Below are 72,089 nucleotides of genomic sequence, written 5' to 3' on the forward strand. Positions count from 1 at the left end.
AGTAAACAATTAACAAGTCAATAACACAGTAGAAAAAAAGGGAGTCTATATACATTGTGTGCAAAAGGCATGAGGAGGTAGGCGAATAATTACAATTTTGCAGATTAACACTGGAGTGATAAATGATCAGATGGTCATGTACAGGTAGAGATATTGGTGTGCAAAAGAGCAGAAAAGTAAATAAATAAAAACAGTATGGGGATGAGGTAGGTAAAATTGGGTGGGCTATTTACCAATAGACTATGTACAGCTGCAGCGATCGGTTAGCTGCTCAGATAGCAGATGTTTGAAGTTGGCGAGGGAGATAAAAGTCTCCAACTTCAGCGATTTTTGCAATTCGTTCCAGTCACAGGCAGCAGAGAACTGAAACGAAAGGCGGCCAAATGAGGTGTTGGCTTTAGGGATGATCAGTGAGATACACGTGCTGGAGCGCGTGCTACGGGTGGGTGTTGCCATCGTGACCAATGAACTGAGATAAGGCGGAGCTTTACCTAGCATGGACTTGTAGATGACCTGGAGCCAGTGGGTCTGGCGACGAATATGTAGCGAGGGCCAGCCGACTAGAGCATACAGGTCGCAGTGGTGGGTGGTATAAGGTGCTTTAGTGACAAAACGGATGGCACTGTGATAAACTGCATCCAGTTTGCTGAGTAGAGTGTTGGAAGCAATTTTGTAGATGACATCGCCGAAGTCGAACAACCAACTTAACAGAATTTGAAGAATTTTTAAAGAATAATGTGCAAATATGGTACAATTCAGGTGTGCAAAGCTCTTATAGACTAACCCCAAAAGACTGACAGCTGAAATTGCTGACAAGGTGATTCTAACATGTATTTCACTTTGTCATTATAGGGTATTGTGTGTAAATGGGTGAGAAAAAACATATACTTAATCCATTTTGAATTCAGGCTGTAACACAAACAAATGTGGAATAAGTCAAGGGGTATGAATACACTGAAAGCACTGTATGTGTACTATCAAACAGTTATCCATTACCACATTTACCATTATCTCCCCATCAGCACAGTAATCTACTTTAAAACCATCAGGCTTTGGTAGTAATAAGTAGGTCGACATGGTGGTCACTTCAAGATACTTAGGCCATTACCTAATAATTATCTGTATAATATGTATATCCTTAATTAGTCAGGATAATACTGGCTGATGGCTTAATCGAGACAGTAATATGCTGTTTTGTGAATTAATTTATATACATTTGGTAGTGTATGATCCACCTATTAAATATCCACTAGCCCAATTGTTATAATGGGGGGGGGGGGTACATGCAGCTTGTTTTTACCGAACTCACCCACCACAATAATAATCATAGATTTAAGAAATTCAACGTTGTCAGCAGCAGGCGAGTGGAATGTGCATCAGGCATGTCAAATAATACATGTAGGTAATGTCAAGATGAAATAACATACAATACATCTACTATGTTTAGTTTACTGCCACTGCCTTTCCCTGTTCTGGCAATAACTGTTTTGAAGAGCCAGTCAGTGGGCCTAGGGGGAGGATCAGTAGGGGTGTGCTCTGACTTCAGACTGTCCATTCAACATTGTAATATATGAGCCTGGGTCTGCTGGAGCCTGTGGTGGGCATCCTAATTAGAAAGACATTGGCTGCCTCCCAAATCACACCCCATTATCTATATAGTGCACTATTGTTGACCAGAGCCCATTGCCTCTGGTCATAAGCGGTGAACTATATAGGGAATAGGGTGCCATTTGGTACTCAGACATTCGGTCAGCTAGCTGGAAGGGAATTGCTATATCAACTGGGTTATGTGTATACTCAATCTGCTACATGATCATTGGATATGTCTCTGTTGTTGAACCACCTGCATTAGCTGGGCAATGAAACTTATTATTAAAAGTTATCCAGGCATGGTCACTGTGAGGTTGTACCTTCTGTCGCTGCCTCCACCTCAGATGTCATACTTTTAACATTTTCTCTCAGGTAACACTACATTACATTCTCATACCTGTGTAGTAACACTCTAAAAAGATACGTAACATCATATTACCTAGTTGTTGATTGTTTGGTGTGTGTATAATGATGTATTAATCAAATACTTCAGAGGAAATGTTCATGTAAAAATAGGAATGTGTCCCTAGGTCACCAGGGGGAATCCTTCCTCTTGTCAAATATTAACAGAGTTACAGAGCATGATACCTCTGCTTGAAACAAGTGATACCCCTCTCTGAAACAATGGCTGTCAAAGCCCAGAGCCCCAGAGCTCACACGGCACACTGATGAGACTTCAGGACATCACGCTGTCAAAGTGAGAAGCACATCCCTATGACCCTTTAGCCATTTTAACCGTCAGACAGTGACAGTGCCCAGGTGCCTTCCTCAACCACCCCCCCAGTCTGTCAGAAACACTGACATTTTTCTCTCATTACAAAATGCATCCTGCAGGTTTTCACAACCAACAACCTCTGTGAATGTGGATCAAGACAGCTTGATTTAGGGCAGGTGGAAAATAGTGTCCATTGTGGAATAGGCCTATGTGACATTTAATTGTCCAAACTCAGTGGTAACAGTTGTAGGCCTATGGCTATAGGCTACATAAGGAACATTTGAAGGACACAAAAGTGTCACCTAGACACAAAAGTGTCTAGGTAGCCAAACCAAGGCAATAACAAATGTCATTATTGAAATGCTCTCATTGTCAAGGCATTGTCACAAACTATCGTTGTAGCTTTAATTGTTTAAGTGTTTGTTGAATATGCAATTCTTTTAAGATGCTAATTAGCTTTGAAAGGCAGGAGAACAATATTATCTTGTAAGAATGGCTCATTAGAAAAATGATGTGCCCCTGTCGCAAATCGCTTGGAAAAACCCCTCATAAATATTGGTGATAAATTAGTCATTTTCAACTCTGCCTGTCCCTTTAATCGTGAACCAGCGGCTGACACCCAATCAGGAGCAGCTAGAGTCCGACTCAACTTCTAGGCTGAGAGAGCAAGGGATGCTCATCATGAACTAAAGAGAGAGAAAGAGAGAGCAAGAGAAGGCAGGCACCAGTCCGCGTTCAGTGAGTCAGTTGCATGCAACGGATTCACACAGGCGCGCATTGATTGAGCTTTCAGCTACGTCAAACATTGGTAAGTGATGTTTTATTTAGCTGTATATGTTCAAATAGCGCTCATGAAAAAGTCGTTTTACAGTATTTAAAAACACACGCACTTTAAAGAGTTCCTTTTATTTTTATAGCTGAAGGATGATGTTCGATTTTGTGATAAATAGCTTATAACTTCATCAAAGTTGCTTTCATTGGATAATTTAATGTAGGACGATCTCGTGAATCCGTCATAGTCGGTCTCATCAGCCTACAACTTCATTTAAAGGAAACAATCAATGTTTTCTAGAAAATAATAATACACTTCCCGAATTGCTGGATTTGACATGTACCGGTAGCCTTGGCTGACTGCAATATTGCAATATGGTTGTGTGTTCAAAAAGCTGCATATTTTCATGTTCCTTGGATAGTATTTCATGATTCAATTAGAGGTCCTAAATTATAATTATAACTTAATTTAATTGACCCGGCTTAAAGTTTTACTGTTTGTTATTTTCAGAGTCTAGTGGCAGTCATATCTTTAGCGGTAGTGTTGTTTGGCACTGTGTGGCTTAAGGTGTGTGTCCCCGTTTCAATGCGACATGTCAGAGGATTGAATCAAGGCTACCCTGTAAACAATCCTTGTTTTTGTGATAAAAATTGATTATGAGGACCATGTTGTTTGTTGAATGGTCATGGAAGGTCTCTGATATAGTAGCCTACTGTAGGTTGCTGTTGATATTGACATTGTTATTGATAAAGCACTCATAGCCAACAGTGTACACTTTTTGTGTCTTATTAGTAATACTTGATGTGTAGGCCTATTGTTTTATTTATTGTTTAGACACTGGCACTCTATTGCTGTGGAGTGTACATGCACTCTAATGTGGATGTAGGTGCTACCCTAAATGCAAATCTACCCGTTAGTGCAGTGCTGTGGCAAGTCACCTGTATTTTACCATTCCCAGTCTGCTATGCCCATATGTGCAGAGCATGTCCCAGGAGTTTGTGAATGAGTAATTATGTCAAAAAAGAAAATACAGGCAAAGCATTGCCATTTATTTTCCACAGCAACAAGTGTCTTCTATTTAACCCATGTATTTATGGTGGTTGTCACCTTTATAAAAAAAGATTTCAGTTTGGAAACTGCAGTAAAAGTGCAGCAACTGCAGTCGACTGTGGTATTTTGGACCCAGTAATTGCAGAATAACTGCAGTGCACTGCAGTTACAATGCAAATTACTGCAGAATAAAACAGTGTTATTTTGGACACCGTATTTGCAGCATACTGCAGTTATACTTTATACTGCACTCTGACTGCATATTTTTCGTAAGGGCAAATAGCGTTTCTAATGACTGAAAATGTAACCTTTTTCATTGTATTAATTCTGTGTTAAAGGAGAATGGAAACACTTGGCTTTAGAACACCATTTAACTGTAACTGTAAATCACCACTTTGCCATTGTTGCATCCCAAAAATGGCTGAATCCCAAAATTGTCTGAAAGACCATGAACTCTGCGCGCATTAATGAGCATTTTACAGCAGGTTGGTCAAAACAAGCATTGTGATTGGTTGAGACGCATTCTACGCCAAACTAAAAAACCTGTTTAGCATAGGTAAGCCTATGACGCAAAAATGGGAATCTTGTTTTCTGTTCCATCTGACGATACTGTGTTAGCCATAGTTGGCTAGCTAGCAAGCAAGGGATAAGAGTGTTGCCAGCCAGCATGGCAATAGAACATTTAGAACAAACGACTGGGACTTCCGTTGATATAGAATAAAAAGACTTCACGACTGGGCCACGTTTCTGGCAACCTAACCAATTTTTTTATCAGCCAGTCAAAATCATGAATCAGAATAATTTTTATGTTCCATCTGATGTAAATGTGTTAGAAATATTTGGCTAGCTAGCAAGCAAGGAATAAGAGCGTTGCCAGCCAGCATGGCAACGGAACATTTAGAAGGACGACTGGGTTGCGTCCATAGATATAGAACAAAAAGACTTCACAACTGGGTCGCGTCTCAGGCAAACTAATCAATACAATGAACGGACAGGTAAAACAACATGAAATGCAGCTAGTTTGCTGTCTTACCAGCTTCAGTTTGAAGTGATTGCGTTAGCTGTGTAGGTGGCTAGCTCCTCTGAACAGTGTCCTGACAACAGAGCACATTTTCTATGCCAGGAAAAATCACACATCACGAATGTATCCAAAACAGCTTAAACAAACTCAAATGCAGCTACTTTGCTGTTATTGTAGCTGAACTGTTTGACCTGACTGTGTTAGCCGTAGTTGGCTAGCTAGCAAGCAAGGAGTAAGAGCACTGCCAGCCAGCATGGCAACGAAACATTTAGAATGAGCGACTGCGTTGCATCCATAGATATAGAGCAAAAAGACGCCGTGTCTCGGGCAACCTGACCGACAGAATGAACGGCCAGCCGTATTGGCTAGCAACCAAAGACATATCAGGACTAGGCCCATATTTTTGTTGAGGGATGAAATAGTTGCCTATGAATACATTTATCGAAATAACATGTTTTATTTAATTGGTAACCAGTTGTAGAAAAACAATTGTACACTCAAAGTTGTGCGAAATGACCTTTTTAGCATGGCTGTGCTGATCTACAGTACTCGGCTTATGACCACAGCTAAAAAAAAGCCGCCCTCGTGTGCAATTGCTTTAAAATGTGCTGGTGTCAAACCATATATGAAAACATTATTCATATTTTGAAAGCTGAGAAATAGTCCTTTCGAAGGATATGACATACAATTGCACCACATCAATCAAATGGTAATCAACTTCTACTGACTTCCTGGTGCACAGGTGACATGCCAATAGTGTCATCCTCCACAGTCCACCAGTGTCCTACAGACAGAGAGAGAGAGTATTTTTTTTAAACGTAGGCTGAATATACAGTATATAGGACTAATAGTACATGACAATAATATACCATTGACAGTTACCAGGTAGACCAGGATGATTTAGGATAGTTACCAAACGGACTACCAGTCTGAGCTTTCAGAAATCATAGCTATAGCGAGTCAAAAGGATTAGGCTTCTGGCTTAGGCTACATTCATTCTTGCAATCAACACCCAGCAGGCTTACTAGTTTTTAGGAATCATAGATAAACAGATACCTAATGAGATATCTAGCTATGTAGCTCGTTATCTAGATCGCTAACTAATAATGATATGGGTATTGTACATTTTACTGGTAAAATAGCAATCCTGCAGGAGCCCTCTCTTGTGGCTGGCTAGCTAGCTAGCTACTGTAGAATCAGACACCAGCCAGTTAATTTGAGCTCTTAGCTCATACCAATGACAAATACTCTTCAAATTAACAATATGATTTTTTTTTTTAAACCTATAGTTGTCAAAGGTGACATTAACATAAAAAAGGTAAGACAAGATCTAGATCTAGCTAGCTACTGTACCTTGCCTTTTTTGGGCTGACAGACTCATTTTATCAATTGGGAAAAATAAAAATGAACTGTATACAGTTTCTTACCTCAATATTGTTGTCCTGATCTCAATTGCAAAGCTGACAAAGTTGTGAGAACCCTTTCAGAGCCAGTGGAGGCAAGGCGCCTCCCGGTGGCAACATTCGCTTTCAGTCCCCAGACAAAACTAACAATTTGCTCAACCCTGTCAATGACGCATTGGCGTCAGCCCTTTCTATGGCAATTCAAGTTGGCACTACCTATACCTCTAAAAAAAAGTTGTTCAATATCAAAATCCCAAAAATGTAGAGGTTTCTATGTTATGTGCACATGTTTAGTATTAGTGGATGGAATACATATCTTTGCTTAGCTTTACTTCCTAAAGTGCTTCCATTCCCCTTTAAAGACCAATTAGCCTGTTCAAATCATTCAAATATTTTTGTGGTGTGTGCCCTATTAATGAGTAAGGAAAAGTATTTGTTGTAAATCACAACTGAATATTTCCACACCTTCTTGGGCACATAATAGTGCATACTGTACCAAGAGAGGCAATGGGTATAAAACAATTTCTCTGAATGTCAAAAGCCTGACATACTGTTGGTTGATGATGATAATATTATCTTAGAAATGTCTGTTGTATGGATGTTGTAAATATCCCCAAAATTCTAAGTGTCTTCAGTATTCCCAGTACTCCCAGTTTCCCACTACCCAACCAGGTCACTGTGACCTTTGGAACAAACTGCTTTCCACTGATTAGCCTACTCCAGTAGAAGAGGATTGATTATCCTCTGTCTTAAAACTTGATTAAGAATGATGTGACCCTTCACTATAGGGAATTATGATTCATTTCTACGTCAACTATATGGGGTATTCCGATTGATTCTCATTTGGAAAATTCAAACAGCTTCTTTAATTGTGCCCTCATGTGGTCACAATGGAACATGCACACAGGAATGGATGTTCTTAAATGGGTATATTGATTCACATAGTGACGTTTTACACTCTCGTGTGTCTCTCAAACATGTGTTCTATACTACATTCATCTAACATGTCTAAAAGTGTTATTGAGAGTGAGTGTGACTAGTACGTGCCATCCACTGTATTCTCAGAACATCTATTCTTTATTCATAACATATCATCCATCAGGAGTTTTATTTTACCATGACGTAATCGTAGTGCACTCACATTTGACAAGCAGATCATTATCAAATTGAATTATATGGGGTCTGTATGTAAATGTACCTAGAGTTTGTAAATAGTTTTGAATGTAAATGTGCTTGTGTGCTCTGTCACCTCATTTGACAATGGGCCATTGTCCCGTGTGTTTGTCAAGCTAGCGAGGGGTTGGATTGCATTGACTAGCACAGGTGTGTCATCAGTTACCTATACAGGTGTTTTTATAGATCAAACTCCTGACATTTTGGATCACACCACAAATATTGGTCTTCTGAGAGTACAATGCACTATATCTAAGCCATTGAATAGCGTAGGCAGAGTACAATGAATTGCAGAATTGATATCCTCAAATGAACAATTAATTTTGGCAAGCAATCTGTTCTCCTGTCTGGAGCATAGTATTACATTGTCTTTTGAAGACAACTTATGCCCCTTTTCAAAAAATGTCTTGCACTGTTTGACAGCCATGGCAATTATAGATTATAGAGGGAGCCTCATTTGCAGTCAGCAGGTCTATAACAAGGCCTAACGTTGTCATTCAATCTCTCTCTGTTTTCTAACGCTACTATACCTGGAATAACAAGGAAAAATTGCCTAAATAACAATTTACATTCACATACTGCTATTAGCCCATACGATTGCATTGAATAACAGATAGTCCCCCCCTCCTCAATCTAAATGAAGTTTGTTCTGAAGTGTGTGTCCTATATCAGAGAGATATAAGAAAGATCAGGAAACATGAGTATTTCTTTGTATATATGTATTTAGCCACTTATTTTTTGGCATCTAAACGGTCTCCATATATACTTCCATACATTTTTGTTCAACTGGTACCAGGGGGACCTTCAAACGAGTCTTGTGAGGCAAAACAACCGACATGTACGTGTTCGTGAGAGTCTCATATTGTTCCATAGACAGGTCATAGTAGTTTGTAGGCCAAACCGCTCGGGACGCTACAGACGATTCTGTGAGAAGATGGTCTGACCAACACCTCTGTAGATTCTTCACCTTTCCCCGCAGAAGCGGAAGTGTTGCAGTACATAGGTGTATGTGGTGGATTGAGACGCATCCAATGCAAAACAAAACTGATATCTCTAGTTGAAGTGAGACCTTAGGTTAATGGGCTGAACAAAAACTACTGTACAAACGACTGTACATTTAACAGCCCAAAATGTAATAGTCTGCAAAGATCAGTAAAGGCAAGGGAATTGAAGTATAATTCTGATGATGTCCGAGCAGCTATGAAAACAGACCCATCGATTTGTTGTTGTTGATTGAGAAAGTTGCAACCTCTAGTACAAGTGTTATTTGTTATTTATCACAGGCTTGTATCATTGGAAGATTGGCTGTAAATGTGAGTTTGGGGTGTGAAAAAGAGATAGCTCTCTCCCCCCACCCAGAGGCTAACACACACCCTGGTGTGACACCCACACACATTCTCTTCTTTCCATTAGAAATACTAGCTTCATTGGTTTGTTTAATTCTCAAGCTTTGTCAAGCTTAATTGAATTGATTTGAAAAGAGGGCATTGATGTGCAGTAGGAAAGCTAGTTTAAAACAGAATTGCTAATAGCACCAGTCGCTCTATTAACAAGCGTGGAAAAGAATGAGAATATGTTGGTAGATATGAAAGGCAAATTTTAACATTTTCCTTTGTGCTGTATATGGTTTTACCCTTGTATCATTCAGCTGTATTTTGTAAGCTGGCGCATTACTAGTCAGCCTATTTGTTTTCAGTATCTAATGATGTCATGCTCAAAGGTTGCTCTCCTATTGACCATTTGATGATATTAGGATCTCCATACCATTAACATCAAGCAGTTTATTGACCAAGCCTGTGGCGTAACTCAAGATCACCAGTGCTTCTTCCACATCTTGAACATGATGACACATATTGACCTCTAAGGGTCATCCAGTACTTGACCCTGCTCTTCTCCCACTGCACTGCTCTCTGCCAAGGGGATTTGGCTGAATGCTGCTCCCTCTGACGTGTGGGTGTTTAATGTGTGGGAACATGGAACAGGGAGTATTTCACATTTTAGATGTGAAATATGAAATGAGGACAGTAGGAGAGGACAGTAGGAGTCAGTTGAAAATGGACAGTGTATTTGGCCATATAATTATAATTATGTTATACTGAACATAAATAGAAACGCAACATGTAAAGTGGTTGGTGCTATGTTTCATGGGCTGAAATAAAATATCCCAGAAACTTTCCATATGCATAAAAAGCTCATTTCTCTCTGGGATTGTGCACAAATGTGTTTACATCCCTGTTAGTGAGCATTTCTCCTTTGCCAAGATAATCCATCCACCTGACAGGTGTGGCATATCAAGAAGCTGACTTAACAGCATGATCAGTACACTGGTCCATAAAAGACAACTGAAAAATGTGCAGTTCTGAAACACAGCACAATGCCACAAATGTCTCAACTTTTGAGGGAGAGTGCAATTGGCATGCTGACTGCAGGAATGTCCACCAGAGCTGTTTCCAGTGAATTGCATATTCATTTGTCTACCGTATGCCGCCTCCAAAGTCATTTTAGAGAATTTGGCAGTATGTCCAACCAGCCTAACCACTCCACCCCAGGACCTCCACATCTGGCTTCTTCACCTGAGGGATCGTCTGAGACCAGTCACCCGGACAGCTGATGAAACTGTAGGTTTGCACAACCGAAGAATTTAAGTACAAACTGGGAAGATAATCAACGTGCCTGTCATCCTCACCAGAGTCTTGGCCTGTCTGCAGTTCGGCATCAACCGACGTCAGTGAGCAAATGCTCACCTTCGCTGGAGAAGTGTGCTGTTCACGGATGAATCAGTGTCATGATTCCTTTATGGTTAATTATCTGAGGTGCAAGAAGACCATAGAATAAGGCCAGGTATAGACTAATGACTAGACGAGCTGGTCAGATCCTGAACTGCATTATGGCTAAAAAGGGAGAGAAATACAATCAATTCTGCCCTACAGCCGCTGTCATATGTGGGATGTAGGCTAATGACTAATTGTCACCCCCCCTCTCTCTCTCTCTATCTCTCTCTCTCTTTCGCTCTCACACATAAAGAGTAGCTCCATCAGACGCTGGCACATTTGCATTGTAATAGTGGGGCAGCCACATTCCAGTGCTTGGACACAATGGTGGAGAGAAAGCTCTGACCTGAACACTCCTGCTAGGTCTTTGCACAAGCAGACCATAAAGCTGCCGTTCTCACGCTTTCTCCTCCTCCGAGGAGGAATCCCAATCAACCACCCACAATACAAACACGCTATGAGACACTGGCTTACACAGGCAGCCCCATTGACGAAGACGCCATAAATGAAAGACCCACACAGTTTAATGGGTTGTCATCTTCTTTAGTATCCAACACCTAAAGCAATGAACCAGGCATGGATCATTGAGGATCCAAAACAGCTTTGGGGGTTCTAAACAGCACAAACACACACACACACGTATTAATCTGGAAAACTTTTCGCTGACATCTTTCAAGTTAATTTATTTATACTCAAAATGCAATCACGTCAGAAGAGCTTCTGTAGGTATGGAACTGACATGCGTCCAGCCATTTGAAGACAATTCTGGAAACAGGGCAATACAGGACAGATAGATACTGAATCGGATGTGACACAACGTAATGTACATTGCCTCCAAATCACATTATGCCCCTCTTCCGGTTACGTAATTAAGAGGTCCCATCTGGTATGAGCGCGCCAGCGACGCTCCCTGACAGTAATTGTGTTGGTGCACATGTCAGTCCCATTCAGGGGACTCAACATCTATTATCTCTTCCTGTTAAGATTAGTGCACAAATGTTGCTGGGGAGATTATAGCTGGAGTGGAGGGGGGGACTGGGACCCTTGTAATGGAGAGGAGAGGAATTACCATTCATGTTGTGTGACAGTCTTTTCTACTCAAAGAATTGGCACTATAATGGTTGTACAAGCTCAAATCAGACTGGTCAATGCAAATGTTGTATGCATGTTTTCAAGTCATTGTTTTGTAAGATCGTACAGATTGAATAAGATATGACAAATTATCATTCATCAGTTGATTTCACACATTGTTTTGTTTTCAATGGTACAAAACAAAGAAAGAACAGATGTTACTTGAAATTAGATCTTTATCACCTAGAGCATACAAGTCAAAGAGTGTTGCAAACAGAGCCAAGCAAGGTGATAGATACTATGGCATCTTGAGGTCCCCCCCCCTCCTCCTAAACAGACAGATCAATAGGTATCGACAGCCCATTGGTCCATGGGGAATGACAGTCTACTGTTTGGCTGCCTATCGCTCTGGGTGGTGGCAACCTGATAGCAGGCCCCCTCCTAACATTCACCACTTAAACTTAGTATTTTACCTTCCAGACTTGCCCTTTTTGGGGAGAGAGTTGAAAACTGTAGTATAGATACAGAAAAAACATGCACTGGGGTACTTGTAGTGTTCTTATAAATGCAAAATGTTGAGTTTATTATTTTATATCAGCCTCTGCTGCTTTAATATACCAAACACATACATTTTTGTAATACAGTACATGGAACCATACAAAAACTGTTCCAAAGTTAAAGTCAACAGGTGATAGTTCCACCTCCATGCCTTATTCATTAGAAGTCTGAAGACAGCGTGTATGTGTCTACGACACAGGCAGGCATTAGGTGCCTTTATGAGGCTGCTCTGCCCTGTTGTTGTAGCAGGTCTTGTACCTGTCGACCGCCTTCTCTCTCCCTCCTCACACGGAAGCAGCCCAGGGCTGACATTCTCCTTTCTTCACCTCTAATTGCTCCTATGGGACTCATCAGGCCCTCTGAGGCTAAGGCTGAGGCTGTCTGCAGGGAGGCCCCCACTACTCTTCAACACCCTTAAAGACGTCCTTTTGCTTCCCAGCTGAAACAGTTTGGAAGAGTTTGTGCATAAATTATGATGACATTTTGTGAAGTTTTTGTTTGTTTTGGACTTCGGTGAGGGTTTTTTCGGTTGTTCGGGCACACAAACATGTTTCTTAAGGTAAGCCGACGTTGGTAACCCGAATCTACCCCGCTTTGTCAGTGATTGGTCAACAGTAGGGATTCTTCAGTAAAGTCTTTGTTGTCATTCAACGAGAGACGACTCGTTTTCATGCACATTTAGTCATTTAGAAATACTGCACCAAACACCCTCGACAAAAACGTCAAAATTATTGACCGATTTATTGAGTTATCATAGATTAATTATTTTGAGGATGTGACTATTTTGAGGATGTGGATACTAACTACGGAGTCACAAAATGGACAAACAGTACTATTGCTGATTTTTTCACCCAGTTTTTTTCAGCGAAGGTCTATTAGGGCAGTATGAGAGCACTAATTCGGTTCGGCTAGCCGCTAGCGCCTTAAAGTACAGCCCTCCCTCTGCCATGAAATGCAAGGCTTTAAAGGCAGCAGAGTGAGAGAATGAGTGTCGTGTCACCTGAAGGTCATGCTAGATGGTCTAGTAAATTGGTTTGTGTTGTAATGTCATGAGATGGCTTGTTGTTCAAAAAGGAAGATGGATTTTGTTTTTTTGTATTATGGATTTAACACAAATATTCATGGCAATGTACAGTATATAGGTTGCATTTGGATTGATATTGTATGGATCAAATTCAAATTCAGAGTACAGAATGATTATCCAGCTTACTGTTTAATTATTTAGCAGCCATTGGATGGTTTCAACATGTTATTTTAATGTACAGAGGTAGGCTCCAGTGAATCTTTTTTTTTTCCCTCCCCAATTTCGTGGTATCCAATTGTTGTAGTAGCTACTATCTTGTCTCATCGCGACAACTCCCGCACGGGCTTGGGAGAGACAAAGGTTGAAAGTCATGCGTCCTCCAACCCAACCAGCCGCACTGCTTCTTAACACAGCGCACAGAGGAAACACTGTGCACCTGGCAACCTTGGTTAGCGCGCACTGACATCCCTACCGACCAAGCCCTCCCTAACCCGGATGACGCTAGGCCAATTGTGCATCGGCCCACAGACCTCCCGGTCGCGGCCGGTCTCTAATGGCACAGCTGACGCTGCAGTACAGCGCCCTTAACCACTGCGCCACCCGGGAGGCCCTGGCTCCAGTGAATCTTAACCATTGCCTTATTTGTTCATCTCTAGGGCTGTGGTGGTCACGAAGTTTCGTCAGCAGGTGATTGTCAAGCAAATAACTGTCGGTCTCACGGTAATTTACCATTAATTAACATAAACACAATTAGCATCTCCTGGCTTCCACACATAGCCTACAAGCCACTGATGCAGACCTTTGGAACATCTACATTTTAAAAAGTCTAATAAGTCCATGTAATATAGCCTACACCTTCACAATAAATCCATTATTTATTTTAGACAGGTCTAAACAAGCATGATATGAAGAAAATGTTGTGTATTTCAGAACAGAACAGCATACTCCTGAGTTGTCTTTATGTTAGATCCTGGGGTGGCTATGCCAAATGTCTGCGCTACACTAGTTCATTTAGCAGACAAGATTTGCTTGGAATTCCGTGGCATTATTTTATAGTATGAAGAATACAATTGAACAAAGCTCAATAAACTATAAATAAGTGCGCTCTTCTGTGTTGAGCGGTTAACAAAGAAATAGGTACTAACTTTAGTTGTTCTACAAACGTTGGGCTATATGTTTTGATTTTTATACATTTTAAGCCTGCATGATGCGACTCGAATGATGATTTGAAAAAAGGCGCTTGAAAGGCATGAGCTCTGCTTATTTTTTTTGCGCAGGCTGTACACACATCATTAATCTCTCATTCACAATTTGACAAGCACTTGATAATGCCTCGAATTTCATCCCCTTTGTGGCTGTAATGAACCCTAAAAAAATCCATGCAGTGCACTCCGAAACACTCAGGTCTTTCTCACAGTCTACAAGTGAAGACAGAGACATCGGGGACGCAACTGCGCACTTTTTATTCACATTCTAAGCGCAGCAATGTGCACATGGCATAAGCGGGAATGTTATGTTAGCGGGAAAATACCATTATCAAAAGTGACCGCAAATGTGATTATGCATTTAATGCTTTTTTATGGGGCATTTTTATGGTGAAAATTATATTCCCCAAACTTGAAACTCACACGCTGCGTATGTATGCCAGTTAGGCTCTAAACCCCAGGTAAAGCAGATTAATGTGCTTAATTTTAAGATGTTATTTGGCCACTTTAGTTGTGATACACACCTTATCAAAACATATAGGCCTATGGACTAGGCTACATGAGGTGTGCAACTATGATTAGAAAAAGTCGGGGGAAAGTATGTTTCTTATGCTGGGCATCATTTACAAGTGATAATATATAATATATATTAATAATAATATAAGTGATAGGCTAATATTGTCACCCATCAGACTATTCTTAATTTAATCTTGTCTTTACATATACTAAATCAAATATTTGTGAAATTTGTTTTGATTTAGAATAGACCATTATCATGCACCTGTCTCAAAACAGGGGTAGCGGGAAAATACACCTATGCACTTAAATAGCCAATGGAGGATGCATTTCCCATGATTCATTTTAATTCCAGCAAGGTAGGCTATACTCCTGTTGTAAAGATAAGCAATGTGCTTAATATTAGGAAAGTTGTGAAATAAATATAGTAGGCCTAGCCTACAGAAAGCTGATGGGACCCTCCTCTTTTTAGTAGAGGCCATCACTCTGTTTTGTCACGCAATTGCATAGCCTATAGAAATGTTGTGCAACATGAGCTCATGGGCTCTCATGAAGTGTTTGACTCGATTTTTGATTACGATTGCATTGATGTCAGAGTAATTAGAGGGACAATGTTTGGTAGGCTACTAATGATCATCAGCAGCATCAGAGTTTGGAGAAGTCTAGTTACTGTAACTAAACGGTCACGTGGAATTTGACTGCCTTCATGACTCGTGACTGCCGGTGTGGCGGTAATACGGTCACCGCAACAGCCCCATTCATCTCACACATGTTGGTATTCAGTCTGCACTACATGAACCCCAGTCTCTCAGCAGGACCTGTGAATAAATTAGCAAACATTTTGTAGTGGGAATGGATGGGAAGCTGTCTGTGTTCTCTGACATAGTATGTAACAAAACCACTCTAGATCCAGGTGACTTCCCCCAGCAAGACTCTGTCAGGGGATTTAACAGGTCACAGAGCTGAGGGAAATGGCTCCCGGCTAGGCTGGGGCCTTGACTAATGTGTTTCACTAGGCTAGCCCCCATTCTGCTCTGCTGCCTTCTAGGGAAGCCTCACTTCCACACTGATATACACAGGGATTAGTCCCCTCAACTGAAAATATAGAAGAGGCAAATAGCCCCCAGCCCCCTGTGTTCCTTTTAACCTGACTGATTCTGACAGCAAATCAATACGCTTTGGTATCTGTTACCTTATTCAATTAGTCCATTTCATAAAGCAGGCATAATGGCCCTAATGGAGGCCATGTTGAGAGGTCAGATGGCAGCAGTAGAAAAACAACGGCGTGATTGCAGGAGTCAATTCGCCCATCGTAATTATGTCTTTTAACTGATTCATGGCCCCTGTATCCGTCCCTCTCACCATCAGTGAAGCAGTATTGACCCTTAGCTTTCTATGCTGATGAGTAGATACACATGCACTTAATGTCAGCACAGATGCTGTAAATCGCAAATTGTAGAGGGGGGAGAGAAATGCAGAAAATACATGTGCACTACCCCTCCCCTTTCCACTGCAATCACATTGGCAATTTCCTTGATAAGTAGTAAAGGGGCCGAGGCATGGCTTGTTGTGTGAAGCAGGGAAGCTGGTGATTGCTGGAAATGACGTGGTGGCCTGATGCTTCTGTCTGTGTGTGGTTTATACATCATCTGGTCAGGACATGCACGGCATGTGATTAGGCTGTATAACACCAATGTACTGTATATTGTAAGAGACTGAGAGTATTCTAGATGGGGAAAGGGGTATTGCCGTAAGTGAGCAAATTGCTCTGTAAGTTTTGTGCTCTCTAAAATAGAGCAGTTCATGTGGATTTGAACTATTGATCGATTGATTGGTGTTTTAAGTGCAAATCCTTTTTAGCCTTTTTTCAGTTAAAGGCTAATTGAACACCAACATTTTTCTTCTTCTTCCTTTTATCTAAATGAAGATACATTAAGGTTGATAGCATGTCATTATTCAATTGTCTGTATGTTGTTGTGTATTGTTTGTTTTATCTGTATTCAGATCATGATACACATTACTTTTCAAAAAATATGAAAATGTGTCCCTCTAATCGTTCCTCATCTTCCCCCTGACAGGTTCCAACACAGCCATCAAGGAATAGGACAATGAGGGTGAAGCCCAGCTCCCTTATAGGATGTAAATATCAGGGCAGATAGAGGCTTGGCTTTTTGTGCAAACACCACAGTTCCACTATGAGGACTTGCTTGCTGGTCCTGCTATGGGGGTCCCTGTCCCTCTACGTGGATAACATGTCTATTACCAGAAGGATTGTGGTGGAGATGGGAGAGATGGAAGGAGAGAAGGAGGAGGACAGAGATGGAGGAAAGGGAGAGAAGCTACTGAAGCGTTTCAAACGAGGATGGATGTGGAACCAGTTCTTTCTACAGGAGGAGTACACTGGGAGTGACAAGCAGTACATTGGCAAGGTATATCCGTTTTGTCTTATTGCAGCCGTGCACTTCTGAAAGAGCAGTGTGGGGAAAACCCCACTCTGCTATTGTTGAATTCTGGCCTTGACACAATGACAATATATATATTGAGAAATCTCCCAGAGCATCAAATGTCAATGTCACTGGCTAGTGGGACCACATCATATCCCCCCACCAGGATTGGGTTTTTCTGATGTAACACAACAGCATACATTGCATGTTTTAGAGGCTGGAGAGAGGAGAGGTACTGAAGCTACTGGGGCCCTGTACCCTGTGGTACCCTGAAACTCTCCAGGCTCTCACAGCGAGACCCGGCTTCACAGAGAAGCAGGGAGATAATCAAAGATTGAGAGAAAAAGGGCAAAGAGAGAAGGTTGGGAGTGTGGGGGGGGGGTAGAGGCAGAGGGAGAGAATGGCATTCTGGAGCCACCACTATCAGTCTTGCATGAGGTTACTCTGTCGAGCCCTGGGGAGTGGAGCAGCGCTGTGCAGTGGATTATTTCCATATGCCTTGTAGAAAATAATTCACCTTGTCAGGTCCATCTTTTTTTCTCCACCAAGCCTGCCTCTGTGTTACCATGCATATAATGAGATGTTATCTGTCACATGTGCTTTTCGCTGTTCTGTCCTGTCTGGTGGGACTGAACAGCCTTGTTGTGTGTTATAGATGTTTAGGTGGACATTGTTTACCACCGACAGCACTTTTGAAATGCATGTAAGTCTGCTGTCGTGAAGATGGGACACACTGAGCATGGTAGAGGATAAAAGCCAATTCTATGCCCATTGCTCAGAGTTGCATAATGGCTACTTAGAGGCATGGGAATAAGAGATGAGATGAGGCAGGAACATATGTGTTGAAAGGGGAATTGCAGGTGTTATACATGTTGGATTTAGATGATTGAGACTGTGGGAGGCTACAATCATTCATTGTTGATCATGTCAAAGCTTTATACCATCTTGGCTTTCTTCTTTTTCAGACTGTCTCCTTTCTTTCCCTAGATCATTGTGAACTCCCGTTTCATTCACGTGTGTATGTTCTGAGACTGTCTTGTTCTTTGACATTTCACTAGAAAGGGCTTACTGTGTGTTCTCAATGACAGTGATCAGAGGGCATTGAGAGTGCACTCTGATGTTAATTGATTCATTCAGTGGATCTCTGTTTGCAGCAGTGTATCTATATAGACAAAACTACTTGGAGAGGTAGATATACTGTTTGACAGATTCATTGGTATGTTGTACTAAATATCATAACCTTTACAAACCATGTGGTATGATTTTTTACTCCATTTACAATTCAAGGCGTTGTCAGCAAAGCAAGACCATATTATGGAAAGACGGAATGAGTCGCTTACCACTCAGAGACCATCAGTACCCTTCCCGTCACCTCCCCTACAGTTGAAGTCAGATGTTTACATACACTTTAGCCACTTTTCTTTTTACAATTCCTGACATTTAATCCTCGTAAAAATTCCCTGTCTTAGGTCAGGTAGGATCACCACTGTATCACTTTATCACATTCCCTGTGGGTCAGAAGTTTACATACACTAAATTAGTATTTGGTAGCATTGCATTTAAATTGTTTAAATTGGGTCAAACGTTTCGGGTAGCCTTCCACAAACTGGGTGAATTTTGGCTCATTCCTCCTGACAGAGCTGGTGTAACTGAGTCAGGTTTGTAGGCCTCCTTGCTGGCACACACTTTTTCAGTTCTGCCCATAAATTTTCTATGGGATTGAGGTCAGGGCTTTGTGATAGCCACGCCAATACCTTGACTTTGTTGTCCTTAAGTCGTTTTGCCACAACTTTGGAAGTATGCTTGCGGTCATTGTCCATTTGGAAGACCCATTTGCGACCAAGCTTTAACTTCCTGACTGATGTCTTGAGATGTTGCTTCAAAATATCCACATTATTTTCCTCCCACAAGATGCAATCTATTTTGTGAAGTGCACCAGTCCCTCCTTCAGCAAATCACTCCCACAACATGATGCTGCCACCCCCGTGCTTCACGGTTGGGATGGTGCACTTCGGCTTACAAGCCTCCCCCTTTTTCCTCCAAACGAAACGATGGTCATTATTGCCAAACAGTTCCATTTTTGTTTCATCAGACCAGAGGACATTTCTCCAAAAAGTATGATCTTCATCCTGTGTGCAATTACAAACCGTAGTCTGGCTTTTTATGGTGGTTTTGGAGCAGTCTTCTTCCTTGCTGAGAGGCCTTTCAGGTTTTGTCGATATAGGACTCGTTTTACTGTGGATATAGATACTTTTGTACCTGTTTCCTCCAGCATCTTCACAAGGTCCTTCGCAGTTGTTCTGGGATTGATTTGCACTTTTCGCACCAAACTACGTTCATCTCTAGGAGACAGAACGCGTCTCCTTCCTGAGTGATATGATGGCTGTGTGGTCCCATGGTGTTTATACTTGCGTACTATTGTTTGTACAGGTGAACGTGGTACCTTCAGGCGATTGGAAATTGGTCCCAAGGATGAACCAGACATGTGGAGGTCTACAAAAACAATTCTGAGGTCTTGGCTGATTTCTTTTGATTTTCCCATGATGTCAAGCAAAGAGGCAGTGAGTTTGAAGGTAGGCCTTGAAATATATCAACAGGTACACCTCCAATTGACTCAAATGTTGTCAATTAGGCTATCAGAAGCTTCCAAGGCCATGACATCATTTTCCAGAATTTTCCAAGCTGTTTCAAGGCACAGTCAACTTAGTGTATGTAAACTTCTGACCCACTGGAATTGTGATACAGTGAATTATAAGTGAAATAATCTGTCTGTAAACAATTGTTGGAAAAATACTTGTGTCATGCACAAAGTACATGTCCTAACCGACTTGCCAAAACTCTAGTTTGTTAACAAGCAATTTATAGAGTGGTTGAAAAATGAGTATTAATGACTCCCGACTTCCGACTTCAACTGAACCTGTCACTCACACTCTACCTCACAGCCCATCTAATGCAAACTGTAAATCCGATGTTTTTCTAGCAGGGGCCAATTCCATTTTCATTCCTCTCAGTTAAATTAGATAAGGTAATTTCCATGTAAAAGGACCCATGAGCACCAATATGTGATGTTCATGAGCATGTCAAATTGGAGGTAAAATGTAAGCTAAGAGTATATAATTTTTTTAAATAGGAGCATTTATATATTTTTCAACCATTTCCATCTAAAAAATGTGGGATTAGCAAAGGCCCCTACCAACTAATATCAACACTTTTAATTTTGGATACATTTTTCTGCCTTCTGTAAGTTGAAGAAACATTGCCTTGTGCCTTGATATTCTGTTACCAAACACCCACACTCTCCCTCATAAGGAGGAAGCTATTAAAAGTACACAGAAGTAACAAGTAAAGGTAGACCTATCAATTAGTTCCAGTGTTTTTACTCATATAAAGGTTGTGTATTAATTATTAAGTATTTAAAAATCTAAATGTTGTCTCAAAATTGGTAATTTCTGCAATTGATTTGGGAAATGGGAAATCATAGTAGTCACAAACTACAGTTGGGTTCACAGGTTTGGACAGCACAGTGCAGTATAGCACAGTAGAGTACAGTGCAGTAAAGAAAAGTAGAGTATAGTTCAGTACAGTAGAGTATAGTAGAGTTCAGTACAGTGCACAGTAGAGCACACTAGAGTTGAGTACACTATAATGTACTGTATTATACTGTACTCTACTGTATGGTACTGAACTCTACTCTGCATTACTGTGCTCTACAGTACTTGCATGTGCTCTACTGTACTATACTGAAGTGTACTCTACTCCACTGTACTGTAATGAACTCTCCTCTTCTACTGTTCTGTGTTGTACTCTACTGAGCTCTACTGTGCTGTGCTTTGATGTCCAAATTTCTGAAACATAGACATCTATGATTGGTTCAAATTTGAGCCGTTCCGGACCAACCACACTAAAATAATAGCCAGTGTGTAGAATAATACCCAAATATGCAAAGTAGGATATTGCATATTTATACCTTTGACTACTTATTTAGGATACATCACCATGAAGAGAATTACATTAATATCTATAATTATGCATTTCTGTGTAGTACAGATCAGGGACCCATGATGAAATTCCACTTCACTTACTGTAGTTCAATAACCAAAAGGCATGTTGTCAAAGTAAATGTGTCATGTCATAGCTGACACCATTCTTTCTGCAGACATCTTGAATCTTAATTCAGAGCAGATATTTAGCCGTTTTTGGAAAACGTGGACAGGACGGAGATTTTACCTACATTCTGTACCCAAACTTTTGCACCTGCACAGTTCATCCAGTAAATGTGTTTTTGTAAAATTGTTTGTGTAAATTGTTAAAAGTAGACCTTTTGCATATAGTTAGTTGTATGGTTGCTTAAACTTTGAATTCAATGGGTCTCGGTACAATTGCGTAACTGAGGAATTGCCCATAAGGAATTTCCCCATTGGAATTCTAGTCCAATCCCTAAATGGACTGTTGAATGCAGTTATTGTATCGTTGATACACTACATGACCAAAAGTATATGGACACCTGCTCGTTGAACATCTGATTCCAAAATCATGGTCATTAATCTGGATTTGGTCCCCCCTTTGCTGCTATAACTGCCTCCACTCTTTCCACTAGATGTTGGAACATTGCTGCAGGGACTTGCTTCCATTCAGCCACAAGAGTTTTAGTGAGGTCGGACACTAAAGTTGAGCAATTAGGCCTGGCCTGCATACGACGTTTCAATGAGAGGTCGACCGATTAAGTTTTTTCAACGCCGATACCGATTATTGGAGGACCAAAAAAAAGCCGATACCGAATAATCGGCCGATTTAAAAAAATGGATTTGTAATAATGACAATTACAACAATACTGAATGAACACTTATTTTAAATTAATATAATACATCAATAAAATCAATTTAGCCTCAAATAAATAATGAAACATGTTCAATTTGGTTTAAATCATGCAAAAACAAAGTGTTGGAGAAGAAAGTAAAAGTGCAATATGTGCCATGTAAAAAAGCTAACGTTTAAGTTCCTTGCTCAGAACATGAGAACATATGAAAGTTGGTGATTCCTTTTAACATGAGTCTTCAATATTCCCAGGTAAGAAGTTTTAGGTTGTAGTTATTAAAGGAATTATAGGACTATTTCTCTCTATACCATTTGTATTTCATATTCCTTTGACTATTGGATGTTCTTATAGGCACTTTAGTATTGCCAGTGTAACAGTATAGCTTCCGTCCCTCTCCTCGCCCCTACCTGGGCTCGAACCAGGAAAACATCGACAAAAGCCACCCTCGACGCATCGTTACCCTTCGCTCCACAAAAGCCACCGTCCATGCAGAGCAAGGGGAATAACAAGTCTCAGAGTGAGTGACGTTTAAAACACTATTAGCGCGCACCCCGCTAACTTGCTAGCCATTTCACATTGGTTACACCAGCCTAATCTCGGGAGTTGATACGCTTGAAGTCATAAACAGCTCAGTGCTGTTTGAATGAATGCTTACGAGCCTGCTGCTTCCTACCGTCACTCAGTCAGACTGCTCTATCAATCCATAGACTTAATTATAACATTATAACACACAGAAATACGAGCCTTTGGTCATTAATATGGTCGATTTCGGAAACTATCATTTCGAAAACACAACGTTTATTCTTTCAGTGAAATACGGAACCATTCCATATTTTATCTAACGGGTGGCATCTCTAAGTCTAAATATTGCTGTTACATTGTACAACCTTCAATGTTATGTCATAATTACGCAACATTCTGGCAAATTAGTTCGCAACGAGCCAGGCGGCACAAACTGTTGTATATACCCTGACTCTGCGTGCAATGAATGCAAGAGAAGTGACACAATTTCACCTTGTTAATATTGCCTGCTAACCTGGATTTCTTTTAGCTAAATATGCAGGTTTAAAAATATATACTTCTGTGTATTGATTTTAAGAAAGGCATTGACGTTTATGGTTAGGTACAGTCGTGCAACGATTGTGCATTTTCACAAATGCGCTTTTGTTAAATCATCCCCCGTTTGGCGAAGTTGGCTGTTTTTGTTTTAGGAAGAAATAATCTTCACACAGTTCGCAACGATCCAGGTGGTCCAAACTGCTGCATATACCCTGACTCTGATGCAAGAGAAGTGACACAATTTACCTACATAAAATAAATTAATGTTAGCAGGCAATATTAACTAAATATGCAGGTTTAAAAATATATACTTGTGTATTGATTTTAAGAAAGGCATTGATGTTTATGGTTAGGTACATGTTGGAGCAACGACAGTCCTTTTTCGCAAATGCGCAGCATCGATTATATGCAACGCAGGACACGCTAGATAAACTTGTAATATCATCGACCATGTGTAGTTAACTAGTGATTATGATTGATTGATTGTTTTTTATAAGATAAGTTTAATGCTAGCTAGCAACTTACCTTGGCTTCTTACTGCATTCGTGTAACAGGCAGGCTCCTCATGGTGCAATGTAAAGCAGGTGGTTAGAGCGTTGGACTAGTTAACCGTAAGGTTGCAAGATTGAATCCCCGAGCTGACAAGGTAAAAATCTGTCGTTCTGCCGCTGAACAAGGCAGTTAACCCACCGTTCCTAGGCTGTCATTGAAAATAAAAATGTGTTCTTAACTGACTTGCCTAGGAAAAGACTTTCCTCAAACTGTTGCCATGAAGTTGGAAACACAGAATCGTCTAGAATGTCATTGTATGCTGTAGCATTAATATTTCCCTTCACTGGAACTAAGGGGCCTCGCCCGAACAAGGAAAAACAGCCCCCAACCAATAGTCCTCCTCCACCAAACTTACAGTTGGCACTATGCATTCGGGGAGGTAGCGTTCTCCTGGCATCTGCCAAACCCAGATTTGTCCATCCGACTGTGAGATGGTTAAGCGTGATTCATCATTCCAGAGAATGCGTTTCCATTGCTCCAGAGTCCAATGGCTGCGAGCTTTACACCACTCCAGCCGACAGTTGGCATTGCGCATGGTGATCTTAGGGTGGTGTACGGTTGCTCGGGCATGGAAACCCATTTCATTAATCTCCCAACGAACAGTTCTCATGCTGAAGTTGCTTCCAGAGGCAGTTTGAAACTCGGTAGTGAGTGTTGTAACCAAGGACAGATCATTTTTATGTGTTATGCGCTTCGGCACTCGGCTGTCCCGTTCTGTGAGCTTGTGTGGCCTACCACTTCGAGGCTGAGCTGATGTTGCTCCTAGAAGTTTCCACTTCACAATAACCACTTACAGTTGACCGGGGCAACTCTAGCAGGGCAGAAAGTTTACAAATTGACTTGTGGAATCCTATGACGGTGCCATGTTGAAAGTCAATGAGATCTTCAGTAAGGCCATTCTACTTCCAATGTTTGTCTATGGAGATTGCATTTCTGTGTGCTCGATTTTATACGCCTGTTAGCAACTGGTGTGGCTGAAATTCCCGAATCCACTCATTTGAAGGCGTGTCCGCATATTTTTGTATCTACTGTATAGTGCAGTATACATCCAGTATTTGCCTTGCTGTCATCTCTCTGAAGGCCCCATTTCTCACAGGAGACAAATATGTTGACTATTCTTTTGTTTTTTTTATGGCAGCTCCAATCCGATATGGACAGGGGGGATGGAACCCTGAAATACATTCTAAGTGGGGACGGGGCTGGAGACATATTTACCATTGATGAAAACAATGGCGACCTCCATGCCAATAAGAGACTGGATAGAGAGGATAAGGCCTTCTATACCCTCCGAGCAACCGTGGTCAACAAGAACACAGGCATAAAACTGGAGCCGGAGACAGAGTTTATTGTTAAACTCCATGACATCAACGACAATGAGCCAATATTCACTAAGGAGCTTTACACTGTCAGTGTACCAGAGAGGTCCAATATGGGTATGTGCTCTTTAACTTTAATTTGACTTTCGACATTTCAACGTCATGACCCTTCAATTTAACTCCCTTTGATGATAAAAGATCAGCACGGTTTCAAGATCAATGGGAACTTGTTAAAGTGTAAAATACCATTTATGGTTTTGATCATGTGGATGTGAGTTCGTATTCATCCTCAGCGATTAACAAAGCCTTTTTTATCTTCCATTCTCAGGTACTTCAGTCACCCAGGTAACAGCCACGGACGCAGATGACAGCATGTACGGGAACAGCGCTAAACTACGATACAGCATCAGCCAGGGGCACCCGTACTTCTCAGTGGAACCCGACACAGGTCCGTCTGTCTGCCTGCCTGCCTTTATGTCTTTCTGTGTGATGCCTGTCTGTCTGTCTGTCTGAAACAGCAGCAATGCTGTTTAATCCCTCAAAGCAATTATTATTACAATGAAGAGAGAGACTGTAATGCAATGTAATGTTCAGAGTCAGACTTCCAGAGCAATTACTATACTCTCAGCCCCCTGTGCATTTTCCAAAGTAGACTGAAACATTTAATCATTTCTAATGTGCACTCTGGAACATCTCCAGTTGCTGGTTCTGTGTTTAAACAAAAAGGAAATGGAAACAAAAAAAGCCTCCAACCGGCAGATTATTGTGTGGTTTAACAGCGATATGGTTCATCCCTGATGTGACATGGACGATGATGTCCCCGTCACACCAGAGGACATGAAATCCTACGAATGTTGGAAAAAATAGATGTTTCTAAGGGTTAATCTGAAAACAGTCATATCATAGATTATAGAACCCATTCAAACAAGCCAAGCCAGGCCAGGCCTGGCCAGACATTATTGTGTAGGATGGATGTTGGGTCCGTTGCCATTTTCACTGTCTCATAAAAATAATTAGGTTGAAGTCAGAAGTTTACATCCACTTAGGTTGGAGTCATTAAAACTCGTTTTTCAACCACTCCACAAATTTCTTGTTAACAAACTATAGTTTTGGCAAGTCAATCAGGACATCTACTTTGTGCATGACACAAGTAAATTTTACAACAATTGTTTACAGACATATTATTTCACTTATAATTCACTGTATCACAATTCCAGTGGGTGAGAATATTACATACACTAAGTTGATTGTGCCTTAAACAGCTTGGAAATGTCCAGACATTTATGTCATGGCTTTAGAAGCTTCTGATAAGCTAATTTACGTAATTTGAGTCAATTGGTGGTGTACCTGTGGATGTATTTAAATGCCTAACTTCAAACACAGTGCCTCTTTGCTTGACATCATGGGAAAATCTAAATAAATCAGCCAAGACCTCAGAAAAAGAATTGTAGACCTCCACAAGTCTGGTTCATCCTTGGGAGCAATTTCCAAATGCCTGAAGGTACCACGTTCATCTGTACAAACAACAGTATGCAAGTATAAATACCATGGGACCACGCAGCCGTCATATCGCTCAGGAAGGAGACGCGTTCTGTCTCCTAGAGATGAAATTAGTTTGGTGTGAAAAGTGCAAATCAATCCCATAACAACAGCAAAGGACCTTGTGCAGATGCTGGAGGAAACACGTACAAAGTATCTAAATCCACAGTAAAACATGTCCTTTATCGACATAACTGCAAGGAAGAAGACACTGCTCCAAAACCGCCATAAAAAAGTCAGACTACTGTTTGCAACTGCACATGGGGACAAAGATCGTACTTTTTGGAGAAATGTCCTCTGGTTTGATGAAACAAAAATGGAACTGTTTGGCCATAATGACCATCTTTATGTTTGGAGGAAATGGAGAGGCTTGCAAACCGAAGATCACCATCCCAACCGTGAAGCACAAGGGTGGCAGCATCATGTTGTAGGGGTGCTTAGCTGCAGGAGGGACTGGTGCACTTCACAAAATAGTTTTCCTCCCTCATGACGCCATCTATGTGGATATATTGAAGCAACATCTCAAGACATCAGTCAGGAAGTTAAATGACCCCAAGCATACTTCCAAAGTTGTGGCAAAATGGCTTAAGTACAACAAAGTCAAGGTATTTGAGTGGCCATCACAAAGCCCTGACCCCAGTCCCATAGAAAATGAGTGGGCACAACTGAAAAAGTGCGTATGAGCAAGGAGGCCTACAAACCTGATTCAGTTACACCAGCTCTGCCAGGAGGAATGGGCCAAAATTCACCCAACTTATTGTGGGAAGCTTGTGGAAGACTACCCAAAACGTTTGACCCAAGTTAAACAATTTAAAGGCAGTGCTACCAAATACTAATTGAGTGTATGTAAACTTCTGACCCACTTGGAATATGATGAAAGAAATGAAAACTGAAATAAATTATTCTCTCCACTATTATTCTGACATTTCACTTTCTTATAATAAAGTGGTGATCCTATCTGACCTAATACAGAGTATTTTTACACGGATTAAATGTCATGAATTGTGAAAATCTGAGTTTAACTGAGTTTAAATTTGGCTAAGGTGTATGTAAAACTTCCAACTTCAACTGTAAATATTTCTTGTTCAATCCTACCATGAGGTCTTAGCAATGTGAAACTGTTTTTATTTTCTGATGTGGTGACCATTTCTTTGCAAAAGGTGCATCTCTCTTATACCAGTCATAAACATTAGTTACGTTACTCCCATTGGTAATTATAACTATAATATTTGCTGATACATTAGTTAAATCAAGAACACCTACATATATTAGGTAATTCTCAAACTATACCGTATCATTTAAATCTGTTTGACATGTTGGCTCCATGAGCGATCCCTACAGCCCTACAGGACCAGAGAAGGAGAAACGTGCTTTGCTAGCTAATTAACAATACATCTCATTATATTATATGACACATTAATATTGTGTTCCTCTGGTTTGTCCTCAGGCATAATCCGGACAGCCCTGGGGCCTGGAGAGATGGACCGGGAGAAGCGGGAACACTACCAGGTAGTGATTGAGGCCAAGGACATGGCGGGCCAGAGGGGTGGCTTAACCGGGACCACCACGGTCAATATCACCCTGACAGACGTCAACGACAACCCCCCGCGCTTCTCCCAGAGTGAGTACTGAGTACAGTGACTGGTATTATACTGGTGCTTGAAGTAGTAATTCGTAATGGCATTCATAGTAGTCCTAGTATTAGTGGTCGTGTCAGTGAGTGACATGTTGGTAACAAGAATCAGTTTTTTAACCGTGTCATTGTGCTGTGTGTATGAGTGGGGTCAGCACTCATACACTCATACAGTTCGGCTGTATGAGAATCAAACCAGTGTGCTCGCATACTCACTTAAAAGACCTTTGCTTGAAAAATGAGAAAAAAGCATCAATAGTACTGTTTGTCCATTTTGAGACGCCGTAGCCAGTATACGCTTCCTCAAAGTAGAAAGAATTCATCTAAGATAACTCAAGGAATCTAGCATTCATTTTGACACTTTGAAGAGTAGATCTTAGTTGCTCAATTTTACATCTGACTAAGATGTTTGGTATATTTCCATTAAAAAAAAACGAATTAAGTTCTGGAGTAAAAATGCGCTTAACAAGTCAAATAATAATTGCATGGACTCATTCTATGTGCAATAATGGTGTTTAACATGTTTTTGGAATGACTACCAAAACTCTGTACCCCGCACATTCATATCTGTAACGTCCCTCAGTCAAGCAGTGAATTTCAAGCACAGAGTCAACCACAAAGACCAGGGAGGTTTTCCAGTGCCTCACAAAGAAGGGCAGCTGTTGGTAACAAAAAACAGGAGACATTGAATATCCCTTTGAGCTTGGTGAAGTTCTAATTACACTTTGGATGGTGTATCAATAAACCCAGTCACAACAAAGATACAGGCGTCCTTCCTAACTCAGTTGAAGGAGAGGAACGAAAATTTCACCATGAGGCCAATGGTGACTTTATAACAGTTACAGAGTTTAATAGCTGTGATAAGAGAAAATTGAGGATGGATCAACAACATTGTAGTTACTTCACAAGACTAACCCAAAGTCACCTTTCAGCAGGGCATTAACCTAATGTGCAAGGCAAAATATACACTGGAGTTACTTACCAAGACGACGTTGAATGTTCTTGAGTGGCGTAGTTACAGTTTTGACTTAAATCGGATTGAAAATCTACAGTGCATTCTGAAAGTATTCAGACTCCTTGACTTTTGCCACATTTAGTTACAGTGCCTTGCGAAAGTATTCGGCCCCCTTGAACTTTGCGACCTTTTGCCACATTTCAGGCTTCAAACATAAAGATATAAAACTGTATTTTTTTGTGAAGAATCAACAACAAGTGGGACACAATCATGAAGTGGAACGACATTTATTGGATATTTCAAACTTTTTTAACAAATCAAAAACTGAAAAATTGGGCGTGCAAAATTATTCAGCCCCTTTACTTTCAGTGCAGCAAACTCTCTCCAGAAGTTCAGTGAGGATCTCTGAATGATCCAATGTTGACCTAAATGACTAAGGATGATAAATACAATCCACCTGTGTGTAATCAAGTCTCCGTATAAATGCACCTGCACTGTGATAGTCTCAGAGGTCCGTTAAAAGCGCAGAGAGCATCATGAAGAACAAGGAACACACCAGGCAGGTCCGAGATACTGTTGTGAAGAAGTTTAAAGCCGGATTTGGATACAAAAAGATTTCCCAAGCTTTAAACATCCCAAGGAGCACTGTGCAAGCGATAATATTGAAATGGAAGGAGTATCAGACCACTGCAAATCTACCAAGACCTGGCCGTCCCTCTAAACTTTCAGCTCATACAAGGAGAAGACTGATCAGAGATGCAGCCAAGAGGCCCATGATCACTCTGGATGAACTGCAGAGATCTACAGCTGAGGTGGGAGACTCTGTCCATAGGACAACAATCAGTCATATATTGCACAAATCTGGCCTTTATGGAAGAGTGGCAAGAAGAAAGCCATTTCTTAAAGATATCCATAAAAAGTGTTGTTTAAAGTTTGCCACAAGCCACCTGGGAGACACACCAAACATGTGGAAGAAGGTGCTCTGGTCAGATGAAACCAAAATTGAACTTTTTGGCAACAATGCAAAACGTTATGTTTGGCGTAAAAGCAACACAGCTCATCACCCTGAACACACCATACCCACTGTCAAACATGGTGGTGGCAGCATCATGGTTTGGGCCTGCTTTTCTTCAGCAGGGACAGGGAAGATGGTTAAAATTGATGGGAAGATGGATGTTTAGCCAAATACAGGACCATTCTGGAAGAAAACCTGATGGAGTCTGCAAAAGACCTGAGATTGGGACGGAGATTTGTCTTCCAACAAGACAATGATCCAAAACATAAAGCAAAATCTACAATGGAATGGTTCAAAAATAAACATATCCAGGTGTTAGAATGGCCAAGTCAAAGTCCAGACCTGAATCCATTCGAGAATCTGTGGAAAGAACTGAAAACTGCTGTTGACAAATGCTCTCCATCCAACCTCACTGAGCTCAAGCTGTTTTGCAAGGAGGAATGGGAAAAAAATTTGTCTCTCGATGTGCAAAACTGATAGAGACATACCGCAAGCGACTTACAGCTGTAATCACAGCTACAAAGTATTAACTTAAGGGGGCTGAATAATTTTGCACGCCCAATTTTTCAGTTTTTGATTTGTTAAAAAAGTTTGAAATATCCAATAAATGTCGTTCCACTTCATGATTGTGTCCCACTTGTTGTTGATTCTTCACAAAAAAATACAGTTTTATATCTTTATGTTTGAAGCCTGAAATGTTGCAAAAGGTCGCAAAGTTCAAGGGGGCAGAATACTTTCGCAAGGCACTGTAACTTACAGCCTTATTCTAAATTTGATTAAATGTTGTTTTTTCCCTCATCAATCTACAAACAATACCCCATAATGACAAAGCAAAAACAGATTTTTCAAAATGTTTTCAAATGTATTACAAATAAAACTGAAATATCACATTGGTATAAGTATTCGAACCCTTTACTCAGTACTTTGTTGAAGCCCCTTTGGTAGCGATTACAGCCTTGAGTCCTCTCGGGTATGACACTACAAGCTTGGCACTCCTGTAATTGGGGAGTTTCTCCCATTCTTCTCTGCAGATCTTCTCAGGCTCTGTCTGGTTGGAGGGTGAGTGTCCCAGCACAGCTATTTTCAGGTCTCTCCAAAGATGTTCGATCAAGTTAAAGTACGGGCTCTGGGTGATCCACTCAAGAACATTCAACAACTTGGCTGTGTGCTTAGGGTTGTTGTCCTGTTAGAAGGGGAACCTTCACCCCAGTCTGAGGTCCTGAGTGCTCTGGAGCAGGCATCTCATCAAGGATCTCTGTGTACTCTTTTCCTTTCACCTTTCCCTCAATCCTGACTAGACTCCCAGTCACTGCGGCTGAGAAACATCCCCACAGCATGTTTCTGCCACCACCATGCTTCACCGTAGGGATGGTGCCAGGTTTCCTCCAGGCATGACGCTTGGCATTCAGGCCAAAGAGTTCAATCTTGGTTTCATCAGACCAGAAAATCTTGTTTCTCCTGGTCAGAGTCCTTTAGGTCCTATTTTGGAAAATTCCAAGCGGGCTCCATGTGTCTTTTACTGAGGAGTGGCTTCCTTCTGGCCACTCTAACATAAAAGCCTGATTGGTGGAGTGCTGCAGAGATGGTTGTCTGGAAGATTCTGGAAGATTCTCCCATCTCTACAGAGGAACTCTAGTGCCCTGTCAGAGTGACCATTGGGTTCTTGGTCACTTCCCTGACCATGGCCCTTCTCCCCCGATTGCTCAGTTTGGCTGGACAGCAAACTCTAAGAAGACAGGTGTGTGCCTTTTCAAATAATGTCCAGTCAATTTAAATTACCGGAGGTGGACTCCAATCAAGTTGTAGAAATCTCAAGGATGATCAATGGAAACAGGATGCACCTGAGCTCAATTTTGAGTCTCATGGCAAAGGGTCTGAATACGTATGTAAATAAGGTATTTCTGTTTCTTAATGTTAATCATTTTTCAAAACAATTTAGAAACCTGTTTTTGCTTTGTTGTTATGTGTAGATTGATGAGGGGAATTTTTTTAAATCAAATTTAGAATAAGGCTGTAACGTAACAAAATGTGGAAAAAAATCAAGAATTCTTGAATACTTTCCGAATGCACTATATGGCAAGGCTTGAAAATGGCTGTCTAGCAATAATCAACAACCAACTTGACAGAGCTTGAAGAATTTAAAAAACAATAATGGGCAAATATTATACAATCCATGTTTGCAAAGCTCTTAGAGACTTACCCAGAAAAATACACAATTGTCATCGCTGCCAAAGGTGATTCTAACATGTATTGACCCAGTGGGTTAAATACTTTTCTAATCAATTTTTTAAAATATTTTCCATTACTATTTGACTTCCAATCATTTTTTACTTTTGTGAATTTTGTGTAGATCGTTGACAAACAAATGACAATTAAATCAATTTCAATCCCACTTTGTAACTCAACAAAATGTGGGAAAAAATCAAGGGGTGTGAATAGTTTCTTAAGGCAAATGTGTTAGTGTCAGAAACATAGATGTGTGGATGAGGACCTGGCACAGTAAACCACTCAGTCTCCATGCCAGAGGAAGACCAACAATCTCTTCTGTTTCTGACAAGCTTATGCAATTCTGTCTCATGGTTCTATGCCATTCTGGTTCTGTTTCGTTAACACACTTTTCTTCTTCTCGCCAACATAATTACGGAGGCAATTGGTTTTGAGTGGTGTGAAATCGCGGTGAATGTTTTTTTTATTTTAGATATTTTTTTTTAGATTTTTTACCCCTTTTTTCTCCCCAATTTCGTGGTATCCAATTGTTGTAGTAGCTACTATCTTGTCTCATCGCTACAACTCCCGTACGGGCTCAGGAGAGACGAAGGTTGAAAGTCATGCGTCCTCTGATACACAACCCAACCAGCCACACTGCTTCTTAACACAGCGCGCATCCAACCCGGAAGCCAGCCGCACCAATGTGTCGGAGGGTACACCGTGCAGCTGGCAACCTTGGTTAGCGCGCACTGCGCCCGGCCCGCCACAGGAGTCGCTGGTGTGCAATGAGACAAGGACATCCCTACCGACCAAGCCCTCCCTAACCCGGACGACGCTAGGCCAATTGTGCATCGCCCCACGGACCTCCCGGTCGCGGACGGTTACGACAGAGCATGGGCGCGAACCCAGGGACTCTGATGGCACAGCTGGCGCTGCAGTACAGCACCCTTAAACACTGCGCCACCCGGGAGGCATCGCGGTGAATGTTGCCGATATTCCAATATGAAGTTCTGTAGATCTCAGGTTCATACAGAGCATTCTTGATTTACATGTGTGTCTGTTCATGTTTCAGGCATATATCAGTTCAGCGTTCCAGAATCCATGAAAGCTGGAACTCCTGTTGGCAGAATCAAAGCAGTGGATAAAGACCTTGGGAAGAATGCAGAGATGTTCTACAACGTTGTCGGCGGGGATGGCTTGGACATGTTCGATGTCATCACAGACAAAGACTCACAGGAAGGCATCATTACTGTTGGAAAGGTGACAGCCGTTACTCCTTTAAATTACATCTACTGTATAGTCACCCATAACTATAGTGCCTGCTTTGTTAGACCTGAGGTCATCAGACCATCAGAAACTCTATTACTGTATCTGTTATTGTATTATAAGCACATACTTCAAAACATAACTGTACTGCATCAGTGCAGAATATGACTCCCCTACCATGTTCTATTGTCACTGTATCCCTGTCCTTGCAGCCAATGGACTATGAAAAGACCCGTTCCTACACACTGGAGATCCAGGTACAGAACACTCAGACCTTGGACACTCGTTTCCTGGGGTACCTACCCACCAAGGACATGGCCACAGTCAGGATTGGTATAGAGGATGTGGATGAGCCTCCTCTGTTTGAGAGAGCCAGCTACGTAATGGAGGTGAAGGAGGATGCAGCCGTGGGTACTGCAGTAGGGTCTGTCAGGGCCATGGACCCGGATGGATACAACAGCCCAGTCAGGTTAGTTAGAGCACTGCTTTGCTTTCCCTCTAGCCCGCCCACTCATTTCTACCTACCACCCAAAGGTAATGGAGAGATTGGTTATAGTCATTTGTGTCATGGGTAATTTGATGGATGTTAAAGGTTATGTTACAGTACTTTTGAAACTGTAGAATGATTAGAGTTGGATAGGTCATCTCATTAATTTGGGAGTCTAGAAGAAGTTGTGTCCATATTAAGCAAAGCACAAGGTGTGTGTTCTGCACCATCTCCACACACACCTTTTTTAGTGAGTTCTTCTCAATGTCCAAAGTCCCTTAATTACCACTCCTCATGGAAATACACTGAAAGGGCATCGAGTATGAACAAATAACAGGATCATTGCGTAATCTGCTGGATGATGAAACTGTTAGGGCTGGTCTGGTCGGTGCCACTGTTCAGAGCTGTTCCCTCTCTAGTACAGGTATTAAAATCGAGTGATATAAGTCCCACTGTCTGTTTAGGGTAGATCCTCCGGGCGTGCAGTATTCAGAATCAACTGCTGTTATCATACAGGCAGAGAATGAGTGGACTGAAAAAGTTTTTAACTTATTGAGTGAAAAGGGGGTGTCAAATACAGTAGGAGATGTTGGTGAGTGGTAGAAAATAGAAGTGTATTGTTTTAAAAGCCTGTAGTGAACCCTCTGAAATATTTCGCAAACTTCCATGCTTTCAATCATTGTCTTACATTTTGTGTATCTATCGTATAGGTACTCCATTGATCGTCGCACAGATCTGGACCGGCTTTTCAACGTGCATTCTGGGAATGGGTCCGTATTCATCACAAGACCTCTCGACCGAGAAGAAGCTGCCTGGCACAACATTTCTGTTATCGCAACTGAGTTCAGTAAGTCTTTCACAGCTTTATCAGGCACATGAATTCACAATACAAACTATTCTAAAAAGGCTATGGAGTTCAATTATTATATTCTGCCCTGTTTTGAAACATTAAAAAAACAAATATCATATAATTATTTATTACAGTTATTATTTATAATAGCTTTTTATGTGTATGTTTGCTTTACAGACAAACCTCTGCAGACCAGTCGGGGGCCTGTTTATATCCGTCTTCTAGATGTCAACGACAACGCACCAACATTTGCCTCTTTCTACGAGACGTTTGTTTGTGAAAAGACCAAGGCTGGACAGGTACGGAACGCAGATCCTCCACTTAGGTCCCATGATAGATAGTGTTTGACATGAATTCATTATTCTCATTGCTATAATTACTCTATATCATTGTGACATCTAGAGGTTCTACAATAGGCTATATGCCCAAGAATACCACAAATGACGATAAAGCATTGTGATGAGTGCTGCATTCCTCTGGGGAAGTGATTGGTCTCCAGGGTCTACTTTCTGTGGCAGCTGATGAGATGATCTGTCATGGCAGGTGACAGTAGCTGTCACACATCAAGGACATGTTTCAATAGGTGCCCACCACATGTCTCTTCCTCTACTCCTTCTCCTTTTATCCCTCCTTCATCCCTCTGTCATTATTCATAATTAATTCAGAGGCCCATCCTTGGTTCTTCTGTGTTTGTGTTTGCTGCCCTCCTGTTTACCATGCAATGTCCCATGAGAGAAGTCAATACAATCATCTACAATGGATCTTCCAAAATTGTTATTTATTTTTGTCATTAATTAAATAAACATACCAATCTGTTATGTCTATATGCATGGTCTCTAGCCTACAATTTTAGCCTCCAATTTTCATCCATATCGCCAGCCTGGAAAACCAAAGAATACCTTACTATATGAATTGCTATCTGACAGCACACATATTATTTAAAAAATATGAATCCGTTTTCGTTTATCCTGTAAACAGAAGATCCAGACGGTGAGTGCAGTGGATGCAGATGACCCAGCAGGTGGACACAAGTTCTTCTTCAGTCTGGCTACGGAGGGAGCTTACAGAGGCAACTTCACAGTCAGAGACAATGGAGGTGAGTACTGTACTGTAGGATCTCTTTGGGTCTCTATCATACACAGTCAACACCTGATATTATGTTTGGGTGTCTATCATACACAGTCAACACCGGATATTATGTTTGGGTGTCTATCATACACAGTCAACACTTCATATTATGTTTGGGTCTTTATCATACACGGTCAACACATTATATTATGTTTGGGTGTCTATCATACACGGTCAACACATTATATTATGTTTGGGTGTCTATCATACACGGTCAACACATTATATTATGTTTGGGTGTCTATCATACACAGTCAACACCTGATATTATGTTTGGGTGTCTATCATACACAGTCAACACCTGATATTATGTTTGTGTGTCTATCATACACGGTCAACACCTGATATTATGTTTGTGTGTCTATCATACACAGTCAACACTTCATATTATGTTTGTGTGTCTATCATACACGGTCAACACCTGATATTATGTCTGGGTGTCTATCATACACAGTCAACACCTGATATTATGTTTGGGTGTCTATCATACACAGTCAACACCTGATATTATGTTTGGGTGTCTATCATACACAGTCAACACATTATATTATGTTTGGGTGTCTATCATACACGGTCAACACCTGATATTATGTTTGGGTGTCTATCATACACAGTCAACACCTGATTATTTATATTTTTTATACTATTTATATTTTATATTAAATGTTTTATCTTATCTTTCACTCCACATTGTTGGAAATGGACCTGTAAGTAAGCATTTCACTGTTAGTCTACACCTGTGGTCATACGAAGCATGTGACAAATACAATTTGATTTGACATTATAGTAAATATGTTATAATGCCTAATTGCATACATGATTATGGCACCTTATGGTTATTCCAATGAATCCAATGAACCAGGCTGTCTATGTGCAATCAGTCACACTTCATAGCCGTATAACACACTATAATGTGACTGTTACATCAGTCTTAACATGTGTGTTAAATGTATGTTGTTTCCCTCTAGATAACACAGCTGGCGTCCTAACCCGGCGCTCCAGCTACAGCCGACTGCACAAGAGCGTCTACCTGGTTCCTGTGGTGATCACAGACGGGGACTTCCCCATGCAGAGCAGCACGGGGACGCTGACGGTGCGCGTGTGCACCTGCGACCGCGAGGGCAACATGGAGCTGTGCAACGCCGAGGCCCAGACCAGCTCAGCTGGACTCAGCACCGGGGCCCTGGTGGCTATCCTGCTTTGTGTTATTATCCTCCTCAGTGAGTATAGCTGTCTGTTTGTCTATCTGGCTGGCTGTGTGAGTACAGTATATTGATTGAGTCCTCATTCACTATAGCTGTCTGTTTGTCTGTCTAGCTCTGACCATCTCCATCTCCAGTTTAGTCATTCACATTAATGTACAGTATGTAAAATATCTCTCTTTAATAAGAAATTCCACAGTTTCTAGTGTAGTTGCTATATTTTAGATGTTCAATTTGACCCTCCTGTATATCACCTGAATGTGTACACATACAAGTACGCACACACACACACACACAGACCTCTAAGAATGCCCTAAATTCCCATCTATTTCACTCTTGGCTGTGTACGGCAAACGTGTTATTTATGGAGGATCACAACAAGTCCAATGGGATTTAGATTGTAGACAGGATAGTAGACAGGCAGTAAAAATAACCACTGATACACCAGGAGTTACTTTAATGAAAAATAATATTATGCGATTACCCCAATATATTACTTCAGCACCATTAACTACATATAATGGAAAGGTATTTATTAAACGTGGCACCATTTCCTGGTTATCTATAAGTTTCTAGTTGCAATCTCATTGGGATGTTAAAATTCTAAAATGTTTCAGCATCTCAACTGCAGTTGTTTCTAAATTGTTACTGCGCTGTTGTACTGGGCTGCAGGAAGCAGCCCGTGTTCTAATGCAGTGTTCACTGCAGCATGAGCAGCGAGATAAGATGAAATCAACCAGCCCTGAACAGCAAACCTCTTGCTAACGCTGCCTCGCTCTCTCTCTCCATCTCTCTGTGTCTCTCTCTCTGTCTATCTCTGTCACTCTCTCCCTATCTGTCTCTATCTCCGTCGCTCTCTCCCTTCCTCCCTCTCTCTGTCTCTCTCTCCCTCTCTGTTTCTCAGTGATCATAGTTCTGTTTGCGGCACTGAAGAAGCAGAAGAAAAAGGAGCCTCTGATCATCTCTAAAGAGGACGTGCGAGACAACGTCGTCAGCTACAACGACGAGGGGGGCGGAGAGGAGGACACCCAAGCCTTCGACATCGGGGCTCTGCGTAACCCCGAAGCCATCGAGGAGAGCAAGCAGAGGCGGGACATCATCCCCTCGGACACGCTGTACCCCCCTCTCAGACAGACAGTCATTCCATCGCGGGACAACGCCGATGTCCGGGACTTCATAAACCAAAGGGTGCAGGATAACGACAATAACCCCACCGCCCCCCCTTATGACTCTCTGGCCACATATGCCTACGAGGGAACCGGTTCAGTGGCTGAGTCTCTCAGCTCCCTGGGGTCAGCTTCCTCTGAAGGGGACCAGGACTACAACTACCTCAGTGACTGGGGGCCCCGCTTCAGGAAACTGGCTGACATGTACGGGGCTGAGGACAGCGACTGTGACTCCTAACACACTACCTGACCTGTTTCTGGGGCCGGAGCTAGGAGGATGAACTCTGAACTATAACTGACTGTAATCTCTCTTCTCAAAAAATGAGGACAAATGTTGCAGCCCGAGTTTTTTACAAAGTGCCCTTTTATTTCTTCCAACACAATTATAGGCCATAGCTCTTTCTGATGGCCAGACCAGATAGAGACTGTGCAGCTGTGTGGAATCTTTTTTTTTAAACTATTTTAGTGCAAGGCCAACTTTTCCAGAGAAGGTGAACTTCAGTTAATGATCCTGAGTTCAATGTCAAAATAAACTATAAATATATACATTTATTTTTATTTTCTGGTTACATCTGTATCTATATGCTGCATTGGAAGGGATTACACATTTCTCTGAATAATTCTGTGTATTCTTGAGAGATATCTCCTATAGTTTCTCTGTACTGTTACTGAAGTGCAGTATGTTGTACGTTGTATATTTGAGTGTTTTAGTGAATTTGAACTTTGCTTTTCCAGGAACAAGGAACTGGAATTGAACCATCTCTTTAGGTAATTCTTCGTACCTTATTTTAAAATGGCCAAATACTTTAAATGGCAGGAAAGCCCAGGACCAAAATAAAACATTTCTTCATGAAAGTTTATAGAACTTGGGCAGCCACTCTGTACTTACTCCATTCCCCTATCAGGCCTTCTGATGCACAGAAAGTTCACTATTCCAATTAGACGTTGTTTGTTTATTTCACCAATCATTTATTATGTGATCCGTCCATTTTTTGGAACTGTATCCAAGAGTAACTCTCTGAAGACATGATTTGATACAAGGACTGTATGTGTGTATCTCTGCACATGATGATGAATGAAGAAATGGATGGAGATGAGGTTTGATGCTCTAAGATTTACAGCGAATTTCAGCAACATCTGACAACATCGACATAATCCATCACAAATCAATAATGGCCATATTAGACATGTTTATGGGCGCAGCGATATATACACATACTGTATGTCTTACTTACATCAATTCTGCACAAAAAAGCCTACAAGATGAATGAGCATACCACCAGAGAAGGAGATTGGCCGAGAAAAACAGACATTTTAACAGCTTATACTTTACAGAGAGAATGCATTTACATGAAGAATTACCTAACATCCTTGAAAAGAACCAAAACTATAGAAAGCATCTGAAGTAAATATTTCATTCAGCCATGTGTTTGCTAATTGTTCTGTTCTCTCTCTGACAACATTGGATGATAATGCTTTTCACTCTCTGAACTCATATCATACTTAGTAGCTAAGCGAACATAAGCAATCACTCCAAAACAACTTCATCATTAAAGAAGTTGAGACGGGATCCAAAGGATCAATTACAACTGATCTGCGCTTCGACTTTGAAAGTGTCTGTGGATAATGATGTGTTGGGTATTTGGGTACATCATTTTGATTTGACATCAAACTTTTCTCTGTAAAATTGTTTGACTAAATAATGGTATATACTGTGGTTGAAACTGTGCTTTGTGGCAGTGATTTGAGAGCATAGCTGATGTTCATGATGTACTACTTTACTTTTTATGTTGTGATTTTCTTTGTACCAAATATATATAGGACACATGCTGAATTAATATTGTTGAAACACAAGCATCCAACCAATATCGCTGTTTTTGATGTCTTTTGGAGTTGTACAACTAAATGTGGACACTACAGGCTACAGTACATGTCATACTATGATGTATTAACAATTGTCAAATTTTACCATAATAAACTTTTCCAGTAAACCACAAAATAAATGCTCATCGAATTACATTAAAAGTGAAATTCAGCAACTCTTGGAGGACAGTGGAAGTTCATTAAAAAACTGCTTCTTGTCCTCCAAGACCTGCTGAATTTCTTCAATGTAGTTTACTCCTCAACTCATGCAACTTGGTTGGAGAGCGAGGTAGTCGCAGTGTTCCTTTCCCATTGCATCTACTTTAATCAACTCAGCTACAATACTACTTTACCATCACACAAACTGGTCACTGACTTCTTTCTCAGACTGGCTACATTTCAGTACCAATAGCCTACTTTACTGTACGCATGTCACATGACTCACTCTGGTTCTCCCCCAGCATTATCTAATTAGTACAATCTGTGATTGAGATCTGGAGATCTCTCAGGACTGGAAACCTGATTAAGAGAGAGGGTATTCATTTCTAAGTTGATATTGGTTTAGCAGATCAGATGTTAGGCAGATGGTGACATTTAAGACAATGCCTTTGCTAATTGACTCGTACCAGGCCTCTCTCTCCCCATCTGTAAGCACGTGTGCTAGCATCTCATCTGATGATGGTGGCTAAGTTTGCCTCATACAATCGTAGATGAGCAGCCGATGCTGAAAATGGTACCTGTGGAAGTTAGCCACCCAGTTCCATTTTTGAAAACATCCCAGGGGATTAAAGGATACTTGTATTCAACCAAGAACCTTATATTAACATTTAGCCTAGCTGCTCATATTTTAATCATTGTTGTTTGTGGTCATTCATTTGGTTTTTCACAAAAATGACAGAACAGTTGGAGATGGCTTCAGCAATTCTACGAAGAAGCCAACCATTGTCATCATACATGTTGTGTGATGTTTTAATGGACATGTTTTAAACCCCCTTCCCTACAAGTTCATAGAAGCTCCAGGCAATTGCAACACCTGCCAGGAACTAAAAGGAGAGAGAGACTCACATGAGTTTCCACCAGCTAAACACCATGCAACACAATGAGCTGTCCAAAAGCACATCAACTCTTGCCAACATATCCCATCAGCAGCAGCATGAGTGCTAAGAGACGTAACTCTCCAGGCCAGACCAGCTTCCATTAGGCCTAGACATTTCTTCTCTGTTAATATTTAATGGGACTGTCATGTGAGGCTGAACAGCCCTCCCTCTCTCTCATGCCTGATTTGTGACCTGAATGCATTTAATCTTACTGGCATTATAGCTCTATACCTCTTTTTTTATGGAGAGAATCACCTTGGCTACGTTGTTTTTATTTCAACGATTAGATATCTATAGATGCAACCAGTATTTGGTAGCATTGCCATATTCTTATTTGGGGACAAAATATTTGTCAATAATAGCTGGTGCACAATGTCTATTATTAAGGAAGTCTCGGGGTATTGCTCTGCTGTGGTAGAGTACCTCATGACAAGCTGTAGACCACACTATCTACCAAGAGAGTGTTCATCTATTTTTTTAAATATTTTTCCTAGTGGCCGGGAACTTAAATGCAGGCAAACCTAAATCTGTTTTACCTAATTTCTACCAGCATGTCACGTGTGCAACCAGAGGAAAAAAATTCTAGACCACCTTGACTCCACACACAGGGACACATACAAAGCTCTCCCTCGCCCTCCGTTTGTCAAATCTGACCATAATTCTATCCTCTTGATTCCTGCTTACAGGCAAAAACTAAAGCGGAAGTACCAGTGAAGTACCAGTGACTCGCTCAATACAGAAGTGGTCAGATGACCCGGATGCTACATTACACTACTGTTTTGCTAGCACAGAATAGAATATGTTCCAGGACTCATCCAATGGCATTGAAGAGTATACCACCTCACTCACTGGCTTCATCAGTAAGTCCCCATGGTGATCGTACGCACATATCCCAACCAGAAGCCATGGGTTGCAGGCAACATCCTTACCGAACTAAACTAGTATTTGGTAGCATTGCCTTTAAATTGTTTCACTTTCGTCAAACATTTCAGGTAGCATTCCACAAGTTTATCACAATAAGTTGGGTGAATTTTGGCCCATTCCTCCTGACAGAGCTGGTGTAACTGAGTCAGGTTTGTAGGCCTCCTTGCTCGCACACACTTCTTCAGTTCTGCCCACACAATTTCTATAGAATTGAGGTCAGGGCTTTGTGATGGCCACTCCAATACCTTGACTTTGTTGTCAAGGTATTGTTTGTTGTTGTCACGCCTTGGTCTTAGTATTTTGTGTTTTAGTTAATTAGTTGGTCAGGCCAGGGTGTGACATGGGTTTATGTTATTGTGTTGTTGTATTGGGGTTTTTGTAGGCATTGGGATTGTGGTTGATTAGGGGTGTGTTTAGTTTAGGTTTGGCTGCCTGAGGCGGTTCTCAATCAGAGTCAGGTGATTCTTGTTGTCTCTGATAGGGAACCGTATTTAGGTAGCCTGGGTTTCACTGTGTATTTCGTGGGTGATTGTTCCTGTCTCTGTGTAGTGTTCACCAGATAGGCTGTAATAGGTTTCACGTTCCGTTTGTTGTTTTTTGTATTTATTAGTCATTTCATGTATCGTTCCGTTTTTTCTTCATTAAAGACATGAGTAACCACCATGCTGCATTTCGGTCCAACTCTCATTCAACAAACGAAGAACGCCGTTACAGAATCACCCAACACACACGGACCGAGCAGCGTGTTAACAGGCAGCGACAGCAGGAGCAGCGAAGGGAGGTCGTTATGGACAGCAGAAGCATGGAGTATACGACGTGGGATGAAATAGACAGGTGGGCGGTCGACCCAGAGAGAGTGCCGGAGCCCGCCTGGGATTCGCTGGAGCAGTGCGAAGAGGGCTATAGGAGAATGGAGTTGGAGAGGCAATCACAACGGCGCAGAGGAAAGCACGTGAGTCAGCCCCAAAAATTTATTGGGAGGGGGCTCAGAAGGAGAGTGGCTGAGTCAGGAGACAGACCTGAGCCAACTCTCCCTGTTTATCGTGAGGAGCCAAGGAGGAGACCAGAACCGATGTTGGAGGTGAGCGAATCAGAGACTGTGATGGAGTTAATGGGGAAATTGGAGGAGAGAGTAATGAGGGAGTTGCTAGCTTGGTGCTTTAGGTACAAGATTCGTCCGACGGAGCGTGTCGGGGATTTAATGGCACCTGGGTCAGCGCTCCATACTAGTCCTGAGGTGCGTGTTAGTCGGCTGGTGAAAAATGTGCCAGCCTCACGCACTAGGCCTCCTGTGTACCTACCTAGACTTGCACGTCCTGTGCCAGTCCTGCTCTCAGGCTCTCCAGTACACCTTCACGGTCCAGTCCATCCTGTGCCACCTTCACGCACCAGTCCTCCGGTGGCAGCTCCCCGCACCAGGCTTCCTGTGCGTGTCCTCGATCCAGTACCACCAGTTCCAGTACCATGCACCAGGCCTTCAGTGCGCCTCGCCTGTTCAGCGCAGCCAGCGCTTTCTCCCTCTCCTGCGCTGTCGGAGTCTTCCGCCTATTCGGCGCTTCTAGAGCCTTCCTCCTCTACAGCGCTGCTGGAGTCTCCTGTCTGTTCAGCGCTATCAGAGCCTTTCTCCTCTCCTGCGCTACCGGAGTCTCCCGCCTGTTCAGCGCTTCTAGAGCCTTCCTCCTCTACAGTGCTGCTGGAGTCTCCTGTCTGTTCAGCGCTATCAGAGCCTTTCTCCTCTCCTGCGCTACCGGAGTCTCCCGCCTGTTCAGCGCTTCTAGAGCCTTCCTCCACAGCGCTGCCGGAGCCTCCTGCCTGTTCGGAGCAGCCTGAGCTCCCAGTCTGCATGAAGCAGCCAGAGCTGCCAGTCTGCAAGGAGCTGCCAGTCTGCAAGGAACTGCCAGTCTGTAAGGAGCTGTCAGCCTGCATGGAGCAGTCAGAGCTGCCAGTCTGCATGGAGCGGCCAGAGCTGTCAGTCTGCTTGGAGCAGCCAGAGCTGCCAGTCTGCATGGAGTTGCCAGTCTGCATGGAGCTGCCAGTCTGCATGGAGCTGCCAGTCTGCATGGAGTTGCCAGTCTGCAAGGAGCTGCCAGTCTGCAAGGAGCTGCCAGTTTGCAAGGAGCTGCCAGTCTGCAAGGAGCTGCCAGTCTGCATGGAGCTGCCAGTCTGCATGGAGTTGCCAGTCTGCAAGGAGCTGCCAGTCTGCAAGGAGCTGCCAGTCTGCAAGGAGCTGCCAGTCGGCAAGGAGCTGCCAAAGCTGTTAGTCTGCATGGAACAGTCAGAGCTGTCAGTCTGCAAGAAGCCGCCAGAGCTGTCAATCTGCATGGAGCAGCCAGAGCCGCCAGTCAGCATGGAGCAGCCAGAGCCGTCAGTCAGCATGAAGCAGCCAGAGCCGTCAGTCTGCCAGGATCCGCCAGTCAGCCAGACTCTTCCAGATCTGCCAGTCAACCAGACTCTTCCAGATCTGCCAGTCAGCCAGACTCTTCCAGATCTGCCAGTCAACCAGACTCTTCCAGATCTGCCAGTCAGCCAGACTCTTTCAGATCTGCCAGTCAGCCAGACTCTTCCAGATCTGCCAGTCAGCCAGACTCTTCCAGATCTGCCAGTCAGCCAGACTCTTCCAGATCTGCCAGTCAGCCAGACTCTTCCAGATCCGCCAGTCAGCCAGACTCTTCCAGATCTGCCAGTCAGCCAGACTCTTCCAGATCTGCCAGTCAACCAGACTCTTCCAGATCTGCCAGTCAACCAGACTCTTCCAGATCTGCCAGTCAACCAGAATCTTCCAGATCTGCCAGTCAACCAGACTCTTCCAGATCTGCTAGTCAACCAGACTCTTCCAGATCTGCTAGTCAACCAGACTCTTCCAGATCTGCTAGTCAACCAGACTCTTCCAGATCTGCTAGTCAACCAGACTCTTCCAGATCCGCTAGTCAGCAAGACTCTTCCAGATCCGCCAGTCAGCCAGGATCTGACAGAACTGCCAGCCAGCCAGGATCTGCCGGATTCAACTGCCTGGCTGAGCTTCCTCTCAGTGCTGGGCTGCCCCTCAGTCCCGAGCTGCCCCTCAGTCCCGAGCTGCCCCTCAGTCCCGAGCTTCCCCTCAGTCCCGAGCTGCTTCAGTCCCTAGCTGCCCCTCAGTCCCGAGCTGCCCCTCAGTCACGAGCTGCTCCTCAGTTCAGTGGGGTTCTGGGTGAGGACTATTAGGCCATGGTCGGCGGCGAGGGTGGATTATCCCAGGACGCGAAGGGGAGGAACTATGACATTTATGGAGTGGGGTCCACGTCCCGAGCCGGAACCGCCACCATGGACAGACACCCACCCGGACCCTCCCTATGGTTTTGAGGTGCGTTCGGGAGTCCGCACCTTAGGGGGGGGGGGTTCTGTCACGCCTTGGTCTTAGTATTTTGTGTTTTAGTTAATTAGTTGGTCAGGCCAGGGTGTGACATGGGTTTATATTATTGTGTTGTCGTATTGGGGTTTTTGTAGGCATTGGGATTGTGGTTGATTAGGGGTGTGTTTAGTTTAGGTTTGGCTGCCTGAGGCGGTTCTCAATCAGAGTCAGGTGATTCTTGTTGTCTCTGATAGGGAACTGTATTTAGGTAGCCTGGGTTTCACTGTGTATTTCGTGGGTGATTGTTCCTGTCTCTGTGTAGTGTTCACCAGATAGGCTGTAATAGGTTTCACGTTCCGTTTGTTGTTTTTTGTATTTATTAGTTATTTCATGTATCGTTCCGTTTTTTCTTCATTAAAGACATGAGTAACCACCATGCTGCATTTCGGTCTGACTCTCATTCAACAAACGAAGAACGCCGTTACAGTTGTCCTTAATCCATAGACCTTTGCTGTTGCTCTGGTATTGATTTGCAATTTTCACACCAAATTATGTTAATCTCTAGGCGGCAGTATGTGTCGCCTTCCTGAGCGGTATGATGGCTGCGGTGTCCCATTGCGTACTATTGTTTGTACAGATGAACGTGGTACCTTCAGGCGTTTGGAAATTGCTCCCATGAATGAACCAGACTTGTGGAGGTCTACAATTTTTTTTCTGAATTCTTGGCTGATTTCTTTTGATTTTCCCATGATGTCAAGCAAAGAGGCACTGCGTTTGAAGGTAGGCCTTGAAATACATCCATAGGTACACCTCCAATTGACTCAAATGATGTCAATTAGCCTATCAGAAGCTTCTAAAGCCATGACATAATTTTCTGGACTTTTCCAAGCTGTTTAAAGGCACAGTCAACTTAGTGTATGTAAACTTCAGACCCACTGGAATTGTGATACATTGAATTATAAGTGAAATAATCTGTCTGTAAACAATTGTCATGCACAAAGTAGATGTCCTAAACGACTTGCCAAAACTATTTCAACACTGCCGGATCGTAATCTCTGCTCAGTCAGTCCATGTTTCTAGCCATTTGTTCCTGTTGTCCTGTTGTCCTGTTGTGCCTGTTTTCCCTTGCCTGGCGCTGTTTTCCTCTCTGCTACAGTTCCGCCCGTTCTGACTCTGGTCCCTGTCTCCAGTCCGACTTCTCGTCAGTCCTGCTACTCTGTCCTGGATTCCCCACTCTACGCTCCCTTGGATTCCCCTCCGAACCTGCTTACCCTGTCCCAACACCTCTCACTCCAGCCTCAGACCTGCACATGGTAACCGGCAACCCACTCGGGCTTCCCCTGTCCTGCACTCAATCTTCCCCCCGTGTTTCAATAAATACCATGGTTACCTCATCCCAGTCTCCTCGTCTGAGTCTGCTCTTGGGTTCACCCGTTACGGCTCCGCGTGACAGGAAAGACTCCAATCTGTCTTTTTGTTATTAAAACTTAATTGAGCGAACAGTGGCCTATTGGCTCCAGCGGAGCACAGCGGTGAGTGTGCATATTCACTTTGTTTATAATCGTGTCAGTGACACTTTTGTTTGTTTTGTTTTCCTCCTCCAGGTTAGATACTACTTGTGTCTCTCCTTTTCGTAGGCCAATTATATTGATCAGACAACATGATTTATTGATATGTTTGTCAGTGTCAGCAGAATAGGCTACCCTGTAATTTTTGTAGTATAAAACCAATTGTGTTTGTGTGCGCACTTGTGTGTCCCTTACCGGTAAGAAATGAAATCTCTTTTCACCCCTGAATAAACAGTATGATCATTACAGAGCTAAAAAAAAAGAAGCAATTTTGTCACACAACACAATGCCACATGTTTCAAGTTTTGAGGGAGCATGCAATTGGCATGCTGACTGCAGGAATGTCAGAGGATTGAATGTTAATTTCTCTACCATAACCCGCCTCTAACATTGTTATAAGAAAATGTCACAGTACATCCAACCAGCCTCACAACCGTGTATGGCATTGTGTGGACATGCGGTTTGCTGATGTCAAAGTTGTGAACAGAGTGGTGGGGTTGTAGGTTATACCTGCCCATACTATGTCGAGCACAATTGCATTTTATCAATGACAATTTGAATGCACAGAGATACCGTGACAAGTTCCTGAGCCCCGTTGTTGTGCCATTCATTGGTCGTCATTACCTCTTACCTGTGGCAATTGAGCAAGTTGAGGAGACTAAACTGCTTGTTGTAACTCTAGATTAACATGGTCAAATCATATTGATGCAATGTTTGCTAAGATGGGGAGAGGTCTGTTCATGATCAAGCGATGCTCTGCTTTCTTGACATCACGACCAACCAAACAAGTCCTACAGGCCCTAGAGCAGCACTGCTGGCCCGGAAATGTACACGGAGGGCTTATATCAAAAACATGCATGTCAATCTCTCCTGGCTCAAAGTATAGGAGAGATTGAATGCATCACTACTTGTCTTTGTGAGAGGTATTGACGTGTTTAAAGGACCAAACTGTCTGCTCAAACAGATAAAAAAACATCAAATAACTCCTCACGGCACAACACAGACTGTGAAGAGACACATACTGTACACACACACACACACATAATCTCTAACACACACATACACTCTAACACACACACTTTACACACACCCACACATTGAAATATTGCATTGTTGTAATGTCATACATTTATATTGTACATTTTTATAGTGCACAATGTCTTGTGTGAATTGTTCTATTTATGATTATTATTATGTTGTGATGTATTGTTTTGTTACTGTTCGGACCATAGGAAGAGTAGCGGCTGCTTTGGCAGCAGCTAATGGGGATCCTAATTAAATACTAAATGCCATGTTAATATTTTGGCTTTGTTAGGGAGACAGCCATTTAAAAAAGCAGAGTTCTCTTTTGCTTTCATAACACGTCTAGTTTACATTCAATTGACAGGCTAAGCGGGCCAAAGAAAGCTGCAGATGTTTTGGTGTTCAGTCTCATCCAATTGAGGCCTCGGACTAAGCCACACGTGACTAGTTTAGCTTTTAAACAACTCACAATGAAAATCATTATGCATTGTATTGTCTCAGCTGCAAAGGAATGATGTGACTTTGTGAAGATAAATCGAAATAGGACTCAGGGAGAGGAGAGTCAATCATTTAAATTCTATGACAAACACAGTTATCACTCACCAGGAACTTATGGATGGAAGCTCATAAAAAGAAAGGGATGGTTAGGCACTGCCATGTTTGCTACATTTGATGGATTATTTTAATTAATATTGCTTATGCCTTTCTTTCTCTAAAACACCACTGTCTCGACACTCTTTCTCCTCAATTTCACAGAGCTTTTTTTATTTCACTCAGCTTTGAAATTAGATTCAATCAAATTGGTCCATGCATTCTGATGAAATGAAGCCAGTAAGGTTTGGTAATTGCACCAAATTGAAGAAAGAGATGACATGTCACGTTTGATAAAGGATTGGGTCTCCAAAGGTGTTACTGAATTTCTCGAAACATTTAAAGTAGTTATGTAAGATATTTTGTCATCAGCCACCATTAAAAACCAAACAGTAGGCTACTTTATTTAGAGATGTATGACCTTAATTGTATCACTCCATTGTTGATTAGAAGTTTACTGCACAGCAGGAAATGCTAACTTGTAGTGTATTCGAGGATTAAAAAGTATTCTAAAGTTTGTAATTTCCACTTTAAAATGTTAGACTTAATTTGCCAAAATGAAAAATGTTCCATTAATTACAATCCACATAAAAATGCAATTTTCCTGTTGCTGCAGGACAATTTTCCAACTGTAGCAAACTGGCTCAAATTAAGATCTGTATACAAAACAGCTTTGGATGAATGTCCCTTGTGTTTTTGGCAAACATAACATACTGATTTAGTTCCAAATAGACTAGGCTAGAGCCATGGTAAAATCTTATCTTCTTGACATTTAGACTGTCAAACATTGACATAAAGTCAATCATAGGGAAGGTGGATTAGGGTTTCTGGGACCCAAGTCTATGTGGAATAAGATAATCAACTCCCAAATATGAGCCAGGGTTGGATGTATGTCTTCAGGCGATCAACATCATGTGTGACAAGGGTTGTGGCATGACATCATTGGTTGATTGAGCCCCTGCTGTCTGATCTAAAAATGAATAGTCATGTTTTGTAGAAAATACTGTGGCATTTATTTTGCCGATTGCGTGATCACGCTAGCAGCGAGTAGATATGGTTGTCCTTGTTCAGTAGAGCCATTGGACTTGTCTCAACAACGTTCCTATCTGCCAGGACATTGCAGGATATCTAGGTTGACTTGTTTTCCCTGGCTTTGTAAAGACTACTGTAAGGATCGACGCAGGAGAAGAGAAGCAGGTACGGGATGTGAAGGTTTAATAACTGACGGACATGAAACGGAACAGGAACCGCGTCTGTACAGACATTTACATTACATTTAAGTCATTTAGCAGACGCTCTTATCCAGAGCGACTTACAAATTGGTGAATTCACCTTCTGACATCCAGTGGAACAGCCACTTTACAATAGTGCATCTAAATCATTTAAGGGGGGGTGAGAAGGATTACTTATCCTATCCTAGGTATTCCTTGAAGAGGTGGGGTTTCAGGTGTCTCCGGAAGGTGGTGATTGACTCCGCTGTCCTGGCGTCGTGAGGGAGTTTGTTCCACCATTGGGGGGCCAGAGCAGCGAACAGTTTTGACTGGGCTGAGCGGGAACTGTACTTCCTCAGTGGTAGGGAGGCGAGCAGGCCAGAGGTGGATGAACGCAGTGCCCTTGTTTGGGTGTAGGGCCTGATCAGAGCCTGGAGGTACTGCGGTGCCGTTCCCCTCACAGCTCCGTAGGCAAGCACCATGGTCTTGTAGCGGATGCGAGCTTCAACTGGAAGCCAGTGGAGAGAGCGGAGGAGCGGGGTGACGTGAGAGAACTTGGGAAGGTTGAACACCAGACGGGCTGCGGCGTTCTGGATGAGTTGTAGGGGTTTAATGGCACAGGCAGGGAGCCCAGCCAAAAGCGAGTTGCAGTAATCCAGACGGGAGATGACAAGTGCCTGGATTAGGACCTGCGCCGCTTCCTGTGTGAGGCAGGGTCGTACTCTGCGGATGTTGTAGAGCATGAACCTACAGGAACGGGCCACCGCCATGATGTTGATTGAGAACGACAGGGTGTTGTCCAGGATCACGCCAAGGTTCTTAGCGCTCTGGGAGGAGGACACAATGGAGTTGTCAACCGTGATGGCGAGATCATGGAACGGGCAGTCCTTCCCCGGGAGGAAGAGCAGCTCCGTCTTGCCGAGGTTCAGCTTGAGGTGGTGATCCGTCATCCACACTGATATGTCTGCCAGACATGCAGAGATGCGATTCGCCACCTGGTCATCAGAAGGGGGAAAGGAGAAGATTAATTGTGTGTCGTCTGCATAGCAATGATAGGAGAGACCATGTGAGGTTATGACAGAGCCAAGTGACTTGGTGTATAGCGAGAATAGGAGAGGGTCTAGAACAGAGCCCTGGGGGACACCAGTGGTGAGAGCGCGTGGCGAGGAGACAGATTCTCGCCACGCCACCTGATAGGAGCGACCTGTCAGGTAGGATGCAATCCAAGCGTGGGCCGCGCCGGAGATGCCCAACTCGGAGAGGGTGGAGAGGAGGATCTGATGGTTCACAGTATCGAAGGCAGCCGATAGGTCTAGAAGGATGAGAGCAGAGGAGAGAGAGTTAGCTTTAGCAGTGCGGAGCGCCTCCGTGATACAGAGAAGAGCAGTCTCAGTTGAATGACTAGTCTTGAAACCTGACTGATTTGGATCAAGAAGGTCATTCTGAGAGAGATAGCGGGAGAGCTGGCCAAGGACGGCACGTTCAAGAGTTTTGGAGAGAAAAGAAAGAAGGGATACTGGTCTGTAGTTGTTGACATCGGAGGGATCGAGTGTAGGTTTTTTCAGAAGGGGTGCAACTCTCGCTCTCTTGAAGACGGAAGGGACGTAGCCAGCGGTCAGGGATGAGTTGATGAGCGAGGTGAGGTAAGGGAGAAGGTCTCCGGAAATGGTCTGGAGAAGAGAGGAGGGGATAGGGTCAAGCGGGCAGGTTGTTGGGCGGCCGGCCGTCACAAGAAGCGAGATTTCATCTGGAGAGAGAGGGGAGAAAGAGGTCAGAGCACAGGGTAGGGCAGTGTGAGCAGAACCAGCGGTGTCGTTTGACTTAGCAAACGAGGATCGGATGTCGTCGACCTTCTTTTCAAAATGGTTGACGAAGTCATCTGCAGAGAGGGAGGGGGGGGGGGAGGAGGATTCAGGAGGGAGGAGAAGGTGGCAAAGAGCTTCCTAGGGTTAGAGGCAGATGCTTGGAATTTAGAGTGGTAGAAAGTGGCTTTAGCAGCAGAGACAGAGGAGGAAAATGTAGAGAGGAGGGAGTGAAAGGATGCCAGGTCCGCAGGGAGGTGAGTTTTCCTCCATTTCCGCTCGGCTGCCCGGAGCACTGTTCTGTGAGCTCGCAATGAGTCGTCGAGCCACGGAGCGGGAGGGGAGGACCGAGCCGGCCTGGAGGATAGGGGACATAGAGAGTCAAAGGATGCAGAAAGGGAAGAGAGGAGGGTTGAGGAGGCAGAATCAGGAGATAGGTTGGAGAAGGTATGAGCAGAGGGAAGAGATGATAGGATGGAAGAGGAGAGAGTAGCGGGGGAGAGAGAGCGAAGGTTGGGACGGCGCGATACCATCCGAGTAGGGGCAGTGTGGGAACACATAACAACAATTTATACGGACACAGGGAACACCACTGAGGAACAGACAGATATACAGGGTGTAATCAACCACGTGAAGGAGTCCAGGTGTGTCCAATAAGCGCTGCTACGCGTAATGATGGTGACAGGTGCGTGTAAGGAAGGGTAGCCTGGCGCCAGAGATGGGAGCAGGCGTAATAACTTCAGCCTGACGGGAGCCATAGTCCCTTGTTTCCACCCTCGAAGCCTTTCAATACCTGGGGCAGTACTAGATTACAGGTTGACAGGAGCTATGTTACCGTGCACTATCAGATATTGCTAAATGATTAGCTACAATGGCTTCTTCCACTCTCCAAGAATGTTACCTTTATTTAACTAGACACGTCAGTTAAGAACAAATTCGTATTTACAATGACAGCCTAACAGGAAACAGTGGGTTAATTGCCTATTTCAGGGGAAGAACAACAGCTTTTTACCTTGTCAGCTCGGGTATTCGATCCAGTAACCTTTCGTTTACTGCCCCAATGCTCTAATCACTAGGCTACCTGCCGCTGAATGAAGAGCTGGATGATGATTACCTGCTGAACATGGTGTGTTTGTAGTAGATGCTCTTTTACATAGGAACATACAGGCCTATTTATTTGAGACGGAATACACTGAATAGGAGTTGAGACAGCGAGAAAAATAATTGTGGTAGCGGCGACAGCCGAGACCAGCTGGACCAGGACTCAAAAGAGTAAATTACAAATTAGTAAGTTGTTTTGCTTTTGGTAGAGAGATAGAAATATAAGCTCTCTTTTTACACAAGGCAATGTTATTCGGTACAGTACAATTCGGTGATAGATTTGGCAGTAATGGGCCTGCTATTACCACTACAAGCCAAGTTTAGCTAGTTAGCTCTGTTTGCTATACCTAAAATGTACTCTAGTCTGATGTTATAGCTATCTAACTAGCCTCTGTGCTTCTCATTAGGAGCAAACTGGAGAAATGTTTTGATGATGCTGGCGGAGAGTAAGATAATTACTTTGGCTTGATGACAAATATTAGTCTTGGAGGAACTATACCTGTGTGTTGTATAGTGCATTCGGAAAGTATTCAGACCCCTTGACTTTTTCCACATTTTATTATGTTACAGCCTTATTCTAAAATAGTTTCAACTTTTTTCCCTCAATGTACACCCAATACCCCATAATGAAGTACCAAAACCAGTTGTTTTTTTAAATTGCAAAAAAAAAGCCTGAAATAATCACATTTGCATAAGTATTCAGACCCTTTACTCAGTACTATGTTGAAGCAATTTTGGCAGCAATCACAGCCTTGACTCTTCTTGGGTATGACCCTACAATCTTGGCACACCTGTATTTGGGGAGTTTCTCCCATTCTTCTATGCATATCCTCTCAAGCTCTGTAAGGTTGGATGGGGAGCGTCGCTGCACAGCTATTTTCACGTCTCTCCAGAGATGTTAGATCAGGTTCAAGTCTGGGCTCTGGCTGGGCCATTTAACCAACAATGCAGTTTTAAGAAAATAGAGTTCAGAAAATATTTACTAAATAAACTAAAGTAAAAAATAAAAGTAACACAATAAAATAACAATAATAAGTCTATATACAGGGTGTACCGGTACCGAGTCAATGTGCGGGGGTACAGGTTAGTTGAGGTAATTTGTACATGTAGGTAGGGGTAACGTGACTATCAGTAGCTAATAAACAACAATATACACTTGTATCAATGACCCCGAACACCTCATAGCACCACCCAAACACACCATATGCAAGTATTCCCTTTTGTAGTATTTATTATAAGTGTTAGTAGTATGTTTGTCTTCTACTGTATATATGTCATACATTGCCATAACTGTTCCTGCATTACTGCTGTGTAAACTCATCTCTGTCTCCACAGCAAATAATATAATATTATATTTTCTTGAATATAAGCCATGTCTACTTACTTACTATATTGACAGACTCATCTACTGTTTACTTAAAATATGTTTACTTGCCAACAAATTGAAGTATGATAAACCAACTCCCTGAATCATTTGTTTTAGCAGTAAGACTGAAGCTAGTTTATCCAAATACATTTCATGACCATCACAATGAATTGATCAAGAAGTTGAAGTCAACACTTTATTGGTTTCTGATGCAGCTGGAATCATTTGGTCACTTGTCAGTACACTTGTAAAAAAACATTATATAAAACACTATTATACCGCAGTACCTCAGGCTCTGATCAGGCCCTACACCCAAACAAGGGCACTGCGTTCATCCACCTCTGGCCTGCTCGCCTCCCTACCACTGAGGAAGTACAGTTCCCGCTCAGCCCAGTCAAAACTGTTCGCTGCTCTGGCCCCCCAATGGTGGAACAAACTCCCTCACGACGCCAGGACAGCGGAGTCAATCACCACCTTCCGGAGACACCTGAAACCCCACCTCTTCAAGGAATACCTAGGATAGGATAAGTAATCCTTCTCACCCCCCCCCTTAAATGATTTAGATGCACTATTGTAAAGTGGCTGTTCCACTGGATGTCAGAAGGTGAATTCACCAATTTGTAAGTCGCTCTGGATAAGAGCGTCTGCTAAATGACTTAAATGTAAATGTAAATATACTGAACAACAATATAAACGCAATATGCAACAATTTCAATCATTTTACTCAGCAGTTCATATAAGGAAATCAGTCAATTGAAATACATTCATTCAGCCCTAATCTATGGATTTCCCATGAATGGGCAGGGGCGCAGCCATGGGTGGGCCTGGGAGGGCATAGGGGCCAGGCCCAGTCAGTCAGAATGTTTCATCAGCTGTCCGGGTGGCTGGTCTCAGACGATCCTGCAGGTGTAGAAGCTGGATGTGGAGGTCCTGGGCTGGCGTGGCTACACATAGTCTATGGTTATGAGGCCGGTTGGACGTACTGACAAATTCTCTAAAACGACTTTGGAAGTGGCTTATGGCAGAGAAATTAACATTACATTTTCTGTCAACAGCTCTGGCGGACATTCCTGCAATCAGCATGTCAATTGCATGCTCCCTCAAAAATTGAGACATCTGTGGCATTATGTTGTGTGACAAAACTGCACATTGTAGAGTGGCCTTTTATTGTCCCCAGCACAAGGTGCACCTGTGTAATGATCATGCTGTTTAATCAGCTTCTTGATATGCCACACCTGTCAGCTGGCGGGAATATCTTGGCAAAGGAGAAATGCTCACTAACAGGGATGTAAACAAATTTGTGCACAAAATTTGGGAGAAAAGCGCTTTTTGTTCGTGTGTAAAACTTCTATGAGCTTTTATTTCAGCTCATGAAACATGGGACCAACACTTTACGTGTTGCGTTATCACAATTCAGTTGTGAGCCTACTATGATATGTTGATAACATATTAATTGACATTTATAGTGAAATGGAGCAGCGGTAAACATTCCCTTTAAGAAGCAGCAAATACTCTCCATCATTTTAAAGTTAATCTGTGTGTTTGAGCAGGCTGATGTGTCTTGTGTTGTGATTGTGTACTGGAGTACACGGTAAATGGGTAAAACGGGAACAAATCAATATGAACATGTTTTGGTGTGTGTGGACTGACCACATCAGTGCCATTTGAGGTGCTTCTTCAACTTTTGAACTTGTTCAAGATCACTGAGCAAATACAATTTTGTGGCTGAACAGATCAGGGCTCTCCATCAAACAGAACACACTGAATGTGCTAACATCTTTCTCCAATGGGTTGGAAGATGGACTTTACACATAGACCAATCCTAAAACAAATAATTGATATGTTCACCATGGACCATCTTCTAGGATGTTTTTGCAAAGATAACCTTGTTTGCCTCAGTACAAAGTCTGAGAATTTTACTATTTAGTCAGAAATATGCATTCATTTGATGATACAAGAGAAAAGTTTCCTCAGAATCAGTTTTTCTCTTCGTTTACATTTAGTTTATAGAGAACATTCTGTCTGTCACGCCCTGACCGTAGATTGCTTTGTACAGTATGTTTCTATTTTTAGTTTGTTCAGGGTGTGATGTGGGTGGGTATTCTATGTTGTAGGTCTAGTTTTTCTTTTTCTATGTGTTTGGCCTGGTATGGTTCTCAATCAGAGGCAGCTGTCTATCGGTGTCTCTGATTGAGAGCCATACTTAGGTAGCCTGTTTTCCCATTTTGAGTTGTGGGTGATTATTTTCCGTTTCAGTGTTTTCACCATACGGACTGTTTCGGTTTTTCCTTTATTCTTTTGTTCATTTGTATTCAGTGTTCAGTTTATTAAAGGCATCATGAACACATACCACGCTGCGCTTTGGTCTCCTTCTTCCACCAACGAAAATCGTTACACTGTCTTCTGATAATACAGAGATGTTGTCAAACAAAACCAGAAATTGGTACTGTAAAATGTATTTTCATTCTTAACAGTCCAGTCAAAATAGCACTAATGCTATTGATATTTTATGTCAGTACAACAATGGCACAGATAATGCACATATACAGTATATGTATAAATCAGTGAAGATGAGCACAGATCGCAGGGTACGTAGAGGAGATATGGAAGGGGCCACAGTATCAAAGGCATCCACACGAATAGCAAGCAGCTCTCTGCATTCCACAGGGATATCTACAAATTCCCATTAGTTATTCCTCAAGTTGGAAGCTGCTCTTTCCTTTTCATACTTATGGTTTTGAAATGTGTTTTTATTCTATTCCTGACTGTGTTTCATTGATAAAATCATATAGATAAATTAGCTGATGAATGAAATTGCACATCAATTATTCAATATGTGGAAACTCACTGTTTATTGAAGGACTTTTGTTCTCGCTTTGTGTGAATGGAAAACACAGCATCTTAAGTACATAAAATTGCATTTTACTCCCATTTACTGTAACAGAGTTCTATTGGAATTGGATTCTAAATTCTGGGAAAGGAAGGAGAGAAAGTGTCACAAAAGTGTCTGCATGGTTGGTCTACAAATAGAACCCTCTCTCTCTTAATGGGAGAATAATTCTAGAAACATATTGAAACCTGGGTACAAACAGGGTTGCTGATCTTTTTCAGGAGACAGCCCTTTTAAGTTAGAGCATGTGTGGCCATTAGGGCCACTTACTGATCCTCAAGACAAGAGCTTAATTGATTAAGCTGGAAGGGCCCCCACACACACACTTTTAAGCTAAATCCAACGACATAGTTGTCAGGACCCGGTTTCGAACCTGGGTCTCCGGAGTGAGAAACAGTCACTTAACCAACTGAGCCACGAATAGACAGCAGAACCCAGAAGATGAGGCAGACACAGCAGTACTTAAGACGGTGTATTTAATAAAGAAAAAATCCTAAAATACAAAAAATGGCAAATCCAAAAGGTGGTAGGAAAAACACAAAAAGACCTCAAAAGAAACTCACCAAAAATAAACAAAAAACAAAAAACAGAATACCACAAGAACTTCACCCGGAATCGACAAGAGCACACAGAACACTAGGGCAGGGTGCTAACATACAAACACAGAGCACAGAACTGAGGGAAACAAAGGGTTTAAATACAATCAGGGGAAACGAGACACAGGTGCAAATAATAATGGGGATCAAGGGAAAAACATAGGGACAAAAAGCACAATGGGGACATCTACTGACCAAAACCCGGAACAACCCTGGCCAAATCCTGACAGAATCCCCCCTAGGAACGGCTCCTGACGTTCCTACCAGCTCTCTCAGGGTGGAGGACCCTGAACTGACGAATGAGGTCAGGGTCCAGGATGTCTTTGGCAGGAACCCAGGAGCGCTCCTCAGGACCGTAGCCTTCCCAGTCCACCAGATACTGCCAGGACCGCTGCACCCGGCGGGAATCCAGTATCCGGTGGACGGTATAAGCCGGCTGGCCTCCAATGACACGAGGCGGAGGGGGAGGTCTGTCTGCCGGGACAAGGGGAGAAAACACAACAGGTTTTAACAATGACACATGAAATGTGGGATTAATCTTAAGGGATCTGGGTAAGTGTAGGCGATAAGAAACTGGGTTAACTCTCCTGGCAACCTTGAAGGGACCGATGTATTTTTGGGACAGCTTGCGAGACTCCACCCGTAGAGGTAAGTCTCTTGTGGAAAGCCAGACTCTCTGGCCGGGGCGCAGGGTAGGCCCGGGACGGCGACGTCTGTTGGCTTGTTGTTGATACCTCTGTGAGGAACGCATCAGATTAAGACGGGTCTTCCTCCACATAAGCCTACAGCGTCTGACGAACCTCAAGGCTGAAGGCACTCTGACTTCTGCCTCCTGGTCCGGGAACAATGGAGGAGCATAGCCAAACTGACACTCGTGCGGGGACATACCAGTGGAGGAGGAGCGCAAGGTGTTGTGCGCGTATTCGGCCCAAACAATAAAGGATGACCATGTGGACGGGTTGTCACGAGTCATACATCGGAGGGTGGTTTCCAGCTCTTGATTCATCCTCTCTGTTTGGCCGTTGGACTCCGGATGGTACCCTGAAGATAGACTGGCAGAAGCCCCCATGAGTTGGCAGAAGGCCTTCCAAAACCTTGAGGCGAACTGGGGACCTCTGTCAGAAACCACATCTTGAGGAATGCCGAAGACTCGGAACACATGATTAATTACCAACTCAGCCGTTTCCTTGGCAGAAGGTAACTTAGTCAGAGGGACGAACCTGGCCGCCTTTGAAAACCTGTCGATTATGACTAGGATAGTAGTATTGCCATGGGATGGAGGAAGTCCAGTAATAAAGTCCAATGAGATATGGGACCAGGGTCTGTGGGGAACAGGTAAAGGGTGAAGGAGTCCTTGAGGGCGGAGGTGAGAAGATTTGCCCTGGCAGCACACGGGGCAGGCATTGACGAAAGTGGCAACGTCTTCTCTTATGGTAGGCCACCAGAACTTACGCTGGATGAACTCCAAGGTGCGACCTACGCCCGGATGACAGGTGAGGCGAGAGGAGTGCCCCCACAGAAGGACCTGAGTCCTCACTGCCTTGGGGACAAACAACCGATTGGCAGGGCCTCCTTTAGGGTCCGGTTCGCTAGCTTGAGCACGTCTCACGGTATCCTCAACTTGCCACGAGATCGGAGCCACAATCTTAGCAGCAGGAAGGACAGGCATGTCCGTGTCATCTCGAATGGCAGGAGCGTAGACTCGGGACAGGGCATCCGGTTTGAGATTCTTCGACCCGGGCCGATAGGTGAGGATAAACTGGAATCGATTGAAGAAAAGAGACCATCTAGCTTGTCTAGAGTTCAATCGCTTCGCCTGCTGGATATACTCCAGATTTTTGTGATCCGTAAGCACTTGAAACGGGTGAGAAGCCCCCTCGAGCCAGTGTCTCCATTCCTTCAATGCCATCTTAACCGCTAGGAGTTCACGATCCCCCACATCGTAGTTCCTCTCAGTCGGGGTAAGCCGGTGTGAGAAGAAAGCGCACGGATGAAGCTTCTTGTCTTCACCCCTCTGAGACAGGACAGCTCCAACACCAACCTCTGATGCGTCTACCTCCACCACAAATGGTTCATCCGTAGTCGGTAGTATCAGGATGGGAGCAGAGAGGACGCGCTGCTTGAGTCCTTGGAAGGCCGTCTCAGCTTCTCTTCCCCACACAAACCTTGCATTGCCACCTTTGGTTAAAGCTGAGAGAGGAGCTGCCACCAAACTGAAGTTCTTGATGAACTTGCGGTAAAAGTTTGTGAAGCCCAGGAAACGCTGAACATCCTTAACGGATTTGGGGTGGGCCAATCCGCTACCGCCCTACCTTCCTAGGGTCCATTTGGACTCGACCGGGTTCCACTACAAATCCCAGGAATTGTACTCGGGATGAATGGAATTCACATTTTTCCGGCTTAACGTACAGATGGCTGTCCAGGAGGCGTTTGAGTACTTGTCTGACATGCTTAGTGTGTTCTTGAAGGGAGCTCGAAAAGATGAGGATGTCATCCAAGTAAACGAACACAAATATGTTAAGCATATCCCTAAGCACATCGTTTATGAGCGCTTGGAACACCGCTGGGGCGTTGGTCAGGCCGAAGGGCATCACCAAGTATTCATAGTGACCAGTAGGCGTGTTGAAAGCGGTCTTCCACTCGTCACCAGGTCTGATCCGCACAAGATGACCTGCGGAACGCATACCAAGCTTAGTGAAAACAACTGCTTCCTGGAGCAGCTCGAAGGCTGTGGCCATAAGGGGTAGCGGATAACGGTTACGGACGGTTATGTCATTGAGTCCCCGGTAGTCGATGCAAGGACGTAATCCACCATCTTTCTTGGCCACAAAGAAAAACCCTGCTCCCGCCGGGGAGGTTGATGGACGCATGAGGCCTGCTTCCAGAGAGTCCTTGATGTAGGTATCCATAGCAGCTCGTTCGGGTGGAGATAGGGAAAAGATCCGACCCCTGGAGGGGCAAGTGCCCGGAAACAGGTCGATGGGGCAATCGTAAGATCTATGGGGTGGTAGCATGGTGGCCCTCTGTTTGCTAAACACCAGTTTGAGGTCATGGTAACACTCGGGAACTCGGGTCAGGTCGATGGATTCTAAAGACTCGGGAGTAGAACTCGGGAATTCTGGAAAATACAAGTAGCTTGGCACGTAGGACCCCACTGCTTGATAGTGCCCACAGACCAGTCGATGTGAGGGTTATGGCTGTGAAGCCAGGGGTATCCAAGGACGAGAGGGAACTCGGAACAGGAGATCAAATGAAAGTTCATCAATTCCTGGTGTTGTGAAACTGAAAGTCTCAAGGAGGTAGTGACATGAGTGACAAGTCCAGATCCCAAAGGGCTTCCATCCAATGTAGTAACCCTCATGGGGTCACTTAGAGGTTCAGAGGGAACGCCATTCTCCTTCGCCCAGACACCATCCATGAAGTTACCTGCGGCTCCAGAGTCTACCAAGGCTTGAAGATGAAGCTTGTGGTTGTCCCAGGAGAGGGTGACTGGAATGAGCAGACGGGAGTTGGACGGATGGGAGGAGGTTATGTTTCCCGTTACAGTTCCCCCGGTCTGTACGGGACAGAGCGTTTCCCTGGAGCCCGGGACACGTGGAACGGAAATGGCCCGGTTTGCCGCAATATAGACAGCGTCGCTCCCTCATCCGGCGGTCTCTCTCAGCCTGGGAGATGCGTCCAATCTGCATGGGTTCCGGTGGAGCCAGCGATGATAAAGGTGGGGACTCGGAGCTGGGACTGATAGGGGCTAGAGGTCTACGGTTGAGTTCTCTCTCTCTCAGACGCTGGTCAATGCGTGAGGCCAACTTGATCAGGGACTCGAGATTGTCCGGTGGTTCCCGAGTGGCCAGTTCATCTTGGATAGTGACGGAAAGGCCTTTCAGAAAGCACACCGTGAGCGCCTCGTTGTTCCAGCCACTCGCTGCTGCCACCGTGCGGAACTGGATGGCATAGTCCGTCACGTTGCGCCAACCTTGATGGAGAGTCAGGAGCTGTTTGGCTGAGTCAGAACCACTGCTTGGGCCTTGAAACACTCGTTTGAATTCCTCAGCAAAGGCAGAGTAGCTGGCACAGCAGGAACTATGGGCATCCCACACAGCAGTAGCCCAGGCCAGGGCTTTTTCCGACAGCAGGGTGATGATATATGCGATCTTAGACCGGTCGGTGGGAAACGACGAGGGTTGCAGCTCAAAGGAGAGAGAACATTGAGTGAGAAAGCCTTTACAAGCACTTGGATCACCTGAGAACCGTTGGGGAGGTGGAAGACGAGGTTCAGCCAGGGGGTTAACTGCCATGGGTACGTGAACCTGAGGTACTGGGACGGAAACTGTTGCCGGGGTAAGTCGATCAGATATTTGCTTAATGGAAGTCAGCATCTCCGACAAAAGATGAGAATGTCTAGCCATTAAGGCCTCTTGCTGAACCAGGGCAGCTTCGTGGCGTTGGACAGTCTCATGGTGGTGGGACAGCGTGGCAAAAAGGTCCTGGGAACTGGCTGCCTCTGGGTTCATTTTTGGCTCTGTGTTTCTGTCAGGACCCGGTTTCGAACCTGGGTCTCCGGAGTGAGAAACAGTCACTTAACCAACTGAGCCACGAATAGACAGCAGAACCCAGAAGATGAGGCAGACACAGCAGTACTTAAGACGGTGTATTTAATAAAGAAAAAATCCTAAAATACAAAAAATGGCAAATCCAAAAGGTGGTAGGAAAAACACAAAAAGACCTCAAAAGAAACTCACCAAAAATAAACAAAAAAACAAAAAACAGAATACCACAAGAACTTCACCCGGAATCGACAAGAGCACACAGAACACTAGGGCAGGGTGCTAACATACAAACACAGAGCACAGAACTGAGGGAAACAAAGGGTTTAAATACAATCAGGGGAAACGAGACACAGGTGCAAATAATAATGGGGATCAAGGGAAAAACATAGGGACAAAAAGCACAATGGGGACATCTACTGACCAAAACCCGGAACAACCCTGGCCAAATCCTGACAATAGTGATATTTTATTTAGATTTCACACTGAATTCACATTAGTTGACAACTCAACCAAATGTAAATCCAAACTAGGCGTTGAAATGACATTTGTGCCCAGTGGGTAGGTTCTTACCATCATCTATTGGCTGTAAGGGTAATATTATGGGGAAATAGTGGTAAATCATTATTAGAAGGTTTTATTGGAAGATAAGGCATACATATAGTACCTTTATTTAAAGCTCAATTTAAGTTGTTGGGAACAACATTTATTTGAGAAAAATGACAACAGTAATCTGTACAAACACTTACCTGTGACCCAATATAAATAGACTAGCAATCATTTAGGACAGTTTTTTTGCATCACAATAACACCAGATTTATTGACAATCGACAGTCGCAAAGCAATGTTGTTGTTTTCTTTTGTTGACCTGGTTATAAATATTCAAACAAACTAAACTACTATAATCTGGATAGGATGGACAAATATTCACTGGCAGTTTTGAATTAACTTTGCAAAAACCCCACATGGTGGTAACAATCAGACCAAGGGCCTAAGTCAGAGCACATTTCTCCCTCTCACTGCGTACACTCTCAGAGGCAGCAACAGACAGCTTATGGCACTCCAAACTAAAGTCCCTCTTTGTCTATCCTTTAAGAATTCTTTCAGGTACTTCAACTGAACCACCATAGTAAAAATAGCACTTCTCTCTCTCAAAACTATGTCGAGCTGATGACCTCATTGGCCTCTTCAGTTAGTGTCTTCCTTGAGAGCCCTCAACATGTGGGCTCTGAGGGCTTTATTCAGCTGACTCAGCGGATGCCTGTGTTCTTACCTTTAAGGTCAGTTGAGAAAAGGCCTTCTTAGTGGCCATCAGGTACTTACTGACCAGCGGAATTATAGGTAACCCTCAAGAAATCTTTGGCCGCCTCTTCAACTGTTTACAAGATGGGGGATGTGAGTAAAGAAGGGTTTATATCTGGACTAAGTGGATGTTATGTGTTCGAAGAGCCTCAGAATCTGGACTTCTTTCTTTCTGGCTGATCCTGAGGGCATTTTGTTAGCCTGACGACTCACACTTAATTATTCCGCTGCTCTGTTGTTCGCTACATACTTTAGTCTGAGACTGCCATCATTTAAGATCTTTATGGTGATCAGGGGCAGGAGGGGCATTCTACAAAACAAAGTAATCAGTGATTGGATCGTTTCTAGCCAATCAAGAGTATCAAAGCCAGTGACGAATCAAACCGCCGCTTTACCTACGTGTGTTCTGGCTCTGGCCCAACACATCGGTTTCTGGACCAATCAGACGGCCCTGAATGTGTTCACATTCAGTGAAGGGTTGGGGAGGTACTCAGATCCAGACTCATTGTGGAGAAGAAACTAATGCCCATGGGTATGATGTAGCGTTTGGCCGGAGCAAGGAGTCTGGGTAGCCAGGCAAGCATCAATTTTATGTATCCCTACCCCACTCTGTGGGCGTTGATTTAACATAGTTGGTTTGCTACCATGACCAACAAGGAATTAAAACTTTTCATCAATATGACTGTCCCATACTCACTAATGAAATCTAGTTGAATAAGGCAGCATATTTGAATTTTCTCTCTCCAAAGACAAACTCGATCATTAGGAGGAATGTGATGCAACAGAGAGAATAATAGATATGAAACATAAAATGAAATATCCCTAGATTTGAGATGCTATTAAAAGTGGGAGCCAAAAATAAATGAATATCAACATTCAAAAAGACACCACGTTTTCCTCTGAGCTGTGGGGGTGGGAGAGCAGAACACAAAGAAAAATACATATTTGTCTGTTGTTTTTAGAGACTGATGCATACACTAAACCCAATCTGTGAGGTGAGGTGCAGGTCCAGGAGGGAGTGTGGGTTGGGTAGGAACGTTGTAATGGGAGAGAAGTGGAACCAAAGTCTTAAGTCCTGGGTGACTTTGATCTAGAATACCTCTCCTAGCCTCAAGGATAGGATAGGAGAGTGGTAGGAGTTATTGGATAGGTTCCATTTTCTGATGTTTTCCAGCTGCAGGTCCCACTTATGGGGAATTGTAAGATGCTGCATTGAAAAATCCCTCTATTCTCGTTTGCACATTTATTCGTTTTGAGAGACGAGTGATTGATATTCTCAGAGTACCGGCTTGGAGAATAAAAGGTGAATGACCCTTTTCAAAAGATCTACAATACCGACATTCAATTAGGTCTTTCTAATGGATATTGCAAGTAGGATGAGAGATGTGAGAGAAGTCTAACTACACAGTGATGAATGAAAAGAGACCAGTATTCATTTTGGAAGGTGTAGTCATACTCTAGCTTGCTAATTCTGAATGCGCATTACATGGTATTGTTTTATATTGTTTCCACCAAGTGGATGGCTAAACATAATTTACACTAAATGTGCTATTTAAGTAATGTTGTCAATTTGTGCATGTGTGGCACGTTTCTTTTAATATCAAACCACAAATTCCTATTTTCAGGCATTTTCTATAACAACAAAACCTAATCCAAGTGGTTGAAAAGAGGAAGAAAGGGAATGTTGTGAATTGCACTTTTATTCTCACCAATGGAGGCTGAGTGAAGATGAGTGGGCAATTCCTCCTCCAGCGTGACAAAAGAACCATAAAGAATATGGATGTGAGAGATATAGAGAGATCAACCTGAGGTGGGAGCTGGAGCAGAACGTCAATTCATCACCACAACCTAGCCCTTTCTCTGTTTTATCTGACTCTGGAGAGCGTTTACCATTCACCTCCATTCTACTCTTGCTCTTTTCATTCCTCCCTCTCTACTACTATACTGCATAGCTGTCTCACTCTCTTCACTTCTCCTCCCTCTACCCTGGATGGAATGCTGTCATCTACTATCGCCTGTGTCGTTAACAGGGAAGGGATCAAAGTGTGGACCGAGTCTCAGGAGCGAGCAGATCAAAGTTAGGATATATTCTCATCTGGAATGAGGATGGAGGCTGATCAAGGTTTCAGGAAGGGGAGGTCTGATCTTAGAGAGGGACTTTAACCATCAAACACCAAGGGAGTTTAATGCAAAGAACGTGAGGCATAATCCCACACACAACACATTCTAGTTCACAAAGAGGATCACATCAGAAAATGTTGAACAATTATTATTTTTTTAAGTATACTTTCTTGCCACAAACTCTTCTGCCGATGTTGTTCAATATATTTATACGTTGCAGGAAAGAGAACTACATGCTGTTTCTGTATCCCAAACGTGTTACAGGGCAGTGTGTGATCCCTGCTGGTCTAAGAAGAAGTGCTGCAGAGAGAAGAGGAGATAAACGACTGGGAGATCTAGAGAGAAGGTGGTATTCTTAATTAACGTTGCTATTTGTATGTTCATAATTCACAGCATAAAAGCTCCAGAGTTCCTAGATGGAACATGTAATGTAAATAGATTTGATGATCATAGTGCCTGTGCCTTCCAGTATTAGCTGTGAACAATCCAAAATTCCTTTTTGATACTGTCGCAAAGCTAACTAAAAAGCAGCATTCCCCAAGAGAGGATGACTTTCACTTTAGCAGTGATAAATTCATGAACTTCTTTGAGGAAAAGATTATGATTATTAGAAAGCAAATTACGGACTCCTCTTTAAATCTGCGTATTCCTTCAAAGCTCAGTAGTCCTGAGTCTGCACAACTCTGCCAGGACCTAGGATCAAGAGAGACACTCAAGTGTTTTAGTACTATATCTCTTGACACAATGATGAAAATACTCATGGCCTCTAAACCTTCAAGCTGCATACTGGACCCTATTCCAACTAAACTACTGAAAGAGCTGCTTCCTGTGCTTGGCCCTCCTATATTGAACATAATAAACGGCTCTCTATCCACCAGATGTGTACCAAACTCACTAAAAGTGGCAGTAATAAAGCCTATCTTGAAAAAGCCAAACCTTGACCCAGAAAATATAAAAAACTATCGGCCTATATCGAATCTTCCATTCCTCTCAAAAATGTTAGAAAAGGCTGTTGCGCAGCAACTCACTGCCTTCCTGAAGACAAACAATGTATACGAAATGCTTCAGTCTGATTTTAGACCCCATCATTGCACTGAGACTGCACTTGTGAAGGTGGTAAATTACATTTTAATGGCATCGGACCGAGGCTCTGCATCTGTCCTCGTGCTCCTAGACCTTAGTGCTGCTTTTGATACCATCGATCACCACATTCTTTTGGAGAGATTGGAAACCAAAATTGGTCTACACGGACAAGTTCTGGCCTGGTTTAGATCTTATCTGTCGGAAAGATATCAGTTTGTCTCTGTGAATGGTTTGTCCTCTGACAAATCAACTGTAAATTTCGGTGTTCCTCAAGGTTCCGTTTTAGGACCACTATTGTTTTCACTATATATTTTACCTCTTGGGGATGTTATTCAAAAACATAATGTTAACTTTCACTGCTATGCGGATGACACACAGCTGTACATTTCAATGAAACATGGTGAAGCCTCAAAATTGCCCTTGCTAGAAGCATGTGTTTCAGACATAAGGAAGTGGATGGCTGCAAACTTTCTACTTTTAAATTTGGACAAAACAGAGATGCTTGTTCTAGATCCCAAGAAACAAAGAGATCTTCTGTTGAATCTGACAATTAATCTTAATGGTTGTACAGTCGTCTCAAATAAAACTGTGAAGGACCTCGGCGTTACTCTGGACCCTGATCTCTCTTTTGAAGAACATATCAAGACCATTTCAAGGACAGCTTTTTTCCATCTACGTAATATTGCAAAAATCAGAAACTTTCTGTCCAAAAATGATGCATAAATATTAATCCATGCTTTTGTCACTTCTCGGTTAGATTACTGCAATGCTCTACTTTCCGGCTACCCGGATAAAGCACTAAATAAACTTCAGTTAGTGCTAAATACGGCTGCTAGAATCCTGACAAGAACCAAAACATTGATCATATTACTCCAGTGCTAGCCTCCCTACACTGGCTTCCTGTCAAAGCAAGGGCTGATTTCAAGGTGTTACTGCTAACCTACAAAGCATTACATGGGCTTGCTCCTACCTATCTCTCTGATTTGGTCCTGCCGTACATACCTACACGTACGCTACGGTCACAAGACGCAGGCCTCCTAATTGTCCCTAGAATTTCTAAGCAAACAGCTGGAGGCAGGGCTTTCTCCTATAGAGCTCCATTTTTATGGAACGGTCTGCCTACCCTTGTCAGAGACGCAAACTCGGTCTCAACCTTTAAGTCTTTACTGAAGACTCATCTCTTCAGTGGGTCATATGATTGAGTGTAGTCTGGCCCAGGAGTGGGAAGGTGAACGAAAAGGCTCTGGAGCAACGAACCGACCTTGCTGTCTCTGCCTGGCCGGTTCCACTCTTTCCACTGGGATTCTCTGCCTCTAACCCTATTACAGGGGCTGAGTCACTGGCTTACTGGGGCTCTCTCATGCCGTCCCTGGAAGGGATGCATCACCTGAGTGGGTTGATTCACTGATGTGGTCATCGTGTCTGGGTTGGCGCCCACCCTTGGGTTGTGCCATGGCGGAGATCTTTGTGGGCTATACTCAGCCTCGTCTCAGGATGGTAAGTTGGTGGTTGAAGATATCCCTCTAGTGGTGTGGGGGCTGTGCTTTGGCAAAGTGGGTGGGGTTATATCCTTCCTGTTTGGCCCTGTCCGGGGGTGTCCTTGGATGGGTCCACAGTGTCTCCTGACCCCTCCTGTCTCAGCCTCCAGTATTTATGCTGCAGTAGTTTAAGTGTCGGGGGCTAGGGTCAGTTTGTTATATCTGGAGTACTTCTCCTGTCCTATTCGGTGTCCTGTGTGGTTCTAAGTGTGCATTCTCTAATTCTCTCCTTCTCTCTTTATTTCTCTCTCTCGGAGGACCTGAGCCTTAGGAACATGCCCCAGGACTACCTGACATGATGACTCCTTGCTGTCCCCAGTCCACTTAGCCGTGCTGCTGCTCCAGTTTCAACTGTTCTGCCTTATTATTATTCAACCATGCTGGTCATTTATGAACATTTGAACATCTTGGCCATGTTCTGTTATAATATCCACCCGGCACAGCCAGAAGAGGACTGGCCACCCCACATAGCCTGGTTCCTCTCTCTTTCTTCCTAGGTTTTGGCCTTTCTAGGGAGTTTTTCCGAGCCACCGTGCTTCTACACCTGCATTGCTTGCTGTTTGGGGTTTTAGGCTGGGTTTCTGTACAGCACTTTGAGATATCAGCTGATGTACGAAGGGCTATATAAATAAATTTGATTTGATTTGACTGATTGGTCATATTTGTTACATGCATATGTTTGCATATTTGTAACATAACAAAAATACATTTCTCAAGTCTAGTGGCTTGGAATGGTAGCGTCCACTGAAGGGTCCACTTTGACAAGAAATGTGCTTCAAGTAGATGCAGATTATGGATTTCTATGTGATGTGTGATTGGGGTGGTCTACTGCCTGGAAAACTGTTCTAAATATGCTTTACAATACAAATGGCGCAACATGAATTGCAATTTTATTTAATGGGTAAGTGCCAGCACTCAACACAATGCAGTCTCTATAAAAGAGGGGGGGCTGGTGGGTTGGGGAGTTGCCATGTATTCTGGAGTGGCAAGACAGCAAGGTAATTATGTTTTTGTGTTTTTATATTAGTTTATATTTCTATTCATTTTCAGACTTCTATTAGAAATTCAGTTTAATTTCAGTACTCGTTTTTAGTTTGTTGAAGTTTTATAAAAACATTTCTGTTTTGTTTTTACATGATGTAGGTTTAGTTTTAGTGTTTAGTTTCAGAAAGAAGCCTATGTGTGTGAGGCTTTTTGGGATGTCACTACTTCCCAATGTGGGGCAGTAATGCATAAGGTGATGGGTCAGGTCATACAGGGCCTTCAGAAAGTATTCACACCCCTTTACCTTTTCCACATTTGTTATCTTACAGCCTGAATGAAAATGTATTAAATTCGGGAGTAAAAATGTGCTTAACAAGTCACTTAAGTTATATGGACTCAATCTGTGTGCAATAATAGTGTGTAACATGAATTTTTCCGCTCAGGGATTTCACCCTGGGGTCAATCGTGATTTTAAAACAGTTACAGAGTTTAAACGCTGTGATATGAGAAAACAGAGGATGAACCAACAACATGTAATTTCTCCACAATACTAATCTAATTGACAGAGTGAAAAGAAGGAAGCTTCTACAGAAACACAATATTCCAAAACATGAATCCTGTTTGCAATAAGGCACTAAAGCAGGGCTCTCCAACCCTGTTCCTGGAGAGCTACCATCATGTAGGTTTTCATTCCAACCCTAATCTAGCACACATGATTCAAAAAATGTGCTGGTTTATAAGATTAATCATCTTAGTTACAGCTGGGGTTGGAGTGAAAACAACCTCTCGGAGTATACCTCTCCAGGTGTAACGGATCTCTTCGTCGTCTGACGACGAGTATGAAATATCGGACCAATGCGCAGCGTCGTTAGTGTCCATGTTAATTTATTAACTGAACACACAAAAACAAAATAACAAAGTGAATGGAAGTAACAAAACAGTTCTGCAAGGTGACATACACTAAACAGAAAACAACCACCCACAAACAGTATGGTTCTCAATCAGAGACAACGATTGACAGCTGCCTCTGATTGGGAACCATACCAGGCCAAACACATAGAAATATAAACACAAGAACAAAACATAGAATGCTGCCCCAAATCACGCCCTGACCAACCTAAAATAGAAACATCCGGCCGCAAAACCTAACCCCATAGGGGAGGGTCTGGGTGGGCATCTGTCCGAGGTGGCAGCTCTGGCGCGGGACATGGACCCCCACTCCACCATAGTTTTGGCCTACTTAAGTGGCACCTTAGGAGCGGCAACCCTCGCCGATGACCTCGAACTGGGGACCCTTGCAGCAGGCCCCAAATAGACGGGAGATTCCGGCAGCGCCGGACAGGCGGGAGACTCCGGCAGCGCCGGCGTGAAGGGCGACTCCGGCAGCGCCGGCGTGAAGAGCGACTCCGGCAGCGCCGGAGTGAAGGGCGACTCCGGCAGCGCCGGAGTGACGGGCGGCTCCGGTAGCTCCTGACTGATGGGCGGCTCCGGCAGCTCCTGACTGACGGGCGGCTCTGGCAGCTCCTGACTGATGGGCGGGTCTGGCAACTCCGGACAGGAGGGAGGCTCTGGAAGCGCTGGACAGGAGGGAGACTCTGGAAGTGCTGGACAGGCGGGAGCACCTGGAGGGAGGAGACGGAGAGACAGCCTGGTGCGTGGGGCTGCCACCGGAGGCCTGGTGCGTGGAGGAGGCACCGGATGGACCGGACCAATGGAGGCGCACTGGAGGTCTCGAGCACTGAGCCTGCACAACCCGTCCTGGCTGGATACTCCCCATAGCCCTGCAAGTGCGGCGGGGTGGAACACACTGCACTGGGCTGTGCTGGCGAACCGGGGACACCGTGCTTAGGGCTGGTGCCATATAACCCGGGCCGAGGAGAACCACTGGAGACCAGATGCGCTGAGCCAGCTTCATTGCTCCTGGCTCGATGCCCACTCTAGCCTGGCCGATACGATGAGCTGCCATGTAGCACCGGGCTATGCCTGCACACTGGGGACACCATGCGCCTCACGGCATAACTCAGTGCCTGCCCGGTCTACCTCTCTTCACGGTAAGCACAGGGAGTTGGCTCAGGTCTCCTACCTGACTTAGTCACACACCCCGTGTGCCCCCACCAAGACATTTTTGGGGCTGCCTCTCATCCCTGTTGCGCTGCCAGGCTAACTCCTCATAATGCCGCCGCTCGGCTTTGGTTGCCTCCAGCTCTTCCCGGGGTGGCGATATTCCCCAGCCTGTGCCCAGGGTCCCCTACCGTCCAAAATCTCCTCCCAAGTCCAGGAGTCCAGAACCCTCTGCTCCTGGTTACCACACTGCTTGGTCCGGTTGTGGTGGGTGGTTCTGTAACGGATCTCTTCGTTGTCTGACGATGAGTATGAAATATCGGACCAATGTGCAGCGTGGTAAGTGTCCATGTTAATTTATTAACTGAACACACAAAAACAAAATAACGAAGTGAATGGAAGAAACGAAACAGTTCTGCAAGATGACATACACTAAACAGAAAACAACCACCCACGAACAAGAGTGTGAAAACGGGCTACCTAAGTATGGTTCTCAATCATAGACAACGATTGACAGCTGCTTCTGATTGGGAGCCATACCAGGCCAAACACATAGAAATATAAACACAAGTACAAAACATAGAATGCCCC

At 43.3% G+C, this 72,089-nt stretch overlaps 1 protein-coding gene across 2 annotated transcripts; it reads left to right on the plus strand.

The window, feature by feature from the left end:
- Positions 1-2,923: 2,923 nt before the first annotated feature.
- LOC135513804 (cadherin-6-like) lies at positions 2,924-40,501 on the plus strand. Of its 2 annotated transcripts, XM_064936752.1 has the most exons (13): positions 2,924-3,113; positions 13,805-13,868; positions 16,948-17,298; positions 24,879-25,173; positions 25,385-25,504; positions 28,043-28,216; positions 33,479-33,666; positions 33,885-34,141; positions 34,870-35,006; positions 35,187-35,308; positions 35,988-36,105; positions 37,106-37,357; positions 38,244-40,501. In XM_064936752.1, exons 3-13 carry the CDS (start codon positions 17,065-17,067, stop codon positions 38,741-38,743), a joined length of 2,397 nt encoding a protein of 798 aa, XP_064792824.1. In that variant the 5' UTR covers positions 2,924-3,113; positions 13,805-13,868; positions 16,948-17,064; the 3' UTR covers positions 38,744-40,501. The 2 variants fall into 2 exon arrangements, with proteins under 2 accessions (XP_064792824.1, XP_064792816.1); XM_064936744.1 differs by lacking the exon at positions 13,805-13,868.
- Positions 40,502-72,089: the final 31,588 nt, after the last annotated feature.

Source organism: Oncorhynchus masou, chromosome 3, assembly GCF_036934945.1.
Source record: "Oncorhynchus masou masou isolate Uvic2021 chromosome 3, UVic_Omas_1.1, whole genome shotgun sequence".
Classification (NCBI taxonomy): domain Eukaryota; kingdom Metazoa; phylum Chordata; class Actinopteri; order Salmoniformes; family Salmonidae; genus Oncorhynchus; species Oncorhynchus masou.

Bases quoted from the DNA above. Each gene is read 5' to 3' on its own strand.
- LOC135513804 (XM_064936752.1), top strand. From the start codon at position 17,065: ATGAGGACTTGCTTGCTGGTCCTGCTATGGGGGTCCCTGTCCCTCTAC. The intron at 25,174-25,384 runs GTATGTGCTCTT...TTCCATTCTCAG, and splicing joins ACCAGAGAGGTCCAATATGG to GTACTTCAGTCACCCAGGTA. The intron at 35,007-35,186 runs GTAAGTCTTTCA...TTTGCTTTACAG, and splicing joins TGTTATCGCAACTGAGTTCA to ACAAACCTCTGCAGACCAGT.